The sequence below is a fragment of the Primulina huaijiensis genome, chromosome 7 (assembly GCF_012295235.1).
Source record: "Primulina huaijiensis isolate GDHJ02 chromosome 7, ASM1229523v2, whole genome shotgun sequence".
Taxonomy (NCBI): Eukaryota; Viridiplantae; Streptophyta; class Magnoliopsida; order Lamiales; family Gesneriaceae; genus Primulina; species Primulina huaijiensis.
The window spans coordinates 4,761,905-4,825,954 of NC_133312.1; the positions used below are offsets into that span (position 1 = coordinate 4,761,905).

The 64,050-nt window shown below is 32.8% G+C and overlaps 4 protein-coding genes across 11 annotated transcripts; 3 read left to right on the forward strand and 1 right to left on the reverse strand.

Annotated features, from left to right (window-relative positions):
* Positions 1 to 14,363: 14,363 nt before the first annotated feature.
* LOC140980391 (ethylene-responsive transcription factor CRF1-like) lies at positions 14,364 to 16,059 on the forward strand. Its single transcript, XM_073446184.1, has one exon. It carries the CDS (start codon positions 14,847 to 14,849, stop codon positions 15,861 to 15,863), a length of 1,017 nt encoding a protein of 338 aa, XP_073302285.1. The 5' UTR covers positions 14,364 to 14,846; the 3' UTR covers positions 15,864 to 16,059.
* A 12,765-nt stretch (positions 16,060 to 28,824) lies between these two features.
* Positions 28,825 to 34,252, forward strand: LOC140980139 (uncharacterized). Of its 5 annotated transcripts, XM_073445830.1 has the most exons (4): positions 28,825 to 29,209; positions 29,499 to 29,586; positions 29,680 to 32,270; positions 32,373 to 34,252. In XM_073445830.1, exons 3-4 carry the CDS (start codon positions 29,759 to 29,761, stop codon positions 32,819 to 32,821), a joined length of 2,961 nt encoding a protein of 986 aa, XP_073301931.1. In that variant the 5' UTR covers positions 28,825 to 29,209; positions 29,499 to 29,586; positions 29,680 to 29,758; the 3' UTR covers positions 32,822 to 34,252. The 5 variants fall into 5 exon arrangements, with proteins under 5 accessions (XP_073301931.1, XP_073301932.1, XP_073301933.1 ...); XM_073445831.1 differs by lacking the exon at positions 29,499 to 29,586; XM_073445832.1 differs by lacking the exon at positions 29,499 to 29,586 and having other exon boundaries at positions 29,716 to 32,270.
* Positions 34,253 to 37,491: 3,239 nt separating this feature from the next.
* LOC140980217 (protein SPA1-RELATED 2-like) lies at positions 37,492 to 46,559 on the reverse strand. Of its 4 annotated transcripts, none has more exons than XM_073445933.1 (9): positions 46,429 to 46,559; positions 42,981 to 44,203; positions 42,673 to 42,863; positions 42,195 to 42,352; positions 41,012 to 41,828; positions 39,801 to 39,947; positions 38,974 to 39,291; positions 38,824 to 38,883; positions 37,492 to 38,355 (listed from the first exon to the last, which is right to left on the reverse strand). In XM_073445933.1, exons 2-9 carry the CDS (start codon positions 44,167 to 44,169, stop codon positions 38,164 to 38,166), a joined length of 3,072 nt encoding a protein of 1,023 aa, XP_073302034.1. In that variant the 5' UTR covers positions 44,170 to 44,203; positions 46,429 to 46,559; the 3' UTR covers positions 37,492 to 38,163. The 4 variants fall into 4 exon arrangements, with proteins under 4 accessions (XP_073302034.1, XP_073302033.1, XP_073302032.1 ...); XM_073445932.1 differs by adding an exon at positions 46,205 to 46,334 and having other exon boundaries at positions 42,673 to 44,203; positions 46,429 to 46,536; XM_073445931.1 differs by adding an exon at positions 46,193 to 46,334 and having other exon boundaries at positions 42,673 to 44,203; positions 46,429 to 46,536.
* A 7,145-nt stretch (positions 46,560 to 53,704) lies between these two features.
* On the forward strand, positions 53,705 to 57,016 carry LOC140980112 (protein trichome birefringence-like 24). Its single transcript, XM_073445791.1, has 3 exons — positions 53,705 to 54,061; positions 54,396 to 54,703; positions 56,130 to 57,016. The coding sequence occupies exons 1-3, from the start codon at positions 53,821 to 53,823 to the stop codon at positions 56,907 to 56,909; spliced, it is 1,329 nt and encodes a 442-aa protein (XP_073301892.1). The 5' UTR covers positions 53,705 to 53,820; the 3' UTR covers positions 56,910 to 57,016.
* The last annotated feature ends 7,034 nt before the right edge of the window (positions 57,017 to 64,050 follow it).

Below are 64,050 nucleotides of genomic sequence, written 5' to 3' on the forward strand. Positions count from 1 at the left end.
TATCAATATCCCGTAACAGTTGCAAAAATATTAGTCTAGCAAACCCTCTTTGATAGTCAGGGAGCATTATTCCTCCAATAATCATTAACGCTATACAACGGGTAAATTTAACAACATCTACTTCTGAAGTATTATCAGTAACAATGTTAGACATACAATGATCGTATAGTGCAGTCATAGACAGATGACCACCTTTCAAATATTTTGATGATGGCAAAAATCCAAACAGATGTGTTGTCATTCCTCAACTTTATGTGACACATCTATTCCAGTGACTGCTTCACCATCAATTGTTAGACCCCAAATTATTGAAACATCTTGTAACGTGACGGTTGCTTCACCACATGGAAAATGAAACGTGTGTGTCTCGCGTCGCCAACGTTCAACAAGAGCAGTAATCAAATGATTATCAAAAAGTTGTGAACCACATTCTAAAACTCTATAGAAACTCATATGATTCAAAAATGTAAGCACACGATTGTGTATATAATTATCAGTGTATAACTTCCAAATCAAATTGTCTGACCTCTTCACTTTGATAATATCATCAACTGTAAGGAAGAAATTGTTGATGACATATGTGTCTCTTGTAAATAGAGGACACTGGAATCTTCGGGACCTCGATTCTCTGCCATTCTGAAATATGTTGTCGATCTTCTAAAATTCAATATAAGGTAAGCACCGATGTCGAAAAACTTTTGAGAGGGGAGGAAAATTTATGAAAAAGAGAGAAGGAAAAAATGAATGGGTAAAGAAGGAGGAATGAAGAGATAAGGGAGGAGGATAAGGTGAGGGGGTGAGGGGTGAATTGAGCACACACATGGAGTGTCCGCTCCTACGAAGCACGGACGCTCGACACAGAGCGCGGACGCTCCAACGTGGAGCACCGTTCGTGCTTACAAAGCACGCACGGTGCTCCACGTAAGCACAGACGGTGCTCCACGTCTGCACCATGGATTGCCATAAAGTTGCAATATATATATTTTTTAAATTATTTTTGAAAATAAAATTAAAAATAAATTAATTTTAAAAAAAACCCCTCTTTTTTTGCGTATCTATCAGGTTGTGCCATGTATATGGTCTCCTATAGATCTCCATATAAAAATACGGTTTTGACATCTATTTGTTCTAACTCAAAGTCATGGACTGCGATCATAGACAATAGTATCCTAATATAAGTATGTTGGCCACCAGTGAAACAATTTCATTGAAGTTTATACCTTCTTTTGAGAGTATCCATTTGCTACCAACCTAGCTTCGTACTTGACACTTTGAATTTAAGGAACTCCTTCCTTTATCTTATGGATCCACTTGCAACCAACTATTTTCTGATCCTTAGGCTTATTGACAGGTATCCGAGTGTTATTCTTTCTCAGTGTCTTTATCTCATCAACCATTTCCTGGTTCCAAAGTGTTTCTTGTCACTGCCTATGGCCTCCCTAAGTGTCCTCGACTCATCACTTATGAACTCAGCTGTTGTGGATAGTGCACAGGCTATTATCTCAGCATAGCCTAGCCTGTTTTGGGGGTCTAATCTCCCTCCTAATCCTAACCTTGCCAGTTGATAGTTACTTAGATCAGGTTGAACATCAACATGAGTTTCTTCAATGACCTGTTCTTTCTCTGGTTTTATGCTCGACTTGAGCTCCACCTCAGAATTATGTTGACTCATAGTGCTTGAATGCCCATCTTTATTTTCACTTAGGCTCATTTTGTTTTGTTCAAGACATTACTTCATCATTTCTTCCTCGTTAAAGATGACATCTCGGCTGGTAATAAACTTTGATCTAGTTCCATCATTTAACCAACATCTGTAGCCATTGACTCCCTCGGGGTATCCCAAAAATAAGCATTTCTTGGATGTGGGCTCAAGTTTTTCTTCGTTAACATGCACATAAACAGGGCAGCCAAAAATTCTTAGTTTAGAGTAATCAATGGCTCGTCCAGACCATACTTCCTCAGGTACTTTAAAACCAAGGGCTGTTGAGGGGTATCTGTTGATTAGGTAGGCTACTGTTGAAACTGCCTTACCCCATAATTGTTTACCTAAGTTAGCAAAGTGTAGCATACACATTACCTTTTCCAGGATTGTCCTGTTCATCCTCTCTGCAGTTCTATTCTGTTGTGATGTGTCTCATGGTCTTGTACCTAGCAATCTCATGGTCATTACAGTATTATGTAAATTCCTTAACAAGATATTCTAGCCCGTTATATCATATACGTACTTTATACTTACGGGGCACGCCGAACCCCTCTCTAATGGCTGGCATTATGTCGGGATCTAAGTGGGAAGTCAAGACCTCGTACAACGGTCGGCCTTCTTCTCTCAATCGAACTTCATCTGCTTTCAATTGCCTCAGTCTTTTCTATTTTTCTGCCCGGTTCTCAGGGGATAGGGCTCGGGACTCTCGTCATTCTCCTCTATATGGGTTTCTCAGGTTTTGGAGGGGCTCTGCTCAGTTCTAGAGTGTCCAGGCTCATCCGCTCCGGACAGGGTCTCTTCTAGGTAATCCACTAATTCTTGCACGACATACTCGTCGGGGGAAGACATCTATAACTCAGATCTACTGAAGGCAAATGAACTTACTAAGGGTGGGGTCGGAGGTTAATTATCCAAAAACGAAAATTTCAATCAATTTTCATAAAAAAATAATAAAATAACATAAATAATAGAATAAAAAATCAACAAATTTCAAATTCTATTTTATTGAGTTGGGAGTTGGGACTTGGGCATAGAGACGAGGGGAATTGGCTTTTTAAATTATGAATACAAATGTATTGAGTTTATAAAATGTATAAAACTAAGTTTCGAGAAAATTTGAAAACGAACTTCAATACAAATGTATCAAAATCTGTTTGAAAACAAATTTCAATATAAAAACAGATTTATAAATGTTTTTTCGAGAAAATTTGAAAAAAAAACTCAATACAAAACAAATGCTTGTATTCATCTATACAAACTCAATACATCAGATTTTGAAAACAAACTTCAATACAAATGTATCTAGTAAATTATGAAAACAACTGTGAATTTGGAACCATTATTTTTTAGTCTTCCAACGTTATATGAACAATCTAGTAAAAAATTTATGTATCTATCACATACCGTTTGATTCAAACGATAAACATCTATGCAAAAATTTGGAGCACACACATAAACAGATATAAATAAACAACGAATGGAACATAGAAAGAGATGCATAGAAATCATAATATTTTTTTTATCAAATCAATAATGATTCAAGAGAATAATCATACCTGTGAAATTCGAGGAACCATCGACTTATCTTTAGAGAGGAGAAAAGCATCGTCTTTGAATGAAGGAGAGAGATATATGGGTGAGAAAGATATTTTATTTGATTAAAAGTCTACCAAAATCTTTAGGGTGAATAGAAGACAATTTTTGAGTTTCTATAGTTGTACCTAGAGTTTTAAAGTTTGTACATGAAGAATTATATTAGAATCATTGTAAATCTGTGGAAATATTGGATACCTATAGATTTTTAAAAATTTAAGATTGAATACCACTAGATTTTTTAAAACTCTAGAAAAATCTAATTTGAATACCACTAAACTTTTATATAGTTTATAAAAGTCTATGTTCAATACCTCTAAACTTTTAAACTCTACAAAAGTCAATAAAAGTAATGAAATTTCTAAGATTGAATACACCCCCCAAAGATCCGTAAAACTTTGTTATAAAAAATATACTATTTACTTTATACTTACTTTCATTAATGAAAATATAAAAATAAAAAATAAATGCAACCCATTGAGGGATCCAAGTTATTAAGTTCTGTTCAAATCCATGATTTGTTAAAGGCCCAAAAGGGAATCACTGTGATTTACCCAATGTCAACAGTATGATATGCTGCTTCAACCAACCAAAACTAAGCCCATATGTGTGTGTGCATATATGTATGATTGGACTCATTTCGTTTTAGCCATATGCATAAACTCCTTTTTTTCAAAAATAGAGAAATTCTAATTGTCTCTTACACGTAATGAAACTAGGTTAAATTAAATAGGTGAAGAACCTACGTGTTTTTTTTCCTTCTATCAAATCGGAAATATCATTAAATATTATATATAATTCAATGGTATTAAAAAAAATATGTTATTATTTAATGTCACATTTAATACAATCGAATGTGTGTTTATCTGATTTATCGAGTATTTGCTACGTCTAGATGAATTACTGGTGAGTTTCGGAACACGTACCAAAATTGAGAACCCCCGATAAATAAAGAAATGAAACAAGTGTATAGTAGAGCTACAATTAAACCTTAATGCAAAGTAGTGCATGTGTGTCCTCGGAATTTCCTCGTCCTCAATAAATTGTGGCCTTTTGTTTAGATAATGCATTTTAAAATAAAATGAATGATTTATAAATTTTTAAAAAAATATACGGGTTTGAGAATCCCAATCATAAAATAATGTTTGTAACAGAGATAACCCAAAATGAAGACCAACACTTTTCAGCCAATTAGGGTCTGCAATATTCCCTTAACTTGGATATAATACTCGTGTTGTTTTACTTCCCAAATTACTATACAATATACAAAACTGCAGTTTAAATTTAAATTAAATGGATTTTTAGGTAAAAGTTTAGTTTCATGCCATATGATCACTAAATAAATGCAATAAGGCGACGAGCAAATCAAGATTAGTTGTATCTTCTCTTCTTTATTTATTTATTTTTTTTTTTTTTTGGGACTCTGTATTTTGATGTCCTGCACTGTTCTGTTTGGAATACATGTTCCGCAACAGTTTAAATTCATTTAATGGTATATTGACTTTATGTATTTTCGAATGAAAATATCACGTGCAAACCCTATTGCCAAAGTAAACATATGTTGTTTAGTCGCCAAAAATCGTGGTGGAGATCGAACCTGGCTAGCTCGATAAAATTAATTATTAAGTAGTGTTATTCACCTTCATATGTGTACTTTTCATGCCTCTATTGGACACCAAGAACATGTAAATTAAGTACGTGTGAGATGTGAATTATATATATATTCAGACATATACATATGTGGCAACTAGATAAGGAAACTATCACAAATATGGTAAAAATTTGTGTGAGACGGTCTCACGGGTCATATTTTGTGAGACGGATATCTTATTTGGGTCATCCGTGAAAAAGTATTATTTTTATGCTAAGAGTATTACTTTTTATTGTGAATATCGGTAGGATTGATCCGTCTCACAGATAAAGATTCGTGAAACCGTCTCACAAGAGACCTACCCCACAAATATATAATAATTAACGCTCAAAATGAAATTTTTATTGCAAAAGATTCTATTAGTATAATAAATATTGTCGAACGGAGACGTTGATGATCGTCAAATACTTACCATGATATTTACAATAATTGTATCGTGATTGAGATTTTCTATTGGATTTTTTGTGTTGTATAAATTGAATTGTATATTTAGCAGTACTCTTATAATATAACATTGACGATTTATCGTAATGGGCGAAAAATAATTTATGATCCTTGGCCTTTTGAAGAGTCCATATGAGGATGTCTTATTTTATTATTTTTTTCATCACATAATGAGTTGATATAACTAATAACATAAAAATTTCTATGAGACTGTCTCTCAAATAAATTTTGTGAGACAGATTTATAATTCGACGGGTATGGGATGATAATTAAGAGAACACACATTATAATTAAATTTGACGTGCATGGAACCATGTTCATAATTACTAGGGATTTTGAAGTATATCAGAGGCTAACAATAATGATATAGAATTGACTTCGTTAAAATAATTGAGCAAATAACAGACTAAATTAACTGAGAATGATAATTAAGACTAAATTCATTCCAAGCGTGTGCAATTACAAGTTCCAACAACCAAACATGACTGGGTTGCATGAACTCACTCTTCATGTTAACCGTTAATTAATCGCGTTAAGTATATTATTAAGGAGTAATTAAAAATAAACAAAATAATTATACATATAAGGATGTAAATACATATGTTTCGAGATATCCTAACAATGTTGAAAATATTTTTTCTGTATAAATTAATTAAATAATTAGAATGCTATAAACTTATTTATTTATTCTTGTACTTTTAAATACTTATTATATTATTTTGGGTGATTAATAGAGTGTTTGGCTGAATAAGCTATACAAAATAGTTTATAAGCTCTTTCAATTTGTTTGGTAACAATTTGGTCAAACAGCTTATAAACGGTCCAAACAAGTTGTTTGACAGCTTATAAGATGTTTTTAAAAAATTAAGATGACTTTACTGCTTAAAAAAATATATAATTTTAAAATTTTACTTCTCCAAAATAACCTTGTATATTTTCATAAATCTACACCATTTCTTGATCTAACCATTAAATATTAAATATTTTAAAAAAAAATCCAAAGAATATCAATTTTCTAAATTAAAATGAGAATTTTTTTAAAAAAATATAAGTTTAACATTTATGAAAAAATTTTAAAACTATTTTTAAATAACCTTCATCGTATTTTTCTGTAATTTTGACAATGAAAAAATTTTATAATGCCAAAGATATCAACATCTTCGAAATTTTTTAAAATAAATTTATACAAACACTTTAATTTATTTTTAAAATAAATCATGACAATTTATACGCTCCTAAATCAGTTTATGAGCTTTGTTTTTAATAAACGTCCTCTAAATTTTCTTAAAATAATTTAATCCTCCTAGGAGCCACGTTGGCATCACGTGGTGGCACACGTGTGACCGTGTAGGGACGACGGAGTATTCAAAGGGAGTAAATGGACCCCAGTGGCCCAAATACGGGTCCAACTTAATTTGTACTCAACTTTCCAGACAAGGCCCGTACTCTCCGCTTGTTCTTTGCATGAGCCGCACCTGCAAAATTAAAAATACTATAATAACATTGTCACTGTTTATTACGGTTTCTTTTTGTTATTTAGGATGATCGAGTTTTTATAAAATTATATTAAGACTTCATTTAAATTTTCAGCACAAAATTTTTAATATTTTTTAACACCGCAAAATTCGTGATATTGTGTACGTGAAAAATCATTGATTTGTGTACGATTACTCTTAAAAAAACGTAATAAATCACGATTATATAATCAAACGTTGAATGAAACGAAAATATATAATCAACTAATGTATCATCTTTCACATCGGATTATTGTTGGTAAACAGATGTTAATCATGATTACATTTGGTGGTTAATTAACAATATATTGTCAACACTTACATATATTTATATGAAACAGTAAATGAATTTTTAGTTTATTTTATTTTTGAAGAAGCCCGGTAATGCCTAAGGTGTTGCTTGCACGTAGGGGTCACGAATTTAATTTATCTAAATTCAATTAAAAAAAAGGGGGTGAATAATTGATAAATATTATAATCAACAAGGGTTGATGAAGATAAATGAATTGAATTCCGCAAGCCCGAGGGGGTACCATGTGATTTCACCGTCACATTTCCCAAGTTTCGTGTACTGCAGAAATACTGAGAATATTTAATTCGATTTTTCCTAAATAAAATTTTAAATTAAGGATTTCGGACTGGGAGTGGTTAACTAGATATTCCGTTAATTATCCTTAACAAGCATTCGTTTAAATGTTGTAGACTAGTGGTAACATATCTCGAGCACAATATGGTCACACGTTTGAGTTTTGGAATGAAAACTAAATGAAATCGGTTACACGTGTATATAGGTTGTAACGGTATTCGGGTTTTATTTGATAAAGTTCATAAATGCGTGAGATAGGTTAACTCGATCCATAATTATAACAAAAAGTAATACTTCGAGCAAAAAAAAGTGATACTTTTAAAGAGTTAAGTCAGATCAGATATCCATCTCGCAAAATTGATCTATTAACCGGCCTCACAAAATTTTTTAGAAAAAATCTTGTAATAAATGTTGTAGGAAATATGTAAGTGAAATCATCCTTCTAATGTTAAACAAACTTGGTATTTATAGAAAAAAAAGTCAATGATAACCTTGTTTTCAGTGTCTGCTTATTAATTATGTCAAGATGTTTACAAATACCCTTTTTTCTAACAACAACTGCTCCATCCACTATGTCTCCTGATTTGACAATGATGATTACCGAGTTAAGGTATCTCTCATACCTATGCATCTGAGTGCGCTGTTTTTATTGAGGTAACCCGGACAGGAAGATATCATCTGGATTTTGCCCGAGAGCCCGGGGAAACAATGCTCCGGGCATCCACTTGCCCGGTCTCTTATACGATGTTACTCGAAGACTTCTATTACCCAAGCTATCCATCTATTATCCCGGGTTATCCACGACTCGGGCTCATCCGGGAGGTATCATATATATATAAATATTTTCTTAAAACCCATATACATAAAACTCGTGCATGGAATCGTGATATTCTGCCAAAAACAAAACCATGAAAACTTAACAAGGCCATGCAAGCCAAATAAGAGAACTTTGAAACCACCCAAAAATAAAAATTCCAAACAAGATTAAATTTTAGTCATCAATGTAACCTAGCCATCCCGGGGTTGATGCCCATTTGACTTGTATTAGCATCACCACTTGTAGGTTTAAATTATTATAAAACTCGTCAACTAGCAAGTACCTAAACATAAACAATTAAATCAAAATTCGGCGATCTGTGAATCCAAACAAAACCCAATGCATCCTTCTGAGAATTTGTCGATTCTATTGTACTTAGGTTTCTTGTCTTCAAGTCTATGAAGCGTTTATCTTGTCCACAATAATAATCTCTCATTCTCTCTCGAACTTAAGATATCGTTCTAAATTTAATAAGTACATTGATGAACTAAACAAGATATATCGTCTGTAATAAGTAGTATTGAGATATCACTTGTACTCTTCTTTAATCATAAACTTTCAACATATTTAGGTATATCACTATTATATCGAGAAATTTAATTGTAATAGATAAAAGATAATTAAAGAAAACAACCAGAATTAAATATTTGATATTCCGATGAATATTCTACTTAATTGTATGTAAACACATTACAAAAAATAATGATGAATTGGATGTTGTGTATGTGTGTATATCTATGTATGTATCTATAGGTTAAAAAAAGGGTTTTTGTTTGCGGGTGCTTGACATGTAGTGAAGCGAATGTACACAAAATCACTGCAGTCTTTTCTGGCTAAACCCCTATTTAGAGTTCATTGGCCACAGTTATGAACGGCTTTACAAGTTAATTAAACATTCACTGAGATTGTCTTAAATGACAACACAATAGGCAATTTGAAGTTTAAAATCATAATAATTTATAAATACATGCATACATTTACATACATACATACATATATATATATATATAAATTGAAAATTAAAGTTTTATTTAGCGAAAATGGTTACTAAGTACTCGCCCTTCTCTATTTTTATTTCTCCAAAAATTTTAATTTTCCGGATGTATTATAAATAACTTGCAAATATATAGATTTCTCACTTATAAACCAGAATTAGTTCTCTTTTAATCTTTTATGTTATTATATCTAAGGGTGTGTTTGGTTTAGTGGATTAAATAAGGATAGATTAATAGTCAAATATTTATCGTTAAAATTTTAAGATGTTTTAATAATCATTTTGATCCGGTTTAAGATCCAATACTACTGATCAAATAGTTATCCATAAAATTGCCTAATTTTATTATTAAGAATGTGACTATTATGGTAACTAGATTTAATAGTTTGGTATGTCAACTTACTTATTACAAAAACAACTCTTAATTTTAAGTAATTTACCATTTATTCCATATATATATTCCAAGATGCCCAATGGTCAAGAAATCATAGTGATGACAAAACTTGCCTAATTAGCCGTTTTATGGACACAACAAGAAATAATTTCTAAACACAAATTGATAAAGTATACTCCAAACCAATTAAAGTACAAATAGGCAAATGATTGAGAATTTTCACTATTTTAAGACAAATTTTTTAAAGTTATCACATAAAATTCTTATGATCGATGAGGAGAGACTCAACAACTAATCAATCCCCGACATCTAATAAGACTCTGGCATTACGAGGTGCCAGGTAAACCACATATATAATAAAAAAAACTCTTGTGAGACGGTCTCATGAGATAATTTTTTGAGACAAATCTTTTATTTGAGTCATTTATGAAAAAAAAATATTATTTTTTATTGTAAATATGGGCATGGTTAATCCGTCTCACGAATAAATATTTGTGAGATCGTCTCATAATAGACCTACTTCATATATAATACATGACGTACAAGGTTAATAGGATTTCTTCCATCAAATTTTATGAAATTTGATCCATGATATTTGTATGTCTTTTTAGTGTAACTCTTTGATATGCATAATGTTTCAGTGAAAATTTGAACATGTACTGGTGCGATTAATTATCGTAGACATAATAAATTTGGAACTCCATTTCAGCTTCATAAAAATTAATTAAGATGTTAATTTTTTTTTTTTAAAAAAAAAGAAGAGTAACTTGAGATTGATCCATTATATCCCCACGAGTTTCGAGTTTAATTTGCCGTGAATTATTATCGAACTTAGGTTTTTAATTGATTAAGCTTTATCCGCAGTGTTCATAGGCATAACATTATCTTGCAGGCATGTCCAAAAATGTAGGCCTAAAAAAAATTCTTTATAGGATATTGATATTAATTTGCCGCATTAATATAAAGTATTAGTCATAATTGAGATGATTAAATAAGTGAAAATGGTACGAATTGAAAGCATTCTCTTAGTTTACGTCAAATATGTGGTTTTATCTTTAAAAGGACAATTTCGTTAATTAATATGAACTTACATTTAGTTCGAAGAACCTATTTTTCCTTTGTCTTCGACGGCCCTAAAAAATAATTTTACATAATTTGTTATCAACATATTGTTTTATTCAATTTAGTACTATGTAATTTGAGGTAGACTGATTTTGTTTGCTTCTACAAATAAATAAAAACAAAAAACAAAAAACAAAAAATGTTAATATATCACTTGGTCGAATCCATGATTAAAATGGACTTTGTGCATACAAAAAGAAGAGAAAATAAATAATGATATCAATAATCTTTTTTTCCATAGAAAAAACAAAAGCACAAACATTCCTAGATTAAAATTTTGGCCTACAGATACAGATTCATAAAAACATTATACCAAAAACTTTTCTTAAAAAAAAAAAAGCAATGATATCTAATCAAATTAAATAAAAATTATGCATGCAATGGAACCTCAATTTGGTTGGTGATCACGGAAACAGTAGCATCACTAAAATAAATTAAAAAAAATCGTGAAATTTTTCAGGAAAAAGAAAAAAGAAAGATGAGTTTTATATACTCCTCCCCTAAAATTTTTGAATTATTAACATAGTATATTTATATTATATTATTAAGTTTGAGATATTTGGAGTAACTAACTTTTTGTGTCATGATCTGTTTTAATAATTATATATATTAATAAAGTGTTAAGATTTTAATGTAAGTCACTTGTAGCTTAGCGGATAGAGTTTTTGTTTCCTAAACATCAAGTTGTAGGTTCAATTCTTATTTTTTTCCCTTTTTTTTCTATTTATTTTTTTATTCATATATCAAAATTACAGTGTAGTCCATCACAATTTCTTATAATTATATTTTGATCTTCATTTATATATATAAATCAAATGAATTATAAAAAATATTGTACAAACACATAACGCGTGCATCGGTGCACTATTATCATTTAATCATCAACCACCGGTGGCGGAGTCACATGCACCAATACCCGGGTTTTCGCCCGGGTGGCCGAATTCTTTTTTGAAAAATTTATATGTAAATTTAGTATAATTTTGGAATAATATGATATTGGTCTGAGTAGATTAATTTAAAATAATAAAAAATTCTAGAATTTAAAATTTTAGCCCGGACAGAGCCATATTTCTGGCTCCGCCACTGTCAACCACCAATCCATAATTTTGAAAAACACCGACAGAAATAAACTAATTTGGCTGGTGAATCAATTAAATTCTCATTAATGAAATGAATTAACGCCAATTTTATAATGTGATAATCAAATAATTGTATAATAATTTAGAAATGTCGTCTTTCTAATTTTAGAAATATATAATGTATTAGCAGTTGCCAACTATTACTGTTGCATGGTGAATAGGTCATATCTCTCTCTTAATTAATTATATTTTAATTTAATGCATTCAATTATTAATAACGGGGACTTGTCGAGTCGGCTTCTTTTGTTTGATTCGTTGGTGGGAGATATTTGGACCTCATGTGGCCCAAACCGCTCGGGGCCGGCCCAGTCTCTTCTCAAGTACGACGTGATGTTACTGTTTTGCCCCTCGTGTTCCTGTTTCTTTCGGCCGTGCTCCTTGTTTTGAAACATGTTTTGGAATTAATGTACGAGCGTTGGGGTTTAAGTCACTCTTGAAATCTATTCATTTGAATTCTGATATAATAAAACTTGAAATTATGAATAAAATAAATTGTATTTGGGTTGAAGGATTTTAATTTTTTTTTAAAAAAAAAAATTGAGCGTTAAAAATATAAAGAGGTTGATTTTAAAGGTTGCGTTTGAGGAGTTGGATTTGAAATTCATGAATTTTTATTATACTTTTATTGTTAACGATTAAACAATAGATTAAATTTCAAATTCATATTTCACTTATTTACGCATTAGTTATACAAAGTATAATGGATTTCAAATGTCTCTGTTATTTAGTGAACTTAAAATTCATCTTAATTAATATGAAACAACATATAAACATGCAATGAGTGGATTTGAAGTTTATGATTTTACTTCTCTAAAATTACAACAAAAAAAAAAAATCATATGCTTGCGTCTCCCTTTTTTCTGCATAAATTATGTAAACTTTTAATATAAGTTTGTTGTTAGAATGAATATAAGTTGAAAGCGAGCGAGAGACTGGTTGGTTACCTCATAATCAAACTTTGACACAAATATTGCACAGATTGATTCGTGACAGAGGTAAGAAAGAATACGGTATTGGGTGGTCTGTCTGACCAGGCACGGTAAAACCTTGTATTTTTAATATTAATGGCATCAAATCCTAGGTTGCCTGCTACGTTTGTAACTGACTAAACCAGTAAAAGAAAAGGGAAAAAAAACGTAAATAAATTAAATTTATAATGGTTAAAATAAAACACTGATTGTTTTTGTTATTATATAAATATTGTTCGTAAAATCCCCAGGAAAATTAATTTATTTTGAATTCTAAAATTACGTAATATATATATATATATATTTATCGGTAATGAGTATAAAGTTAATATCTTTTTGGTCAAAGATGGACTGAGAGAATTAGCTTTCGTTGGTTTTGACTGACAAATTTAACGGAACCGTCCACTCCGATAGTCACGTGACCTCGACCAGTTTACAAATTCCCAGTAAAATTGATTTAAATAGGAAAAGAAATAACATTAAAACGACTCGCGAAGGTGAATTCACTAATCTACCCCTACCTAAGGATATGAGGTGTTGTTACACGTGTCGATATCCTAGGTCGCCATCAGATGCGGCGCTTCGTTTAAAATATCTCGCTACAGGGACTATATACAAAATCAGAATTATATTTTTTTAAATAATAATAATAATTGTTATTTAATTAATTTATTTGAATTCAATTTTTTTAATATGAATATATTCTAAGAGCATTTTACATGGAATTATAAAAATTAAAGATTTGATAAATGATTTAAAATTTGTAAACACGAGACTGGAGCAAAAGGATTGTATTGAGAATAATTATACCCAAACATTTAGATATCGGAATTGTGTTTCCACGTTTTTTTTAATACACATTCCTTTTTAAATACATGCATTGCATTTAACAAATGAATTTTACATTTTTAAATTATATATATTTTTTCAAACTTATTTTGTGTTCAGTTTAAATACATAAAAAAATTTACAAAATAAATTTATTCATAAAAAGTTTTTATTTTTCAACGTATATAGGGCTCAATGGTGCATTTGTGTTTGAATCGATGAATTTAAGATAATAAATTTCAAATTCATCGACTCATTTGAAGTTAATTTCAAATCCAAAAATATTACTCCAATATTATCAAGTCATACAATTTTAATAATAATTATGATTAATTTAAAATATAACAATCTGAAATCCATTTCTCAAATCCTTGTTCAAATCAAATCTAAATTTTACACCCCTTCTAGTTTGGTTTTGAAAGGATAAAAGCTGTTAAACTGGTGCAGTATAAACATGTTGACACATTAAATTAAAGTAAATTAAATTATAATAATAGGCGTTTTTTTCCCTGAAAAATTAAAGCTACAGTAGTGTACTACCATTTCCAGCTATGAGATCCTATAAAAGAGTGGCTTTGCCTCACATTTTTCGGTCTTCACCGTAACTGAAGAAGAAGTACATCCAACATACACACACTCTATCACATAAAACACACTGAGCTCCCTCTCGTCCCTAAGGGAAGAAGGCTCAGTTTCCTACTCTTCTTCAAGAATTAATCCAAGTTCCCATCTGCGTTTTACTCTAAATATCCACCCAAAAGTCACTGTCTCAGTGAAAGGAATTAATCCTTTCAGTCTCCGTTTGATTCCTTTCATCATATATTCCTTCTTCCCTTTCCCTCTTCAACTTTTCTTGATTTTTCTTCTTTTTTTTCACTTTTTCTTTCTGATTTCACGCTCAGTACTGTGTGGCTGTTGTCTATCGGTGTCCTTTTTTTTTTTTTGCCTGGTCCGGCTACGCTTTAGCGTTGCTCTTTCTCTTTATCTCGTAGAATCTCTCAGTGCAAGCTCCTTTTTCAACCCATGACGCTCTCAACCCCTTTCGCTTTCAATGCGAATCTGATAAAACTTTCGAGTGCAAATCTCTCAGCATAATGATGCCTCAAGAAGAAAAAACTATGCTGTCTAGTAGAGTCAAATACAGTGAACACATAAACCACACTACAGCTGTAAGCAAGCCGGAATACTTCATTTTCGGCAGATGTAAGCCGGAAACCACCACCATTAGCCCCAGAACCATAAGAATTTCTGTTACAGACCCCGATGCAACCGACTCCTCAAGTGATGAAGAGGATGGCTTTTTGGTCAAACGCAGAAGAGTCAGAAAATTCATCAACGAGGTGAGGATCCAGCATTCTTCCAGAGACAATGAAAGTGTCGAAGGAAATGCCAAGGTCACCCGCCCGTCGGTTTCTGTGCTGAAGCGAAAGAAGAGCAGTGGCCGGAAAATCGACAGACGGGCGCCGGAGGTAGGAAATATACGGAAGTTTCGAGGTGTCCGGCAGAGGCCTTGGGGTAAATGGGCGGCGGAGATTAGAGACCCCTCGAGGCGAGTACGACTGTGGCTGGGCACATACGATACCGCAGAAGAGGCTGCCATGGTGTACGACCACGCGGCAATCCAGCTGCGTGGACCAGACGCGCTCACAAACTTCTCAACTCCTCCTGCTGTTGACAACAAAACCGTCTCAGAGTACAACTCCGGCGAGGATGCAAACAACGCTGCCAAGTCCCCGAAATCCGTCCTCCAGTTCGTCTCCGCAGCTGACTCCCAAGGAGAGGCTGAAGCCGAGTCGTGTTCCGGAAATGATGCGTTGTCGACGAAAGAGATCGAGGATGAGAATTTCTCAGATTTTGTTATATTTCCGGCGAACGACGACGACATGTTTCGCGAGTTCGAAAACCCGCTACCACTACCCGACTTGTTTGAGCAAACGGGTATCTCTGATAATATTTTCGGATCCGAATTTGATCACCGCGGTGATATGCTTATCGGGTCAACTCTCGATCTCGGTTTCGATTTCGGATTTGGATCATCGAATTGGCAGGTGGATGATTACTTTCAGGACTTCGGGGACATATTCGGGTCGGATCCTCTGATAGCACTCTGAGCATTATTATATTTTTCACTATATATATATATATAAATAAATAATGTAAACTTGAAAATCAGCAAATTACTTTGTTGATTTTCGGCAGTTTTGGGAATGATGGAGTCTTTTTTGTTTAGTCTTCCTTTAGTTTTGTTATTTGTTATCACTGTTAATTTGTATTTTATTAAGTTAATTATTATTAAAATAAATTCTGAATTGGGTCATGTGTTTGTTGTACTATGATACTTCTGTCCTCAGCCAGGCACGTGACTTGTAATGTTTTGAATTAGGTGGAGCAATGAAATGGAATGAATTCCCATTAAAATACCTACGCATACTTGAATGATAACGAATATTGTGTTAGCCCTCAAATTTGTCACTTTTGAATATTCAAAAAAAAAAAAAAAGAGATTGAAATATAAGAGAAATTCAGGTTTTGTCCCCTGCCCTAATTTAGTAAATTACAGCTCGAAATTTATCTTCAATCATCCGTAATTGGTAATGTCTTAATGAAAAATTGAAACTTTCTTGGCATTTCTCGAGACAGACCATCCTACCCTACCTTCCACAGAGCCTGAAAGGGAGAAGGTTGATAGTCCGACTCAGTGGTCGAGACGAGGTTCATTTCCATAATCCTATTTTGTGAACTCAAATTATTATAAGTAAAAAAAAAAGCATATATTAAAAATACTTATGCAGGATACATAATTTCAGAACTTACAAGAAACCTAAACTTTTAGATATGTAGTAAATAAATTCTCAATGTAATCGGAGTGTTACAAAGTTCAATAACAACATAATACAATCTGAAAATCAAATAAAATATTTATATATCCATGAAAAATCATTAATTTAATTTGGTTCGGTTTCTGAACACACCTTATCAATGACCATCAATGCAACGCAAGCCGAAACCAGCTATGGCCTTGAGTGCTTGACCGGTTAATTATCTCAATCATACAATAAATAGAAAAAACTAGGATCTTGGCCTCGAATTAGTTAATTAAAAACACACAATCAAAAAGAGCCGTCCCTGCATGCAGAGGCCAATTGACCAGAGCTTTGATGACAGGCAGCAGAAGTACTGATTGTGGTCCAAGGATGAGCTAGCTGGGAGTTGGACATGGCACAGATTTGGACAAACAACTGGGGTTTATCGAACCATTGCAGCACCAGAAAATCTTTTAACCTATACCGTTTTCATGTACTTATGCCAAACCATTTGACCTTTTTACTTGTCAAGAATCATTTAAACCATGCTTGTCATTGCGCGATATCTCTCTGCATCCCCATCGTCCCAAAATTAATTCTCGTTGGACTCTTCAGAAATTGGAACTTCACATGTTATCTTTTAAAAGGTGCATAAATATCTTCGATCAGGAGCACCTCTTCGTAAATTTTATTATGTTTCATGCATGATCATGTTTAGATATTCTAAAATCTATATTATATTCGAAATTGGGAACTTGTTATTATGTCTCACAATGAAAAGTAATATTTTTTTAAATATGTCTCATAAAATTGACTCGTGAAACGATCTGTATTTTAATCATTAATCAATGAAAATCGTTGTGAATTAAAATGAATAATACACGGAGAATAAATTGAAAAAATTAACATTTACGCTTGTATATTTATATAGAGTACCAAATGTACTTACTGTGGCAAAATATTAGGTGGTGGCAGTTTTCGTACCTGAAAAATCTCTGTGAGTTGTGGCTATTACATCGCCACGTAAAGGTATGCGTCATGCAATTGGCGGTGAAATTTTAATCTGTATTAATGATACATTATAATTGTAGTGTTATTTAGTTGGGTGAGTAATAAAGGTCATTTATTTTTACTATTTGTCTGATTAAAATGGTAGATGAGACTGAAAATTACACATCACTTATTTTTCCCAACTGAGAATTTTGATTGCAACGACATATTTTTTTAAAATTACTGTCAAATAAATTGAAAATAGTAGAATATATAAATGTTTATCGTTTTACATTTAACAGTATGTTTTAAAATGATGTTCCTATTAACATCTAAGTACATATTATTATTACACAAAAACTCATGTGAGAAAGTCGAGTCGATTTTTTGCGACGAATATTCTGTTTGAGTACCTCATAAAAAATATCATTTTGTACGCTAAAAATATTATTTTTTATTGTAAATATAGGTAGAGTTGATTTGACTCATGAATAAACATCATTGAGAGCATATGAGAGCTACTATTATTAGTATTAATAAAGTTAGAAATATCTAAAATAACCAACTTTGGTGTGTTTTGTGAAACATTTTTTGTTTAAGCTAAAATAACCTCGTTACTCTAAATTTCCTCTCCTATTCTAGAGGAGTAAATATTAAATATTATATTTGAAATTACTTAAAATAACCCACTATTTATTATTTTGTTTATTTTCTTCTGTTATTTGTGTTCTTTAGTAATGATTTTTCTTTAATTTAGTTTTAGGTTTTAAAAAATAATAATATGAAAAAAGTATATAAATTTACATTTTGTCTATTATTTTACACAGAACGACGATTGTGCCGAATTACTAATACATAGATTAAAGAGGTCTATATATCATACGAATTTGATATATTTTGAGATCCGGTGCATGTATCCCTTAATAAATATATAAAACAGTAAGATTAATAATGTAAATAATAATAATAAATAAATAAATAAAAATAAAGATGAAAATCAGTGTCAAGTATAGATTAACGCATTGGTCGTGATCTTCTTCGGGCAGCATCAAATCATGGCCGTACGTTTCAACTGTATAGATTTACGGCCCGAAAAAAATCGGGTTGTGGTCCCAGGGGCCCACGATCCCACTTGGGCTGGCTCAGCCACCACTACGCGAACTGGGTAGAGCAGGACTGCGCCAGAGGATGATGCATGCTAGCTACTTTGCTTGCATATTATTGGCCCTTTTTTCTTTCTAAAGCCAAACTTACAATGTCCCCAAATGGTCCCTCAATACATACATAGAAACACATATATATGTGTGTGTGTGAGTGTGTGTGTATTTTTCCAAGAAATATATACCATCCCATTTAATTGCACAAGTTCTGTATCAAGAAGTGAGGAATTTAGTTTATTTATTTTGCTTCTCCTTATGTAAATTTTACGTGTAGCCTTATCAGAAATTTTACGTTGCTATCCAAGGGATAATGGTGCAGGCTGTAGTAGGCTTTACGGTATGGAGAATCGGCTTAAATTTACGCTAAAAGAGATCAAATATATATTCATGTAGGTTATTCATGTAGGTCAAATTGTATATAATATTCAAAAGGTTGAACGTTAATTTTGATTAATGATTATACGACAGTCAATCGAAATTTCGTATAGATTTGATAGTGAAAAGCCACGCCCTAAAGTATAAAACGTAGGGCCCGAAATGTGATATTGGAGAGTGATGGATCAGATACTGTGATCTTTTGGGCCCAACATCCTATTTTGCTTGGTTGTCTCTATATATTGTAATATATAATTTCGAGTTAGGATCGGAAAAATAGAAACTAAATAGAGCAAAATTATTGCAAAGAAATATGCGTAGGACTGACTGACTGACTGACTGACTATAGGGGGTAGCCATTATACGTTTCATGGAAAAAGGGTGGCGTAGGGGACAAACATTCAATGCATTCACGCCTCACTTGCGCTACTTGTTGGACCAAAAGTTGGCAACATCTATAGCACTTCGAATTCAAACACACACGAACACATATGTATGCATTAAATTTTTCAGACATCAAATTTATCAATATGAATTTTGTATCTGTTCGAGATTATTTCCAATCAATTAACTTATCAGAATAAAGTGATGATTATATCATACAATCAAACTATATTGGCGCAATGGTGCATCTCCTGAAATTCAAATATTATTTAGCACAATTTCTTTTTTAAACCATTTTTTTTGTTATATTGCGCCAGATAAACATGTAAGATAAGCCCAACAATATTTATGGTCTGTCAGGTCAAGAAAGGCGATTTGAATTGTAGCTGGAGGATGAGCAGGTCGCGGGCTCACAACAATTACCTCACAATTTTCTTTTATGTTGAATATTTAGTGACCTCCATTGTCGAAAAAGCAGAAGTCTGATCTCGACTTTCAAAGTTTAAGCAGATAATTGATATATATGAATGCGTAATAAGTATATACTGAGACTGTGTGAACATATATAGAAAATAACAGACTAAACACGAGAATTATTTCTAGAAGTTTGAAGGATAAAAGTCTTTTACGTCTCCTCTCTTTATGTTTCCAGAAGATTTTCGCTAAAATATTTTGGTTTTCAGCAATGCTTTTAGAACGATACCAGTTAATTAATCTCAGTAAAGTTTGTTTTATACCGAGATGATTGTTGGTTTTTATAAAAGATGTCCAAGGTTCGATTTTGAACGACTATAAATGACTTGAACTAATGCCATAAATGCAATAATATTATTTCAAGTGTCAATCAAGATTTTTCAGAAATAGAAGGTGATAATTAATATTTGACACCAATATCCGAATAATTTCTATAAACAGCGTATTGAATATTTCCTGAGGAGTCTGCTAAATTTTATCTACTACTGGCTACTGAATTTATTCTTGGAGCGTTGAATTTTAGTAATACTGAAATAATTTCTGAAAGTGAACATATCACCAGAACTTTATATGTTCAAACAAAGACACAATTAACAGACGTGCGAGAATCAAGGGAAAAGAATTGAACGAAATCAGAAACAAGAAACAAGAAACCGAAAAAGACACAACTCAATCTATCACAAACACCGCGAACACTTGTAAATATTTTAGCTCTCAATTTTTATTATCGTTTTAATCTTGATTCGATCGTTGATCCTATTATCTTTAGTTTTTTTAGACTAAATGGTTCTATGCTGAGGATATGACACCAGATACGCAAGAATATTTTTTTTAGTCGCATAAAACCAAAGATAATAGGATCAACGATCGAATCAAGATTCACTTCGTTTGATAATTTAGAAGTTATATTTCGTGTTTTTCACATTAAAATTTTGTACCCTGCCTACGTGGCACACCCGCAAAATTCAAAGCAAATACCAAGGTTAAAATTACAGCAGTTTTTAAGCTTCATACTATTGAACATCATTTTTAAATTAATAAAACTAGATGTTGTGCTGGATACTTTCTAGTGGGCGGTAGCCCACTTTTGCCCCAATCAAGTAATGTTCTTGCGTATCTGGTGTCATATCCTCAGCATATATAAAAATGATCAAAATCCAAAACACAGATATTTTTTACACATTCAAAGTGCAAATTTGAAAACTTACATGACTAAAATGCAAAGTAAGCAAATTATAAGACTATTTTGAATATTTTATCCCAATAGTTTATGAGTAGGTCTTTTGGGAGACGGTCTCACGAATCTTTATCTGTGAGATGGGTAAACCCCACCGATATTCACAATAAAAAGTAATATTCTTAGCATAAAAAGTAATATTTTTGGCATAAAAACTAGTATCTTTTCATGGGTGAATCGAATAGAATATATCTCTCACAAAAATAATCTGTGAGATCGTCTCACGTGAGTTTTTGTATTAAGGAATAATGCTTCATAAAACTTATATTTATTAAACATGAGTATGTCTGTGACACGGTATCACAAATCTTTATTCGTAAGATGAGTCAACATTGCTCATATTTACAATAAAAAGTAATATTTTTAGCATAAAAAGTAATATTTTTAGCATAAAAAGTAATACTTTTTCATGGATGACCATAATAAGATATACGTCTCACAAAATACGACCCGTGAGACCGTCTCACACAAGTTTTTGCCTTAGTTTATTACATTCGATTTGAAAACTTTATTTCTAAATGCTGGTTCTTCTAGTAATTATACAATGTTTTTAGATCTAAATTAGATTCAGTTTTTATTTTATCACGCTTTTTACTCTTCACCTTTAATACTATTGTAATATGTAAGATTATTTTAATATATAGTCAAACAAATACACGCACAGAAATGCATTAAGGAATAATGCTTCATAAAACTTATATTTATTAAACATGAGTATGTCTGTGACACGGTATCACAAATCTTTATTCGTAAGATGAGTCAACATTGCTCATATTTACAATAAAAAGTAATATTTTTGGCATAAAAACTAGTATCTTTTCATGGGTGAATCGAATAGAATATTTCTCTCACAAAAATAATCTGTGAGATCGTCTCACATGAGTTTTTGTATTAAGGAATAATGCTTCATAAAACTTCATATATACATTTAAAAATATAACTTCAAACTCAGCAAAAATAAAAGAACACGAATGATTAATATAAAAAATTAATCAATAATTTTTTTATTGTATTTGGAAATTTTTTAATTATTAAAATAATTATTTGTGAGATTTTTAAAACAGGGTTGTGCATTTTAATTGGGCTCTTCTTTAGGGTAATTTTTCTATTTATAGTTCTATTCCTGTCGTATTTAGGCTTGTACCCGGGCTTAAGCTCTCGAAGTTGTATTTCTTGCTGGGCTTTGGAAGGCAGTTTTAGCCCAATTAAATATATTAACGGTCTTACGAATTTTTATATGTGAGACGGGTCAACCCTACCGATATTCACAATAAAAAAAAATATTCTTCAAATAAGAGATCTGTCTCACAAAATACGACCCGTGAGACCGTCTCACACAAGTTTTTGCCTTAAATCATACAACATATACGGCTCAATACTTTGAATATTGGGTAATTGGTTTACCTCATTGTTCTAATTCAAGTCAGATTTTAAAATCATTTATGTATATTTTAGCAGGAGAATTGAGTAACTGATGCTACTCTTTTCTCATGTGAAATCACAATAAGTGTGATATTAGTGGTTTTGACCTGCAGTTTGATCCGGCGCATGAATTCCAATCCAAATCACATGGGTTGTTTATCTTATTGACACTGATTCATTTACATCAATGACCCGTAATCTATCATGAACTCCTGCTGGAGGGATAAAGTCCAACCAGTTTCAATCCCCCGTTGAGAACAAATCTAATATGGGATGTGTTAGAGTTTAACCTTTTCTGCGAAAATAAGTCACACGTTTGCTTTGTTCCTTTTGCTGTCATCGAAATCATAAGAACATTGCTTTGTTCTTTTTGCAGTCCTCGAAATATTACTAGAATATTTCGATCACATGCACGTTTTAAACTCTCGGAGATAACTGGTAATTTTTCAATGATTACCAGAGAGAGAATACGTGTATTTGTTTGTTGTGATACCTATATTTATATGATTTGCAACCTGACCAAACCAGAACCAGAGTTCTACTTCACCTCAAATTGTTGATACACTTATTTAATATACCAAAACTTTATATATCAAATAATATATTTCGGGATTCTATTAGATAAATCTAATCTTTTAATTATGTTATATCTAAAATATCATACACATAAAAAAAATATCAATATATATCCAACAGGAGATTCAAATTAAACTATCACCAATAATCCATAGCTATCATAGATGATGTTAATAAAACAGCTATAATGACAACAAAAACTAAGGCAAAAACTTGTGTGAGACGGTCTCACGGGTCATATTTTGTGATACGGATCTTTTATTTGAGTCATTCATTAAAAAATATTACTTTTTATGCTAAGAGTATTACTTTTTATTGTGAATATCGGAAGTCATATTTTGTGATACAGATATTTTATTTGGGTCATCCATGAAAAAATATTACTTTTTATGCTAAGAGTATTACTTTTTATTGTGAATATCGGTAGAGTTGATCCGTCTAACAAATAAATATTTGTGAGACCGTCTCACAAGAGACATACTCCAAAACTAGATACATCACAACCTAAATATTATCGTGGGCGGCGGGCGCACAGCCCCTTAAGAAAATCATACGATAAAGCAAGCATTTGATTCACATTTCATGTTTACTCAATCCAAAAGCCGTAAATGTCATTAAACGTACATTTGAAAATCGAACCGCATCAACAAATTCAAATATTCAACGGGGAATTAAAGGTGTGGATGAGATAGGTGAGAACCAAAGCCAATAACATCAATCCACAAGCAATGCCCTGATCAATTGTAGTCCCTGGTGAAGTCAATGAACAAAGTAGTATCATAAATCTTCTTGCCTAATTACTCACTCAAGCAAGAGTAGACGCGAATCGGATTGTATCTGAAGTGATTGCAAAATTCATACGATGCAGCTACTAAATTAAACCAAGTTAAAAAATCAAACTCGAATCTTCAAAATAAGCCGAGATCTTAAATTTAATACGGGAAATATCAAGATTATGAAGGTTCCCAACGCTATATATGAAGGATCAACCAATAGTCAATTAAAAAAAGGGGATGTAATTCTAATTCTCCAAAGTTGGATGTTTCCAATCAGCTTCGTCTGTTGTGGAAAGATATCGAACCTCATGCCGTGAAAAACTTGAACAAAATAACCACTCGCACCCAATTATGTTCACATAATTGTATTTCTTGAAAAGTTACACATTAATATGAAGGGGTTTTCCTATCTGGGCTATTGACTGCTGTCACTCTCCAGTCTTTCCCTTGATTCATATACGTCTTAACTACAGACAATGCCACTTGGCTAAGATACATTCCCACAATTTCTCAACGAATCAAGATCTTTTTTTTCCTCCCCTAACTTCAGTTTTATCATCATCATTCAAGCCACAAAAAGAACACGATTTCACAAGCTTTCCGGAATTCATCAATATTACATCAGAACAAGAAAATGACAAAATTAAACAAGGCTTCCCATGTAATAAATCCCCGAACATGATCACCTACATCTTCTAACAAAATATGGTTTAAAAACAAAACAAAAACGAAAAATAAAGAAGCAGAACTGACCATCACTGGGTGCTGGAGCAGGGGCTGGAACCAAAGGCTGGGCCTGAACAGAAGGGAAAAGGATTGCAAAAGCAAGGTCAAACATTGCGTATACCCTTAAGGAAACCTTGCAATCCATAACCATTTTCTTCTTTCTTTCTTTCTTTCTTTCTTTCTTTCTTCTCTTGCTTTTTCTCTCTCTGCTATAAAACCTTCAAAGGAATTGCTTGGCCCTACGCAGATATGATAATGCAGCAAGAAATTGCCAAAATAATAAAATTAAATGCATAGTTTTGACTTTTGAATAAATGGATGATGGTGGTTGGGTGGGGGAGAGGGCTCCGTATCATGTCCTTTTGCAGCTTTTTACGTTGTCATTTCATGTGTATCCGTCTCTACGGATTCCACTTACGGAAAGGTACGCAACCGGTGATTGCTAAAACATTATTACCCAAAATGTGGCATTAACTTTCACTCCACTTCCGGTACATTGGCATAAATCTTTGTCAATATTGACATGGCCGATCACCGAAAAAACCCATCACCCATGTAATAAAAAACTTTGACATTGACCATGGATCAACCAAATCTAAATTTACCCCGCGTGTATAATTTTTTCTGCAAATTATTGAACTTTTCTTTTTTATTAAAATCGAGACAGAAGGAAAATTTTGTACTCGCTCCGTTGCATTTATGTTGACGGATGGTGGTAGTTCAATATTTATAAATTATTTTTTAATAATAATAATAATAATAAACATTTTTGAGTATTTTGAAATTTATTTAAGATATTATTTGATAATTAAAAATAATTTCATTTCATTTTTTTAACCAATCATTTGAAAAAAAAAAACATATTATTTCGTTCTTATTTTCATTTCATTTCATTTCATTTCAAAGTTATTATATTTCTATTTTATTTCAATATATCAATAATGGATAAAAGATATTTATATTATTTATTTAGATATTAACTATGTTTATCCCTTTGGATGTGTGTGTATTAATGCTGTTGGCCCAAGTCAAGTGATAAAAATTGACTTTCATCTTTCTTCAACAACTTTGCACTTTTAATTTGATGAACTAAGTTGTAAAATAAATCCTAATTTTGTGTTGTTTTGTTTTAATTTAACGATTTAAAATCATTTACTTATTGACTATAAAAAAACTCAAGTTAATTTATACAAAACTATTAAAAAATTTACCATAAAATAATTAACAAGTATTCTTAAACAAAGTTGTCGTCGGAAGGCATTTTGGCAATGAATACAATGAAATTCTGAATAAGCGTAATATACAGTCGGGGAAATTGTAGAATGAGTTTCTAAAATAATATAAAAAATGTCAAAATTATTTAATTGACTATATAATAATTTTCTCTGTATTTTATTTGCATTTATTTATGCATATATCAGTTAAGTTCTTCATTTTTTTTTAAAATTTTCTGTCACGTGTATAAAAAGTAAAAGTTAAATAACAAAAACAAATAAAACAGAATGGTTCAACTAGGGGTCGCTATACTGAGGTTACCGTAGCGAAAAATACCGAATTTATAGAAATTTTTGGTGTACCGAAATTTTCGGTACGGTATGGTACTGATACCGAAATTTTCGATATGATAACGGTATGAAATTTGAAATTTTCGGTATATACCGAAATACCGTAATATCGAAATAATATATATAAATTAAAATATATTTTTTTTTTGGTATAAAACGATATATATCGATATCGTACCAAAATAAAGAATTTAACTTCTATTTGGACTCATCATGTTGGAAAAGTCTAAATCAAAGTTCAGTGAAGCAACTCATAGTTGAGAATTTAAACTGTCGAGAAGTCTTATCTCTATAGCCTAACCTTACACCTAGCTAAAAGACTGGATGCTGAGCTTTGACTTATTGAAAAGCTGGTAGGCTTCAGAAATCACAGGACCTCAGACATTATTGCAAAGATAGCGGATGAAGAAGTCGCACATATTGCGGTTGAAGTTTATTGATGTTAATTGATGTCTTGGATATCCAGACACATGTTGTGGTTGATATTTATTGTCTTTATGGATTTGTTTTGTATATATCTTTCTTGGTCTCTTTGATTGTCTTGAGAGATTTGTTTAGTATTGGTAATTATTAGCCTTGAAATTACAAGAGAATGAATTTTTATATATATATTTTCGGTATGACGGTATTTTACCGATACCGTGCCGACTTTTCTGTATATCGACTTTCGATATACCGAAAAGTCAGTAAGATAACGGTATCATTTTTCTCATACCGATATTTTCAGTACGATATACGATATCCGAAATTTCGGTATGGTATACCACTTCTAGGTTCAACGATTCATAAGGCCAAAATTGTTACAGTAAATATAAGGGAAATTGATTATTCTAGTCTATTTCAAAGTCATAATTTTAAAAATGGCCTTCTTTATTACATAATTTACATTATGTCTTATATAATTTAAAAATCCTAAAATACCCTTTTTCTATGACCACACATGTTCCGTTTTCTTGATTCATTTATTTAATTATCTATTTTTTAAAGAATTGATTTAACATTTGTTCTGTTTTATTTAATTTATAAGATATTAATTTTTTTTAATACTACTTACTTATATCAATAAATATATTGTAATAAAATTGTGAATGGTTAGTTTGAATTAGTGCATACGAAAACACCAAAGTTATAATATTTTAATTACGATTGTTGCTAATGAAAATAATCAAGTCAAATATTAAAAAAAAATTTAAAATCAAAATTACAGCAATCAATTCTAGGCAATATATTCTAATGATTTGACATAAACAAAATTAGTAACAAACTGATTTTGTCATAACCCATATATCTACTCACACAGCAATATCAATATAAAATCAATTTTTTCTACGTAAAAGTTAAGTAGAAAAAAAGAAATTCATACTTGCTTAAAGAAATATGATTGATTTATTTCACGGCCACCTCTATACGCACGAAATTGATGAGATAATAAAATAAAGAGTTTGAGATGAATAAATTGATAGTGAATAGGATTTAAAAGATAGGGGATATCTTTGTAATTTGATATGATAAAAAGATTATTTTGGTAAATTAATTTAACTGAAGACTAAAATTGATTATAGCAATTGTGTAAAGTCTATTCAGGTAAATCTCTCTAAATATAATTAGATTAAAATACAACTTTGAATTCCAACCGCAATAAATTAAATTATGTCTACATTCTGCCCCCTTGTATAGTTTCCACGTTTACTAGTTTTTCATTAGACCCGTTTTCGATGGATTATTTATTAATTAATTAATTCAAGACCATCAATTCATTTCATTTCGGCCTATTTATATATACTAGTATATCATCGCCCCTGCTTATACTAGTAAAATGTAATTAAAATTCATTATGCAATTTGAAATGATTATATTTATATTAGTCATACTATAATTACAAAAACTAATGAGGGACTACATTATAATTTGAAATAATAAAATAAAAAGGACAAATAAACTAAACTCAAATTTGAAACAATAAAGTTGAAAATAAAAAATATCAACCATGATATCATTTTTGGTTATGTTCTTAATATATAATAAAAGTTTTCTAGCATGCAAAAATATCTTCGATTTCATAAATGCTATCATTTTTGTTGTTTTTTCATAACTCTTCGATGTAATTATTAGATAAATCACGCTAGTCAAGTAAACTGTACTGGACAAACCATGTACGAAATGATCGTCCGAAAAAGTGTTTGATAAAGATAATCAAACTTCTGACCATTAATCAAATGATCATCTACTCCGTCAACTCGAGCATCCCTTAAATCTATGGTTGTTTTTTGTTTATAATTCAAGCTCTTTAATTTTCTACATTTCGGATAATGTAAATTTTTTTAGGCCTTTTAGATATTAGATTAGATATATTATAATCATCTAATTAATTAGGTTATGTAGTCTAAAAAAATCAGAAGAACGATTTGTGTATCTCTATTATTTATTTTTAACATCATATATTCATACTTAAATCTTATAGTTGTAGCGTACGGAGGAAATTGTACAAAGAAAAAAAAGCCTATGGATGGAAGTCGCGAGAAAATTATATTATATTATATTATATTTAAAAAGAAGACCCCAAAAGACACGGAGATTTCAATGGCTTGGGAATTCAAGTAGCAGCCAAAGCTATTCAGGTGGTCAACAAAATACAGACAAGAAAACTAAACTAATTTCGAATGCTAAATTTTTACTCTCTGTTTCAAATTGGTTAACGAGGTTTCAGGATTTTAACAGACAAAGACAGTCACCGGAATTTGGTCTACGTTGTTCAAAACAAAATTTGGGGATGTTATTCCAGTTATTTTGGTAATTCTCGTGTTGATATAGAACCGATTTCAGGAATCAGGGAGAATTTTATTATACGTGGATGGTGGTTTCAAATGGGGTTCTGCTGAACTTCCTTTGGAATCATGTAACCCTTTGAAAATTCTGCATTTTCCCTGTGTAAAATCTGTAGGAGGTTCGAGAGAGAATTGAACAGCAGGTACGTACGAATTCATATTTCCCATTCCTCCATTTCTCAATTGTGTTGTGCATGAACTTTTATTGCATGGACAATATTTTCGTATCACGAACCTTTCATCTCTCGTGTGACTTTGCATTTCATTCAATCTTGTCATAAAATTTCAAAAATTCAATTTTGTCATAAACTCTCAGTTTTATCAATTTTAGCGTCTCTTTTTAAGGGAAAATTTATCATAGTTTTCTTGGAATTTGTGATTCTGTTTTTCGAAAACTCATGCATAAAATTTTAAAAGGTTTTCATTTAACAGAAAGAGGGAAAGGAGGCAACCGTCTGGTTTCCCGGAGTTTCCACCATGAAGTTTATGTGGTGAAAATCTAAAACTCTTTCCCCGGATGGTACATCATGAGATCATATAATCTTATGAGGAAATTAAATTTTGATAAGAACCCTTTTCAATCTATTCTGTACACATTCTTTGTCGTTTGCAGTTAGCGATTAATGTCTGTGAAATTTCAATCGGACAGCAGGTGAGGCTTTCCTGGAACGAACAAGGTTGTGAAAGCTGGGATGGATCAATTTAGGCAGGTTGGGGAGGTTTTAGGTGGTTTGAATGCCTTGATGGTATTAAAACATGAAATCCCGATCAACCAAAGACAGTGTTGTTTGCTTTACGATATGCTATATTTGGCATTCAAAACGATTTCAGATGAAATCAGGCAGAATTTAAGGCTTGAAGATAGGCCTAACAAGTGGAAAACACTTGAGTCTCCATTGAAAGAGCTTCACAAAATATTTAAAGAAGCTGATCTCTATATAAGACATTGTTTAGAGATTAAAGATTGGTGGGGTAAAGTTATTAGTCTTCATATGAATAAGGATTGTGTAGAGTTACACATTCACAACTTGTTGTCTTGTTTCCCTGTGGTTATTGAGGCTATTGAGACGGCTGCTGAGATTTCGGGGGTGGATGAAGAAGACATGCAGAAAAGGAGACTCGTCCTTTTGAAAAAGTATGATCAAGAGTGTGATGACCCGAAGATGTTCCAGTGGATGTTTGGGAAACAATATTTAGTGCCTCGAGAAATTTGTGATCGGTTAGATATGGTGTGGAGGGAAGATAGATGGTTGCTTCTCCAAAATATTGGAGCGAAGAAAGTTGTAGAGGGGAATTTGGTAAAACTAGCAGAATTTTTGCTTCAGAAGATGAATTCAACAGAAAACACGAGGGTGAAGCTCTTGCCGAGTCAACTTTTGGTAGGATCAAATGACTATTTCGTGAAGCGTCGTTTGGGATTAGGAGGAGGGAATTATAAGGAGATTCATTGGTTGGGTGAGAATTTTGCTTTGAGGAACTTTTATGGAGACCTTGAGCCATTAAGTGCTGAGATTTCTTCTGTTCTTTCGGTATCTCATCCCAATGTGTTGCAGTACCTTTGTGGCTTTCATGATGAGGAGAGAAAAGAGGGGTTTCTTGTTATGGAGCTTATGAACAAGAATCTTAGTACCTACATAAAGGAGAATTCTAGTCAAAAGAAGCAAAATCCATTCTCTATACCAGTTGCCGTAGATATTATGCTACAGATTTCAAGAGGAATGGAATACCTGCACTCGAAGAAGATCTATCATGGAGAATTGAATCCATCAAATGTCTTCCTCAAATCAAGAAATGCTTCCATAGATGGTTTTTTCAAAGCAAAGGTGACAGGTTTTGGCTTGTTGTCCATCAAGAACTATGCTTCCCGAAGTGCAAAACCGACTGGAGTTGATCTTGATATTTGGTCGTCCCCAGAGGTGTTAGCAGAACAAGAGCAGTACCTTGGTGGCAAATATACTGCAAAATATTCTGAGAAAGCTGATGTCTACAGTTTTGGGATGCTCTGTTTTGAGCTTTTAACTGGGAAAGTCCCGTTTTCAGATGGCCATCTTCAAGGGGAAACAATGGCTCGAAATATACGAGCAGGGGAGAGGCCACTTTTCTCGTATACTTCACCAAAATACCTAACAAATCTAACCAAAAAATGCTGGCAAACGAATCCTAATCTTCGTCCTACTTTCTCATCCATAACTAGGATACTACGTTACATCAAGAAAATCCTTGTTATAAATCCTGACCATGGTCATCCAGATTCCCCACCGCCACTCGTAGATTATTGCGACATGGAGACTGGATTCTTGAAGAAGTTCCCTGACGTAGCAGAACCCATCTCACAAATCCCTTTTCAGCTGTTTGCTTATAAACTGGTTGAAAAGGAAAAAATCTGTGTTAAGAACTGGGACTTAACTATCGACGGATTAGCAGTTCACCGTGCAGCATCACTGGGTGACCATGAGCATTTGGCAGCCATTGATGATCTATTCCTTGCACCAAGTGATAGAAGGTCAGTTTGTTCAGAAATCATTGACAGGAAATATTCAACCATGGTGGATCTGAGATCAGTTATTTCTGAGATACCCCATCGGAAACTTCTTTCAATAAACCAAAGGTCGTTTGACTCTGAAAGTCCAGGAAAGAAATTTTCTTTTGCCGTAGCTGATCAAAGGCAGCTGGCCGTGGCAACTCCTGATATAAGGGTCGATCAAAGGGAGGATAAAATCCAGGCCATGGAGAACAAAACTGAGAATAAAATTTTAATCTGTCACAAACTAAACGTGGAGATTCCAGACAAGGTAATTTTATCAAAATCAGCAGAGAGTAAGTCAGCCAGTCCCAGGCCTCAAGAAAATAAGAAATCTGCAATAACCAAAGCGACTGATCAGAATCTAGAAACCACTGAAGACATGGAAAAAATATTGGTGTCAAAAACTGTACTTGATCACAAAACAGTTACCTACGAGTCTTCAGAGATGAAAATGACTTCACGGGCCACTGGATATAAAAAATTAGTTGAGATTCCTGAGAAGAAAACACTGCAAAACACAGAATTTAATCAGAATATGGTTTCTGTTTCTGCTGAAACTTCTGGTGCGAGAGGTGAATCAAAAATTAAAAGCATTCAGAGAGATGGAAATTCAAAAAACTCAGAGAAGAAAGCTCTACATATCAGGAAACTAAGAGAGACAGAGACCAAACAGCTTCCAGGTTAGTTTTTCTTTCTTCCTTTTAATAACATGTTTAGCTTAGGAGTATGAAAGAATTTTCTTTTTTATGACCTCAAGAGTATGTAATACATTTGTCTAACAGGAACACCGAAAAGTGACTCACCAAGATCTTCACCAACAAGAATTAAGAAAACAAATCCAAGTTACTTTGTGTCTTCCTCACCAGCAAGACTCTCAAAAATTCTTCCTGCTAACTCTCCGTCGTCCTCACCAGCAAGACAGTTCAAAACAAATACGAGTTACTCTCCATCTTCCTCACCAGCAAGACAGTTCAAAACAAATCCAAGTCACTCTCCATCTTCCTCAACAAGGGACCTCAAAATGAGTTCTTCTTCACCAAAGAGTTCAGCAGTTCATGCATCGACAGAGCATTCATCACCATTAAATCCATGTTCACGGTGTTCACGTCTTGAAAGACAGATCTCAGGACCACCAACTGTTATGAGCCCACAAAGACCCACAATAGATCAGGTTCAAAACTCGTGTAGCATTGTTGTGTTATCCAACGATTATGGATATTCAAATTCATAAATATGTTCGTGAAAGGAAAAAGAAAGCAGTTTTTGATTCAATTAATCATTATACATTGTTTTTTGTAGCCAAAGAGCCAGATATTTAAAATTTCATTTGATATTTTGTGAATATGATAAATGTTTCTTTCGTCTTTAAATGTATCGATAGCCTCTAACAAGAAATAGACAGATATTCAGTGTTTAGGATCAAGAATTTGCATCTGCAGATCATATTCAAGATCTGACACGGTAGCGCATGTACCATTGTGAACTACATTTCCCTACTCAATCCCAAAAGTGAGTAAGTATCTTTGAGACGGACCCAGTCCTCATCAACTTTTTCAGCAGAAGCATAGAACTCATTGCCAGGTGTTGAATATCCGAAAATTAGATAAGGATGGGCATTTGAATTAGTAGAAAAATATTCATCTACTTAAATATTTTAAACTTAGGATAGATTAGATTAAGTTGTTATCCACTTATTTGATCTGTACAAGTATATCTAGTACTTCTCAGTGTATTAAGAAAATAAGAATTCATCTTCTTCCGCATATATTCTATTATATAAAATTACATGGTATCAGAAGTCGGGTTCGGCCAATGACGAAATACGTCATGGCCTCCTCTTCCGACAACACCTCCTCTCCGGTGACCACGACCCCAAGCTTGTGCGATGTGCGTTCTCTTTCCATCACATGACATAAGCTAACTGACTGTAATTTTTTGCCTTGGTCGTAATCTGTAATGATGTTCATCTGCAGTCGTAACAAAAAAGACTTCCTTACGAGCATGGTGACCTGCCCTGATTCCGGCATTGCCAAATTCAAAACCTGGAAGGCTGAGAACAATTTGGTCATGTTACGGTTGATAAATTCACGGTCACTAACTAGTTTTCTACCCTCACCCGCCATCGGCAGAAAATTGATTTGACCGAGGAACATGCCTGGATTAACCACTGATGAGAAACTCTACCGATCCATTGGTAAAAAGAAACACATGTTCAATTTTTTATGGGCTTATATAGCAACCTCGATGATGTCCGTGGTCGGGTCCTTAGCACCAAACCGTTGCCTAGCCTGCTCGTTTCCTTCTTGGAGGTCCGTCGGGAGGAAAGCAGGTGCAAGGTTATGCTGGGCTCCTCGCGGCACACTTCTGCCTCTTCTGACAGTTCTGCCCTCACAATTCATCACCAAATTATTCTGCCCCTCAAGGTCTCCGGAATGGGTAGCCTTCCAACCCCACTAAAGGCAAGCTAGTTTCAGGATTGGTGCGACAAATTCAAAAACCTACTCATGATATCGACACTTGCTGGAGGATACATGTTAAGCCTGCGGACTGGAAACCCTCGCGAGAACGTCGAGCAAAAATTGCTATCTCTGATCGGGCTTCCTCTAAATCTCCATTTTTTACCAAAGAGCATCTTTACATCCTTCACAAGCTATTTGGACAACAACCCTCTCCATTGACACCTCCTATTATTGGTACGGACAATGCTGCCAATCAAGGTGATATTTCACCTTGCTTTACTATCACATAGTGATTTATCACGTTCATGGATCATTGATTCTGGTACTTCAGATTAGATTGGACATATAAATTTTTTCTACTCACAGTCCATTTTGTGTTTCAAAATCAATTCACTTGGTAGATGGGTATTGCACAAAGGTGATTGGTCTGGGTTTCATATGGTTATCAGCAAATTTATGCTTAAAATGTGGTGTTTGTTCCCACACTTCATTGCAATTTGTTATCAGTCACTATGTTGAATAATGATCTTCATTGATCTACTAAATTTTTTTTTACTGATTCTTGTGTTTTTAAGGATCTAGAATCGGGGAGGACGATTGACAGTGCTGATTGTTGTGTGGGCCTGTACTTCTTTCAGATGACGCCCTTCTCAAAGAATACCCCTTCAAGTGCCTTCAATATTTTATTTATATGTTTCAATCAAATAAGGAAAGTGATGTTTTGTTGTGCATTATCGTTGAGGACATCCGAATTTTTTGTATCTTCAAAAATTATTTCCGTTTTTATCCAGTAATAAAGGCTTGTGTTTTCCTCATTATGATGTTTATCAACTGTTCAAATATTCTCATAACACTTTCAAACCACAATCATATACATCATCTAAACCTTTTGCCCTTATTCATAGTGATATTTGGAGTCTTTCACGTGTGAAAAATATAATGGGTACGTGTTAGTTCTTATTCTTTGTGGATGATCATACTCGTCTGTCTTGGTTGTTTCTCATGAAAGAAAAGAATAATGCTTCTACTATTTTTAAAACCTTCCACGCTATGATCTGATTCTCAACAAATATTCAAATCCTACACACTGAACGGGCAAGAGATTTCTTTAACTCTGTCTTGGACGATTACCTAATCACTCAAGAGATTGTTCATCAAAGCTCTTGCATTGACACCCCTCAACAAAATTGTATTGCAGAACGAAAAAATCGTCATCTCCTAAATGTTGTTTGTCCGCTGATATTCACTCGTTATGTCCCTCATCATTTCCGGGGTGAGGACGTCCTACCAGCCACTTACCTCATCAATCTGATCTTTTTTTGTGTCCTTAACTTCCGAACACCAGTTCAGACCCTCATCGAGTTTTACCCCAATTCCCACGTCCTTCACGTTCTCAACTGTATCTTTATGGGGTTCTCTCCTAATCATAAATGATACAAATGTTATTCTCCTATCACTAGAAAATTCTACTCTTCCATGGATATCACTTTCAATGAGGTTGAACCTTTCTTACCACATTCCTCGGATTAGAGGGAGCTTGTTACGAACGAATCTCACAATCTGGAGCTTGTCAACATACTAAATGACTCTCAGACACATCTTACAATTGACCTAATCTACACAATCCCACTAGATAACTCACAGCCTCATCCTGAACATCCTATTATACCTTTTGATCATGTTTATTCTCGTAGAAGACCACTTCCACCTGGAAACAGGCTGTTGGTTGCAAGTGGATTTTTACAGTAAAACATAAGGCTAATGGAAGCATTGAACAATTTAAAGCACGACTCGTAACAAAAAGGTATGCCCGAACATATGAGATAATTTTAAAAAAAAAACCTTCACACTTGTAGTAATGCTAAATGCGGTCCGTTTACTTCTATCCATCACTGCAAATTTGGACTTGCCTCTATATCAGCTCGATATTAAAAATGCCTTCTTAAACGGGTATTTGGAAGAATAAATCTACATGAATATACCACCGGATTTGAGTCAAAAACTACTGTAAACATAGTATGTAGGTTGAAAAAATCACTCTATGGACTGAAGCAATCTCCTAAAGCCTGGTTTCACAGGTTCATCAAAGTCTTGGAAGGAAATGGATACATGTAGGGCCAACAGATCGCACAATATTTATCCAACACTCCAGACAAGATCTTTGTTATCAGTGTATATGTTGATGATATTGTTATCATTGGAAACTATGAGGATGAGATCACTCAGATAAAATTGTTGATCTCAAAGGAAATCGAGATGAAAGACCCATGGCACTTGAAATATTTATTGGGAAAGAATTGGTCAGATCAAAGCATGGAATCTTGATTTCACAAAGAAAATATGTCTTGGACCTCTCGAAAGAAATAGTGATGTAGGGGTGCAAGCCCGTCGATACTCCTATAGAACCAAATATAAAAATTGGAAAGGAATAAGATAGTCCACCGGTCGACAAAAGAAGATAGCATATTTTAGTAAGCAAGTTGATATATATTTCTCACAAAAGGCTTAACATTAGATTTGTTTTAAGCATCATTAGCTAGTTCATGACTCATGAGCAATCCAACAGAAGAACACATGGAGGCCGTTCTTCAGGTATTCGAGTACCTGAAGGAGTCCCTTGGAAAGAGACTATGTTTTCATAGAATTATCACAAAAAATATACAATTATACATTGATGCTGACTGGGCAAGAACTTCTACGGACAGACAATCCACATCAGGGTATTGGTCGTTTGTATGGGTAACCTAGTAACATGGCATAGCAAGAAGCAGAGCAGATGCAGAATTTCGGTCTTTGACCAATGGAAATTGCGAAGGTATATGGCTTCAAATATTGTTGACTGAATTGAAATTAGAAAATCATGAGACAGTAGAATTGAAGTGTGGTAATCAAGCTGCAATCGGTATTGCCAAGAATCCAGTTCATCGTTATTGAACTAAGCATGTTTAGGTTTATCGCCATTTCATAAGTGAAAAGATTGAGAAGGTAATCTTGAAACTTAGCTACGGTCCTAGTCATTCACAAAGACTTGTTTCGATAGAATCCAACTTGAAAAGGAGTGTTGAATATCCTAAAATTAGATAAAAATGAGCATTTGAATTATTAGATAGACATTCATCTGCCATTTTATAGTTTAAACTTTTCATAGATTAGATTAAGTTGTTATCCACTTATTTGAATTGTACAAGTATTGGTTGTAATCGGTTCATTAAAAGAATAAGAATTCATTTTCTTCATCATGTATTCTATCATATAAAACCACACCACGTAAACTTGAAACTGAGAATTGGAGATGCGCGTCATAAGATACAACAGAATTAAAAAAGTGCTAAGTTCTAGCCTGAAACAAATCAAACTTAAAAGTGAGAAATAAATATAACGAATTGGAGACGAGACCACATGATACAACAAAATAAATAAATTGATTAGTGCGAACCTGAAATAAATAAATTGATAAGTGCAAACCTGGAAATAAATAAATTTACATCAAGTTTGAAATAAAGATAACCATCAACCAACTATCTCTGTAGTTTCTTTACAATTTTATATGAGAATAGGAATTCATATACAGCAGCTAATGCTGGCATGGTATAGGCTATAAAGCTTGTAAGACTTGTAACAGATTGGAATGTACAATGAATGCCGCTGAGCAGGCTATCCAAACCACTCAAATCCAATGGTTATCTTACTGTAATATCAACGGTCGAATATATTTGCAACAGTGTGCACTAATTTGCATGGGCAGGTTAGTCAAATTTTTTTTCTGTAACTTGCGCAAAAACAGATGACGACCAACATGCCTCAGCCTGTTTATCTTCATCTTTACAAAACGGAGGTCAATGGTATAGCCAGAAACCTAGCACTTTTTGACATACTTAGAAAACCATGTCTAGTGTTCAGCAACATGCATGTTTTCGCAATAAATGAGCGTTGCAGATCCTAATTCTCTAAATATAGATTCATACCAAAGCCACGTTCTCTTCAAAAGCTGAAAGTCCACTTCCAATATTATTCTTCCAAAGCAGCAACGCGAGAACAAATAAAATGACGGGCCTTTGACAAGATGAAAGATACTTAACTTGGGAGCAACTTGTATGTAGGATAAACATAGTTTCTACACCATTTGCAAGAGTTTGATACGCCCAGATGAATTGGCAGCAACCACCATATTTGATTTCCTTCTCCAGCAAACGCTGGAAACGAACTGTCCATTGGAATCTTCTGTCTCCTTACCAGTTATGGAATCAAAGGAACCAAATTTGTGGGCTGTAATGGGCATTGACAGAGATTTGTAATAGGCGAATACCTGCGAACCAATTACTGTGTCATTCAAAAGCTTGAAGATTGACAGGATCCAGCAAAATTTCTATATGATTACATGATATTCAAAATTATGAGGCTATGTTATTTGGACAAGGAATCAACTATTCTTGTTTTTAAAGACTGCGTAATTTAGTAGGATAGAAGCCACGAGCACGAGTAGGCACCAAAACAAACATGTTCAAACATATCGAATAATTTCGATGAATGACAGTATGGTTGAGCTTATAGGACCATTTCAGGATAAGAGTTATCTAGATAAGAAAAACCTTGGACAATGAATTTGTATGATCAAGCGCCACCAAGCAAAATCAATAGAAACCATAACTCACAGCTTCAAAGGCCAATCAATTTAACTTTAGTTCTTTCTAACTGATCACGACACATTATTTTCTCTCCTTTTTTTTGTTATCACATAACTATACAGAAGTTGAAAGTTGAAACAGACAACCACCTCGTTTGTCTCAGAACCACATGTAATATATCCATCATGAGCTGATAGTCCCACAAAGTTCTGCAAGAGCGGATAGCAGAGTTAGGCAACAAGCATTTTCTTAAGAACTAATAGATGAACATAAAAGTCAAAAGACACGGAGTCATCAACCTTCTCGTTAGTATGTCCTCTAAGAGTTAATACACAAGCATCCTTTGATAAACAATTGGAGCTAGTCTTATTAAGATCCCAAATTTTTAGGGTGTTGTCTGTAGATGCAGAAACAAGAGTTCCTGCATCCAAGAATTTAGCATAACTAACAGTTTTCTCATGGCCAGCCAATATGCACCAAGGAACTGAAGCCTTGCGTAGATCGTAACAATAGGTCTTATAATCAGCAGAGCTAAAAGCCAATAAATGAGCTGAGTCAGCTGAGAATTGCACACAGCACACATTCGCATGGTTCCTGATCGTGCATAAACTGTTTTTCTGCACCAAATGCTACAAATCAATTTTTTGACAAGTAGAAATAAAAAAAATAAATTAATTGCGGGTAGTGACTAGAATCATCAAGGGATTTAGATACAACTTCAAAGATCATATGGGTTTTGATTCCCAGGTATTAAGATCCACAAAACAACTGGACAACCAACCCATAGAAAGTTGCATATATTTTCTTTAATAAAGGCTGTTAGTTATGTCATGTTTTTAGAAAGTATAACAACAAGCATTTTACTTCTGGCTCTGATGATTAATATCAAACACACCATACCAACTCAAACAACTCTCTCTTGTTTTTAACAAAATCATCACATCTTTACAACTAGCAAGAGCTTGGTAAAAGTTCTAATTCACCTACAACTTTGAACTTATTATCCATTACCCTGTACAGAAGAACAATTACTTGAAACCCAGAAAAAGTGGAAATTCTAGGGAGGGGAAAGCTTTCAACAAGTTTAGAAGCATAAAATACATAAATAAAACAAGGAAAAGCACACCTCATTAATGCTCCAAAGTTTCACCAGACGATCATCACCACCACTGGCTAGTTTCATAGGATTCACACGAGAGAAATCAACAGACCAAGCCCTTTCACTATGTTCAATGAAACGTGAAAAACTCTGACCTGTTCCTGCATCCCATAACTGTGACCATTTTGAGCACATCAAAAAGTAACTCAGATAAAGTAATACAAATCAACATCAATAGTGAGAGGTCAATGTAACAGGATACAAATTTATAATATTCAAAAAGGAAAAGTGGGTTAAAATTTGAAGTACAGATACTAAGAAAGGATATCTGACAATATGACAAGAACCATATTATTGTGAGTTCAGTTTTCATATCCTCTTGAGACATCATACTAATATATGCTTCCACTGCTATGCGAATGCGTGCCAATCACTCTAGCTCTGAGTAATTTGTGGGTAAAGAGTGAGCAACTAGTTTGCTGTCAGCAGAACCTCTTAGAACTGTTAATTAAAGAGTTCTTCAAAACAGGTTTACATGGATGTAACAACTATATTATTCTCCTTTCACTGTCATTCCAACATTCTTTTTTCTGCAAATGCATGCTTCACAGCTCACTCTCATGGTCAATTTCTCAGAGTTGCCGGGAAGGCGTAATATGATACATAATCAAAATCAAAAGACAAAATGCAAAGGTTTCAGCCCACACAAGTTATTTTTAGGTTAAGCCAACAATTTAGTAAAGATTTCTCCTATTTCTTTCTATGTCAATCTTTGAGGTTCATGTTCACAGAGAAGAAAATGAGCAGCCCTTGTTCAAGTGTTAAGCAGTGATGTGTATGTCATGATAATGAACAATCCTTTCAGCAGGAGTTCAGCAGTTTCTCGGTATGGATTAATAAGATGCTAATACGTAAATGGTTGAACTATAATATAAAGACAACCATATTTTAATATATGTCAAAAAGCCATTAACTTTCCGGAAACTTCCAGGAAATAAGGAAAGGCAATGAATGACACTTTAAATTCAAAAAATTAGCCACGTATATTTTCATATTTTAGAATTCAAGAACAGAAACTGAGGCTACGAAAAATAATATAATATTTCCAAGAGAAAGACACTGAGCAAACAATCCACAAACTCGATTTTTGATATGAGTAACATTAGCAACTGTAGCATACGTACAACAGTATATATACTTCATTCAAAATCACCACAAAGAAAGAAGAGGAGACTCACCTTGACTATGCCTTCATAATCGGTCGAAGCAATATAATTTTTGATGTAGCTATTCCAGCAAATGCAACTAAGTTTTGATTTGTTTGCCATCTCAACAACTGGATAATGAATGTCAACTGAATCATTAAATAGCGCTTCAAATTCAAAAATTTTTATCTTCTTTGACACCAGTCCAGCAGCTAAGTAGTCCTCATCCCGGTCAAAACTCAAAGAACATATAACATTAGTGAAACTATTGAATTCTCCATTCCGCAAAATCCCTCGCACTTTGAATTTGTTATAGCGAGCAAATTTGCAGAAACCATCAAAGAAATCACCTAAATGATCAGCACCATCACCTTTCTCCCTCCCCATTGTGCACCAGTTTTCCCGAGCTTTTAACAGTTCTCTATCCCTGTGAATGGCGGGATTACCATCTGACATCTGAATGTTAGGTCTCATGGAAAAGTAAGCACTATCAAGTTTCCTGATGTTACTCATCAACCTTGTTCCTTTATCACCTGGAGGGGTCAACTTTGAGAACACTTTTGAAATTGGATTAGAATATGCGCTGCCACTAGCAGTAAGTGACTCTGGTGCTGATGAAGATAAAATTAGTAGCTTTTTAGTTCGTCGTTCCTCAACCTCATGAATGTCAGTTTCTAAGCCATGGATTTGTTCCACCAGATTTGATGCATCCTTCTGTTTTTGCTCACTTAAGGATGAAAGAAAAAACGACAATAATTCTGATTCCCCGTCTTCTTCATCAATGGAAGACAACAACTCACCTCCAGATGAGTCCTGAATTCCACTTATAAATTCAGATTGCAGAACTTCCCTGTTATGCAAAAGTAATCACAGACATTGAAATTTACATTGCAGCAATTAAAGAGTTTTAAGAAAATTGTCACATGGTTAACATACGTTCAGTAAGACGACATGTTCAAGACTAGATTATTCATTTACAACACTGGATTCTTTTTTACATTCATAAAATACATGTTTACGAAAGAACTGCATTAAATTTCAGTTCATGCCACTAACATACTGAGATTATCTACTTCTGTATGTGAACATTCAGAGCCAAACTAGACCCCACATTTAATTAGTTTACCACACCATTATGGCATACAGCTAACAGTACTATAGGAAGACGACATTTGTGGAGATAGAAATTTTGAGAGCAAGAGATTTTTTAAAATACCTTGCTGTTGGTCGCAATGAAGGTTCAGGATGAAGCAGCCAGAGACAGAACCCAGCTTCCCTGGGATTCTCTGAAAGGAAACTCGGCGGAAGAATCCTATACCGTAAATCAAGCATCGCAGCAGCATGAGATCTTCCAGCACCAAACGAGCCAAGTAACTGAAATTACCATCAATATTAGTATCAAACACATGAACCACAGATATTTTTAAATATTAAAAAGGTTAGAAAATGAAACTTATGTTTTTACTTGAGTAAATGTAAGCTATTAGCTAGATGTTAAGACCTCCGGCCATAAATTTTAATGTATTACAAAGAGAATATTTTTATTCGGTGAATCGTTAATTTCTCATCAATGATGTTGCACTATACAAATGATATATTCATAGCTATCACCTTGAAAATTTTCTTTCACTCAGAAAGAAACACTAAAAATGAAGGCTAGATAGGAAAACCATTTAGACAAGACATCCACAAACCTCAAACAGTAGAACACCCAAGTTATAGATATTTGACGCAAATGTGCAGCCCATCTCTTCGGGACTGGTGTACCACTTCTCTTCCAACACACAACTCGCAGAATCCTGTGATGGATGAGATGGATTGGACACATTACCACTAAAAAAATTTCCCTGGTTTTTAGCTTCTGTTTTGGGGTTGTGCTCTTCATCTACACAATTTCCAGGATCCAGAGGGTCAGAACCATCTACCTTGGAAACTTTTTTGAATACAGACATACTGCCAGATCTGGATGGAAATTGGGGCCACCTTTGAATAAATTTCATACCTTCACTTATTTTCCGCTTCTTCCAAGCCTGGTTGTCCAACAGATGCATGTCCTGATGTACAGGTCTCTTGTCATTTTGATTATGATGTGGCTGGTGAATCACTTGATCTGCTGTGTTTGCTGAGGCCTTAGCACATACAAATGATCCCAGATACATGATCTCAGATGATCCCAACAACTTGAAGCAGGAAGGCCTCAATTCTTGCAACGAAACTCCCTGGTGGTGCAAAAAATCCACAAGACCCAGAACCTGTCTAAATATACTCAAGCTACCCACTTTATTTTCCTTGTTTTGGCCTGCTTCTAGCCACTCTCTCAAACTGATTCCATCACCATTATCATTAGAACTGGGACCAGATGATGACTCAGAAATACCAAGTGAAGTACGTGAAACAGGTTGCACGGTCAGGCTTAGTGAAGCAACAGAATTTTTAAAACCAGCAGCACTAGGCTTTGGACAATCCTGGATCCGGGACTCCGTAATAGATCCTCTGCAAGCACCAGGTTTATGTATTACACCCTTTCCTCCCAAAGTACTTTTTATGAAGTATTCAGAGAATCCAGACTTAGATAAAATTTTTGTCCGGATGCCTCCCGGAGAGTTCAACGTATCTCCGGAAGCAACTTCATCGCCATTACTTGGTAAATTGTTCGCGACTTCATTATGATCAAAGTTTGGTTTTGGTTTATTTTGATCTAGAAGCAGAGAAAAGAAACTGTCGTCTTCATCCTCCCAGGTACTTGATGTTGCTTGACTTTGTTCATTGTACCCAATTTGTCCATGCAGATTGCTAACCTCGGATTCGCCAGCCATCTGATGCAAATGCTGCCACTGGCTTTTCCTGGTTTGCGTTCTTCCTTTAGTATTCGAAGTACCCACTACAGTCAACTTTTCTCCATAATTTTTCAGAATCAACTCTTTAACCATAACCCCTGCACCATTGACACATCGAGGACTAACGTCTGCATTATCAGAAGAATCAATTCTGTCTAAGTCTTTTGCATCCAGAATATCTGTATACAACTTTCTTGCGCTCTCAGGATAATCATTCGTACTGGGAGTTAACATTTCATTTGATTGAAACATGCTGGAGCTTCCAGGCTCCAATGAGACCTCATCATACTCTTTATTTCGAATATGTGTGTCACTAACATGTTCGACCAGCTCATCACCAATTGCTTCATCCATACTGTCTACGATATTCTCATACTCAACTTATTGCCTTGCACAGAAAAATAAAGCCATGACATCAGGATATGGTATTATTACATTTAGATTATATATTCTATTTGCTGGATGAAGATTAAGAGAAAGAGAATTATAATGATAAAAACAGCATAAATAACAATGGACAACATGTATACCAATTAAACAGTTTGATATAGATTATTTTAACCTACAGTTTAAAGATACAGAATTCCAAGCCCTCATATTCCAAACAAAACAATGCTGCCTAAAGGTTTGTAGCCAAATAATTGCAAGTAATAATGAAAATAACAGACAAAAACATCATCATTAAAGTGAATTTTTTTAAGTAACAATTGTAGCATAACAAAAGTTCGAAGGAAATTAATCAAACAACTAATCCAGCTACAATTTTGTTTCATAGCTGAAATATCACACTAACCAAATGTGTGTAGCCAACCTCCTTATACTATTTAATGTCCAGTGAGCTTGATGTGAAAATCAAAATCATCACACGGCAGAGCAACCTAAAGGTCCACGTTGCAGATCTTTACTTAGCATTAGTTCAAAAAAAAACAGAATGATGTGATGCATTAAATTTATCGAAGTAACAAGTACAGACGCTGTGAACTAACCAATCAATTCATCATCTATGCTTTTGAGAATTTCCAATTTTATCATAATTTTCAATGGAAAAGCGAAACAATTTATCAAAAAGCAGTATTAGGTTGCATTTGGATGGCTTGATATGATTAATAACCCAATGCAATCAAATGTTTGGTTGCAATTTTGTGTATTGATTATATATTTCGCGTCAATCAAATCATTAGTTATCAACTCACACCAATCAAATCATTGAATTAAAATTACAATATTATCGTTTATATCTTTCTTTTATTAATATTCATTAATTACTGAAAAAGACAAAAATGTAATTTATCATATTTCTCATATTAATCAATCAACCAAAATATCCTACACAAATATTTTAATAATCGCAATATTATTTATCTATACAATCTCATCAATACAACTGAATGGACCCTTATATTAGCTATTAACTATACACTACAGATAACCGTTCATATGGAATATCTCATGACTTGTTTAGTATAACTATACAAACAAAATATTGTATTCCCTTTAACAGATTTGTATTGTGAATTAGTTATTAGTTTTCATTTCCTTTTTGAAAGTTGGAATGATTGAATTGACAAGAGCAGATTAATTTCTTTATAATACCTTCCTTCCTTTTGATAATTATTCTTTTACATATACAAGTGTAGGACTTTATAATATAAAATTAGATTTAATAATATGGATCCAATTTGAATTTCTTCGAATTTTGACCACCTTCTTAAAAGTTTGACCTTTTCTGTGGGATCTATAAGACAAATTCTTTAAATATATCTAACGCTTCAAGGGAAAATTAAATATCTTCGACATTGAGGGGGTCAAACAACCCCCTCAAGAAGGGGTAGCTCCACCCATGAACATAATCAATTTTCCCCTTGCCTATCTAACCATAAACACAAGCTAAAATAAAATTGAATATATAATAAATGACAACGAAGATACTAGAACGCAAGAAACACGGACAAGTGACAACATATGTGCAACTGTAGGTTGCTAAAATAAAATGTTGTGTTTTCTGCATTAGCACAAGGCAATGACAATAGCAGTGGTTGTTACCCTCCTAAATTTGCTCCTCAACGCTTTGGAAAATTTCAAATTTCGTCCCACCTCATTAGGTACATTCTTGGCCCCTTTATTTAGTTTTTAGCTCCATTACTAGGGTGTACCATAAGAAATGGAAACAGCAGTTTTCGAATACAAACAATAGAAAACGAAAAGCTTGTTCTCACATGACCACAGCATATTGAACGATAAGAACGGAGCATTAAAAGTTAATATGAAAAAAGATTGAAAACCCAGAAAAAATAAACAAAAGTTAAAATAATATGAAAGAGGAGTTCAAAAATCTGAATCTTCATTTCCAAAAATAAATTAAAAGGCAAAAATTTACCCAGAAACTGACATCACGCAACAGAACACGCGATCATATCAAAATCCTCAATTTAATTTCCCATAATCAAGCAAGAATTAACATGCAATAGTGCACAAGAATTGTCCAAAACGCTAAGGACTCAATATCTCTTTCAATAAAGCTGAACATAAAGTACACTATATTAACTAAACGTGAAAGGGGGGAAAAACCTAAAAAAAACTGAAATTTAAGTCAGAGGGTGAGTTGAAACACACCTCAGAAATGAAGAGCGAGGTAAGACCAGATTGAAAGAAGACATAAAATTGGGAAAATTGTGAGCCATGGAAATAATGAAAGCCCTAATTTTAATTTAAAGAGTTGGGGCACGATGGAGATATGGGACTTCCATCATCTGGCAAAAAAACACTCTCTTTAATTGTCATTAGTCAATTTTAAACATGTAATCTAACCAAAAGTTTTATATTTTTATTTGAGTCTTATTTTAATATATTTAGTTTCAATAATTAAATGATATTATATAAGGATAAGGAAAACATGATATTCAACCTTTATTACTCATATCCACAAAAACTCATATTATTTGTAAGACGGCTCTCATTAATATTATGATCAGACCCGTGAAAATGTGTTATTTTTATATCAAAAGCGTTACTTTTGATTTCAAATATAGATAAAGTCGATCTATTTTCACATATATAAATCAGTGAGACGGTCTCACATGAGACTTACTCTTAGTTATATTAGTAGTGCAAAATGGGAGGATACAAATTAGAAAAATATTAGCATCTTGTAAGACATTTTAAGAGATTTTTTTCTTTGAAACGGGTTAACTTGATCTATAATTATCATGAAAATAATATTTTTGACATAAAATTTTTTTTTTATAAGTTCGATCAAAAAGAAAATCTATCACATAAAATTGATTGAAAGGATGAGTTAGAAAAGACATATACATCAACAAATGACGTGGCTATTTATGGGGCCACAAAAGTACTCGCTTGCTATTGGTTTATTTAAGCCACGCCATCAGATAAAATGCACTGAATCAATTGGGGAATTGGCCAATCATAACACGCGGATTTATTTTTATATTTATATTTTTTTAATATATTAATTGATTTCATCCTTGATATAATTAAAATTATAGTAAAAAAATAAAATATATTTTCCGAATAAAATAAATAATACCCATTGCCAAAATACTTATTCATAAAAACGAGAGATCACCATAAAAGTAACACAAAGATCCCTACAGCAAAGCATTCAATTCACATTAATCTGCATGTGTTCATCTCTCGCCAGCACCCGAATTATTTATGCGCCTTCTCATTCAAAAATATCCCAAGGTCCTCGCCGACATTCTTGATTAGCAGTGCCAAATTCTCGAGCCACTTTTTGTGCACATGAAGAACCTTGTCAGCCTCCAGTTTTTCACTCCTCAACTTCTTCATAGCAATATTAGCTTCAATATGTCCACGACTTAGTTTCTCCACGATCTGGAAAGCCTCGATTTTTTGTCTCTTTAGTTCCTCCACAATCTGACCAGTTTCTGGTACTTTGCGCTTCATCCTCTCCATAGCCACTTTCGTCTCAAAATTTTCCCGCGAGGCCACTTTTATAACCTGGACAGACTCGATCAGTCTACGCTTTAGCCTCTCCTCGTTCTGACGGGCTTCAGATAGTTCACTTCTCATTTGTTCATTGATTCGTTGGGCTTCGGATCTCATCTCCCATAACTTGAAAAGCTCCAGGTTCATCTTTGTCACCCTCAAATCGAAAAGCTTGATCTTTTCTTGATACACATCAAGAGTTTGATAGTTCTCCGACACTTTACTTTTCAGCTCACAAATAATCTTCTCGCTTTCGTTTATTCTATCAATCAACTCTTTCTTCTCCTCTACCAACTTTGTGTTTTTCACCTTCAAATCCTCCAGTTCATTTTCGCTCTTATGTAACTTCTCTTCAAGATACATATCATCTGGATCCAGTTTAACGCTTCCGAGCCCGAGTCTCATTTGCTTTTCGATGTTCGTTAAAATGTTCTGGACATCATTAAGCCTACCTTCACGAACCAAGCATTCGATGAGTTTCACCAGCTGCGGGATCGGTGATCTTGAAGGGGTTTCAAGAATCATTTTTCCAGAATTCAATGTACTCATTTTTTATGTTTTCTTGCAGAACAAACTGAAATGGAGATCAAACAAAAGCAAAAAATAAAAATAAAAGTTCAAATCTTTTCTCCAAGAAAGAACACATGCAACACGGAGCCCTACTAGAAAAAACTTGAAGAACCCTCCTGATACATTAAACAAAAATTGACCTTTTGCATCAGATTCTGTGCATGCATCTTTGTGTGTGTGTGACAGATTGAGAAATGGATGTGCTCCAGAGCCTGCCTGTGAGGGTGATTATATACTACTCTCCAAGCGCCACGTGTTTAACGTGGGACCCGCATGAGTGAGTAGGACACCGCTGTCTTCGTGCCGACACGTGGAACAACCTCTGCGTTTAAAAAAGTGATTAAATTTATTGATTACGAAGAAATTATGAAATATAAAAAGTTGGAAATATTTTAAAACAAAATTGAAACGTTGGAAATCAGATGTGTATAGTATTTGATAAATAAGTTATTCTAATATACTTTTTTCATAATCACTTTCCCAGAAGTAGAAGTAGCATCCTACCAATTTCTGAATTTCAATTAAAATATGTAGAAGCTAAATTATAATCTAAGTTTAAGAAATTTTAAAAAAAAAACTGATTTTTTAAGCCAAATATCAATATATAATAACTTATTTTAGTCATTGCAAATATTCTCTTTATCAATTGTTAGATTACATGAATCCTTTTATAAACTAAAATAAAAAAAAAGATTATATGAATCCTTACTACACAGATTATGAAAGATTTGTAGAATTTAATGTACATTAACAATATTAAAACTATTTTATCATTGTAATTATAAGAGAATCAGGACATTAGATTATGCAGTCAAACCAATCAGATTTTGTTTTCGAGAGAACTTTGTGCACAAAATGCATGAGATTTTGCATTATCTGTATGAAATTGGATTTAAAAAATTTTGATAGCATCTTTGCATTGGATTGCTATTTACAGTGAATAAATTGTTTGAATAAATGATAATAATTTTGTATTTTACCAAATAAAATTAAAAATATGTGTAGATTATTAGGGATTTTAAAAAATGTGAATCGGGCGATGTGTAAGTTAAGGATTTTCAAAAACTAATTGCATTTGGATCGAGTCATTGAAATTCATGATTTTTATTTTTTATTGTTGAATAAATTAAATAAAGAAATATCAAATCCTTCTTCTACTTATTTACATTATAATTATATGTATCACAATATATTGTAAACGACTTCAGTATTATAGTAATTTGAAATTCATTGTGATTAATATAATTGAAGTGTAAATAAGTATTCAAATATATTTGAATTTATTTTATGTAAGTTATCTAAACAATAAAAAATATTAAATCCGTGGATTTCAAATCCTTGCATGCAAACACAAGGATTAAAAAAAGTTGGTCATTCTATTTACTAATTACCTAGAGTTTTATTTGAACCCAACAAATAATTAACATAAACGTTTTTATAAAATTGTTTTTTTTAAAATGTTATAAAAGTTGTTTTAAGAATAAATATGTATTCGGACAATCATTCTATAAAAAAAAATTTAAAATTTAAAAAGGTTTTTAAAAGTCCTAAAAACATTTATAAAAAAATCATCTATCAATTAATTATTCTTTAAAAATTATACTTGGAGAACATATTTTTGTAAAAACATAGCGTTTTTAAAAAAATATTTTTCAAACACATATTTTTAGTTTTTTCACTTATAAAACATATTTAAAGTACTTGTCCAAACATGCTATGTTCTCTATGTTTGTAGAGTAAAAATTCAGATCTAGGTTTGTTCTATGATATAATTCATATAAAATTTAAGTTCAAATTAATTTAAAGTTTATGATATTATCTAGTTGTATCGTAGTTATATATTTTAAAAAGAAAACATGAAAAAAAACCAAAAAACAACTACGATATGATATTTAAACGAATAGATAGGATACTATTAAATGACTATTTATAGATTGAACAAAGAGTAGGTCTCTTGTGAGATTGTCATTNAAATGACTATTTATAGATTGAACAAAGAGTAGGTCTCTTGTGAGATCGTCTCACGAATCTTTATATGTGAGACGTGTCAATCATACCGATATTCACAATAAAAATTAATNTAGCATAAAAAGTAATATTTTTTCATGGATGACCCAAATAAGAGATCTGTCGCACAAAATACAACTCATGATACCGTCTCACACAAATTTTTGACTTGAAACAAATTTATCAGAACTCAACAACTATTATGGCTTTTTCTTTAATTTCAACCAATTGCATGAATTCGATGGATGACAAATGTAGAATTTCAATTGTTTTATATTGTATATATGTGACATTTATTTCTCTTATCGAGTGTAAAAATTGTAAAATATCATGCAAATAGTCTACTCAAAAAATATAATATTAATCAAACACGCTACACGAAAGAAACTAATCAGTTCTTGTTTGATTTCATTGGTTAACGCTTTATAATATATACATATAGATTACTGATTTAAATTAAAATATATTATTTATATGTGCTTTAGAGAACTAAAATTTATAAAAATATATAGATGCGAATTTGCATGATTAATATGAAAAAGTATCAAATGTAATATATATATTAATTAAATTTAATATGTTGAATACCTAAACTAACACAAATCTCGAGAAAATAGTAAAAATTATATATCTCGGTAAAACATTTGATCTAAATATAATTGAAAAGGGCTTCGAAAACGAGAAACAATTTAGACAAAAACTTGTGTGAGACGATCTTACGGGTCGTATTGTGTGAGATAGATTTCTTATTTGGGTCATCCATGAAAAAATATTATTTTTTATGCTAAGAGTATTACTTTTATTGTGAATATCGATAGAGTTGACCCGTCTCACATATAAAGATTCGTGAGAGTATCTCACAAGAAACCTACTCAACAATTTAATATTTTTAGTAAATATGTAGGACCAGTTTTAATTTATATATGTCTAAATTTAAAATTTTAATTCACACTGGACCAAATTTTCCTGTCCCGAGTCTTAGGTATTGGGCTGAAATTTAAAAAAATTTGGGCCCACGTAAAATAGGAACAAAAGCCCAAGGAAAAGGGAATCTGAGCAATTGACTGATGGGCGAGTAGATTGACCAAGTCTTGGGCCAATGAGTGGCCATTACAAAATCGTACAAAAACCAAATTAGGTGGGAGACGGTATCACGAATCTTTATCTGTGAGACATGTCAACTCTACCGATATTCATAATAAAAAGTAATAATCTTAGCATATAAAGTAATATTTTTTCATGAATAACTCAAATAAGAGATCCGTTTCACAAAATACGACCCGTGAGATCGTATCACACGAGTTTGTGCCAAAACAAAAATCAACCGCTGAGGAAGATCGAACAAAAGGGAGGAAAAAGACCAGAATGACAAACTCTATTAAAATTTTATTCCAAGTGGATGCCCTTTTTTTACCTCTAATAATTGTGTATTCAAGTGGAGTTGTTTAGTCCCTCTCTACGTGTTGTGGGGGAAAAAAAGCCAGACAAGAATTGTTGGTGGTTTCTTTCTAATGTTGAAATAAAAATAAACATATTGATAACCAATCCTTCTTTTGTTTGTCATAACCAATCATTTTCTTTATTATATTTTTAATTATTATTTTTAGTTGACTTAATATTTTAATTATCATTTTTAACGATATACCAAATTTAATTTTCATTCGGTTAAAATATTATCTTTCGGTCAATACTTCTTTTGTATATACTTGTGTTAATCTAATTATAAGTATGTATATATTTGCATAAATATCCTGAATAAACTAAAAATTTACATGTATTAAATAATAAACAAATCAAGTGAAATATTATTAAAGTTAAAAAATTGTATAGCTAAATTATTTGTTGATTAATAATATATTATATAATTTCTATTTTTTAAAAAAGTTTGTTATTATATATTATATTATATATCTTCGTACCTTAAATTCTTAAAATCGATTTGTGAAATAACAATGTTATTGATTTTAAAATTTATCTTCTTCATATTAAAAGAAGTGTACATTAAAAAAATACATTGAAGTACATATAAACTTTTAATTCCAGCTCTCGGTGTAGAAATCTTGGTTATGCTAGCTCTTGATTCCAATTATTCTAGAAATTGAGTCAAACATGGGATATAATAACGATGCAAAAATAGATTTAAAGTAGGGGTGTCAATCGGGTCGGGTGGGTTGGGTTTCGGATCAACCCGCGATTTTTTTTCAACCCGAACCCGAAGCAACCGAAAACCCCCAACCCGAACACGAACACGTCTAACCCGAATCAACCTGTCTAACCCGCCTAACCCGAATTTTTTTTATTTTTTTTTAAAAAAATTAATGAAAAAAATTCAAAAAAATAAAAAATCATAATAATATTTTAATTTAAACACATAATAACAAAATTTTCGATTTAAATTTGAAATTTTAATGGTAGAAAATTAAAAATATATTTACTAAATCAAATAAACAATTGTTAAAAAAATATACAAAATAAATATTAAATAATGAAACTTTAACATATAAATATACAATAACTTTTGTTCAAACATACAATATACAAAAATATAGGTAATATTTTCAACAAAAAAAAAAAATTCGGGTCAACCCGCGACCCAACCCGAAACCCGTCTAACCCAGCACTAACCCGAACCCACCCAACTCGAACCCGAAAAACCCCAACCCGAACCTGATTTTTTTCGTGTTGGATCGTGTCAGGTTGACGGGTCGTATTGCATTTTAACACCCCTAATTTAAAGGGGAAAAAAACAAATGAACGGATTAAAATTGAATTTCCAGTAATTAACCAATCTAAATGAGGTAGATACACCATTGATATTCTTGTGTCGGAATGAAACACTACTGCATTCTATTTTTGTCTATATATTTTCAAATAATCTAGTTTCATATTAGACAGTTTTATAGATCTCGTGATACAAGTTCAATCGATTCAATATATGATAAAAAGTAATATTTTTAATATAAGAGTTTTTATCATTTGAAAAACTTTTTTAATCCTTCCAAAAAATAAAAGCATTCTTAACGCTACGTTTGGATAAGTACTTTAAAAACGATTTTACAAGTTTATAAGTGAAAAAACTTAAAAATATGTGTTTGAAAATATTTTTGAAAAATAATTTTAAAAAAATCTTATCAAAATATGATTTTGGAAAAACAATCGAAAGATATTTTGTAATGTTTTTTTATAAACAAAGATAACGATAGAAATTAAAAAAATTTAATTTTCAATTGTAAAAATATTTTTATAGAAAAATTATTTTAATGCATATTTATTTTAAAATATTTTATAAAAAATTCGTAAATACATTTTTATAAAAACTTATTCAAACAAAATGGTAAGTTAATTATCAATAGTAATCTACGATGCTCAGAGAATCCAACCGTTCCACTCTCCATAATTGCGGAGAACGAGCTTAGACTTAAATAGACTGAGAGTTATAAATCCCTCGAAATCCGAGAAATGGTTAAGAAAATGTACAGCTGGAAATCTTGGTGGCGATCTGTGAGCAAGAACAATTTCTTTGTTTTAAAGTTTGGGGTCTCAATTCTTCTAGTGGGTCTTGGATTTGCGCTGCTTTATAATCGATCCTCGGATTTTTCCTCAGTTTCAGACACTCCTTTTCTTGAAAACACCCAGGTTTCGCAACCTCCTCTTATTTCTCTAAATTCCCAAGAAAGTGGAGATCAGATTCCTTCCCAAGGTGAGATGCCTCTATTTTCGTTTATATAATTTATCGGTTGAGTGTCATTCATAACGAATTGCAGATGAATTTCAGTGAGCAAGATTTAGGTGATAAAAAAAAAAGACTTCATTTTTTTAACTACATTATGAAAGAAGTTTTGAGTGAATCAGTGTAAGACCTTTACATTATGGAATTTTTACCTTTACGTGTGTTCAGTGGATTTGTTTCACTCGGAACCATTTCTTGTTTTCTGTTTGTTCGGTGAATTATGTGCTATTCCAGGTTGATTATTTTCTGGCTATTGTTTAATTTGCACCGTCCATTTTACTTATTTATCAAAAATTATCTACAGGATATGAGGTAAAGTCCATTGATAGCTCAGGGAAGTGTAATCTTTTTGTTGGGGATTGGGTTCCTTATCAGGGAGAACCTCTTTACACTAACAACAGTTGCAGCTTCATCGAAGAACACCAAAATTGTATGAAAAATGGGCGACCAGACAAGGATTATCTTCATTGGAGGTGGAATCCTCTTGGTTGTGAGTTGCCTAGGCTTGAGCCGGAGAGGTTTCTCGAGCTAATGAAGAACAAGAGTTTGGCATTGATCGGTGATTCAATATCTCGAAACCATGTGCAATCACTGCTCTGTATGCTCTCGACGGTAAATTTTTATTAAATTATTGCTATTTAAACTCTTTTTGTAGAAATGAATCATTGAATCTTGGTATATATCAAAGGCCTAGCATTTTTATCTTGGTTCTACTATGAAGAGTGAAAATATAATTTTGAGTGCTCTAGCACCCATTTTTACTTTGCATGTTGTTAAATAACGTTGCAATTTTTTTTAATCTAATTTTTCTGGGAAAAATGATGACATAATGGATCGTTTATTTTTGTTTTCTTGATGTTGTACCTTGTAAAGCTTATTCTTATCTTTTGCTTGCTTGTTTTCATTTCGAAGCCGAGTTTTTTTTTTTTGGGTTGGAAGACTGAGTTGACTTTGGAAACACAATCAGAGGCGTTGATTCAGAAACTTTGGAAACGCAATCATAGGCTTTGATTCAGAATTTTAGATCAAGCAATCATAGGCTTTGATTAAGAATTTTAGATCAATCATTTTGTTTTACATTCAGCATTAATCTAAACTAGTTCTTTGGAGTAGCTGGTTCCCATGGATGCTCTTTGTCACGCCTCGAGCCCGAGCCCGCACCTGCGTGACTGCACAATGGGCCCCTATAGCAACTATTTCATATTCGTCCTCGCAACCCAAGTTGCTATAGAAGTCCATTGTAAGCTATTATAAACTCATTTTAAATCTTTGATTTTTTTGATGTGGGACAATGGTATCACACTCTTCCAGTCGCGTCATCGTATTTAGCTATTGCAGACACAATTTTCATTTGCTGGGGCTAAGTAGCGGAACATTTTCGGGCTTCTGAATGAAATTAAATAGAAATTCATCCACTTTTTTTTTACTTTTATCTTTGTTGTTTTTTATTTTTAAATGTTAAAATACATCATGAGTATGAATCCTTAAACCTTTAGAAAGTATTCGAGGCTCGGTTTTGAATGTAGATGGAACTCACATTTTCGAACTATCAACTATCTTTTTACTTCTTTCAGTTATTATTTACTGATCACCCTCAACATGCTTGCTCTGGTTCAAATCTTTTATTTCTATTGCAAAGAAAAAGTGAAAAATATAACAATTTAATCATGTGCCTTGGACACATTTTTTCTTTTCTTGTTCTTTTCCCACGCAACTAGGGCATAATAATTTAAAATGAGGGTATGTACTCATTCCTCAATCCTCAGCTACTTCACATGGAGAGCAGTTTTGGTATATCCTTTTGGAGGTTAGCATATTGTTATAGTAATCATGTATTCCCTTACACACGTCATCCACCATTCTACCGTATGGTTCAAGTTTCAACGAGATCTAGTAGATGATACTTGATGGATATTTATGTTGTTTAACTTGCAATTTTGTCTGGTCTTTGCATCTCGAGCTTGTTTGGACGAAGTTTTTATAATACCTCTTGAATTTGTTCAATGGATCATGAAAGCTCGAGTTTTTTTCTCTTCAGGTCGAAAATGCTGTTGAAGTTTACCATGATGAAGAATACAAATCCAGAAGGTGGATCTTCCCCTCGTACAATTTCATGGTCTCCGTTATCTGGTCCCCTTTCCTTGCTAAAGCTCTCATCTTTGAAGACGTGAATGGTGTCTCCACATCTGAAATTGAACTCCATCTTGATGAACTTGACCAAAGCTGGACCAAGCAGTTTGATACCTTCGATTACATGATATTTTCCAGTGGAAAATGGTTCATCAAAGGCACAATCTACTACGAAAACAACCACATACTAGGCTGCCACTACTGCCCCAAAAGAAACTTAACTGAGCTCGGGTTCAACTTCGCCTTTCGAAGAGTCATCCACAACGTTTTTGACTATATAGTCCAATCAAAGCACAAAGGCATGATATTTTACCGGACATTGACACCAGATCACTTTGAGAACGGCCAATGGTTCAGTGGCGGAACGTGCAATAGATCATTACCGTCGAAGGGAGGTGAATTCGAGTTGAATGAGATGGACCGGTATCTGCGAAACATTGAGCTAGGTGAACTCGAGAAGGCATTGGGTAAAGCTTCTGAAAACGGCATAAATCTAAAACTTTTCGATGTTACCAATCTTTCGTTGTTGAGACCGGACGGACATCCGGGGCCGTACAGATTTTTTCAACCATTTGCCAAGGATAAGAATGTTGAAGTTGTAAACGATTGCCTGCATTGGTGCTTGCCTGGCCCTATAGATTATTGGAACGATCTTTTGATGGAAATGGTTAAGGATACCTATGCATGAACATGCGAACACTAATATATACATATTCTTACATCTTATAATGATTCGTTTCTTGTATCTTAGGAGATATTGAGTTGGACTTGTTTATTCAAATTTATATTTCCTTTGATTTGATTTTATTAGGTAAGTTGTTTTATTTTTCATCACATCGTGTTAGGTATTTTTAAATTTTTTAAAAGAAAAAATTGACACGAAAGATTATTCGTTTCTTAAGTATATTAGTTTTTAAACAAGGTTCAGTTCTAATATATGTATATGCATTTATTAATATAAGAATTTTGACTTTAAAAACTTTAAAATAGATTAAATTTATCGAATCATTTTTACATCTTTAAAATTAAATCCGGATTCATTAATTTTCAAGTGGTCAACAATATAAAATTGCATTTCTCGAGAGTGTAGTGACCCATGAATCCAGGTACCTACAGCCCTACACCAACGAGATGTCAAGAGTCAAAGCGTGAAAGCAAAGGAGAGATTGGCCTTTTCATATATACTATGTATGGGCATCTCAGTGTCCTATCCAGGATTACAGTATAACATATGAGTATTTATATATTTTTTTAGAGTAACTAAATATGTGTTTATATTTCTGTAAGTCTTATTTAATAATGTAAATTTAAAAACTATAATCATCATGAACATGGTATTTTTTTTTTTATGTTTTTCTATATTCGTACTCAAACGATTAATATTTCAAGTTTAAACTGTGTTTAACAAAGTGGAAAATATGAAAAACAAAGAATTTGTAAAAGTGAAAATAATTAAGAAAAGATTGAATTGGTGTTCAAATAGGAGAAATTTAATAACATGTTGCAAATTGAATATAATGTATTGCTTTATCTTAAAATATAATGAGGGATCTATTCCATAAATAAGTTATTATAAATTCGAAAATATAGTATCCATATTTCGGTAGAGTGGGTCTCATGTGAGACCGTCTCACGGATCTTAATCTGTGAGACGGGTCAACCCTACCCATATTCACAATATAAGGTAATACTCTTAGCATAAAAAGTAATATTTTTTCATGGATGACCCAATTAAGATATCCGTCTCACAAATACGACCCGTGAGACCGTCTCACACAAGTTTTTGCCATTTTGGTATTGGTTGTAAGAGTGTTACATTTAATGATGTTCTTGACGCTATGAATTTATGAATGTGGTAACTTTAACTTAAATATAAGTTGTTATATAAGTCATTAAACAATCGATAAGAGAACAAAATTTTTTAGGGTAATCAAAAAAATTTGAAAAATCGTTAATGTAAACAGGATGTCAATATGTTTAACTTTTTTTTTCTTTATAATCTAGTTGACGGATTTATGAATTTTGTAACCTAGGTTTTTTTTTACGATGTATAAACATGAGAGTTAATATTAAATCATAAGACAGCTGAATAAGAGATAACAATGATGACCTAATAAAAGAAATTAAAGTATATGAATAAATATTGTTTGGAGCTCATATTAATCTAAATTTTATAATACTTTTACGCACATGTACAACGACTAAGTATTTTTGATAACAAAAGATAAAGATTTTATTATTCATTTAATGTACATGGTTGTTTTGATGGATTTCGTTAGTATTTAGGATTGCCTCAATGCATGTTGCGTAGTTTAGTATGAGCAATAGTTTTGCTTCCATGTTAGGCATTCTTCGTAAGATGATGTCCCATATTGGGCTGGAGTAAACTCTTCCTATTAGTTTGCCCACTTTTTTCTGAAATAGATAGTTATATTGATATTGTTCACATCCAATACATGTATAGTAAGGATTGTTTTCCATTGAGTTTGGTTCATATACTGAATTTGTAGTTAGCAAAAGATGGATATTGAAATTTATAACATAACAAGTATGTCAAACTTTAGGTAATTAAGCATATAAGTATTTATGTGGTAAGAGAAATTACAAACAAAATCCATTGTGAAGATTACATGTAACAAAGTTGTATGTGTTTGTGTGCAATAGATGCAAGGGCTAAAATTTTTGACTTCATATTTAAAGTACTATTGTTATATCTTTGATTTGCTGAGCATCTTTAATTTTTTTTCAAACGACAACAAAATGTAGGTATCACATCATATTTTGTAAAGTAACATAATCACATCATAATTCACATAAAATTTACATTATGTTTTCCAAAAGTAGAAACCTAAAAAGTAAAAAAATGTGTTGTTATGCACTCATCATTATAAACATAGTTGAACCCTTGTGGCTAACTGTTGATTTGAACTTGAGGAAGAAAGCCAAATACCATTAAAAAAAAACAAGCTGACGTGTAGTATATGATGCGTCATAGGAGGTTAAGCAATTGTAAAGAGAATCAATGAAAATATCCAATAATATTACCTCAATTAATTGCAAGGTAAACAGCTAACACAAAGAAAACAACTCAGAACATTTACCTCTTTTATTCTAATCAGTAAGCAGAAATTACTGCTTGCAGCTGAATATGTGAATGTTAATACTTTTGGATCCAATACACAATCTACTAAATATTATTGAACACATTTGAAAAGAAAAATGTTGGTTGTTTTGGCATCCCAGTAATTCTGCGTAAAAATAGCGAAAGACATCTTCTGTTGGTAGATCTCCGTAATCTAAAATGCAAACTATAGCACTGGGTTTAATTTATTCGTCTAACTCCTAAATATAGGTGAGGGAGACATTAAAAGCGCCTGGAGTTTGAATGAGATGAAATGAATGATTTGTAGCACTAAATGATTCTAACATGAGCACTCTTGGTTTGTTTGACTATTTTAAATGAATTTTGTCTAACCTACAAGAGAAAGAATCAGACAGCTAGCAAACAAATTTTGGTTACATCTTTTTTTTTGAAATGAAATAGACACCGTCGTACAACTTCTTGTAGATCCATATTAGTAGCTGGTTTTAAAAAAAACTAAAGAAAAACTAAAAAACAAAATTGTATAGAAGACGTAGCAATCTGCAAAATGTGAAGTATATAATGCAACTCATATATAGGCTTATAACATAGGTGACTGAATGTTGATTTTTGGAGCTGAACAAACAACGTGAGCAAGAACAAAAGAGAAACAAACACAAGAGTTTAGAACAAACTGAGGAAAACGTGGGGACAAAGTGGACAAAGGAGAAGCTTACCAATGGGATGAAGAAGGAAGGCATGCAGCAGGCTTAGAACCGAGAAACCGAAAGAAGAGGCAGGACGCCGGCAACGCACCGAACAAATCTTTTTGTTGGGCTTTAAGAGCTGCAACGCGGGAGAGACGGAAACCAAGGAAACCTGAGGAGGAAAATAAGTATGTCAAAGAGAGCAAAATAAACGATGCGGAAGCAGGACAAAGAAACTGGCCGACCAAAGAAGAAGCAACTCTAAAAGCCAGGTGCACAAGACAAGAGGAGAAGAGAGCAGACCGAAGAGTCGTAAGAGGCCCACCGATTTGTAAAATTAGAGAAGAAACGCAGTAGAAGCGACACCTAGGAGCTGGAGAAAGGAAGGACCAAACAACGCTCCTAGCGGAACAGGTTCTAGACGCTACTCTCTGAGATGAGGGAAAGACAAAAGACAAGGCAAGATGAAGGAGGATGAGGAAAATGAAGAGATGCATAAAGCTATTGCAACCGGTAGGTCAAGGGTGAGGTGGATGAAAGAAAGCAGCACATGTGTTTTTGGGCCTATGAAGTGATGTGTTGTAAGAGACGCCTGTAGGGGCGTTACCGGGAACCCGTAGGAAACTGGCCATTTCACTCAACTGCACGCTTATATATATACTAGTTTTGATAACCTCAATTTTTGAGGTATTTTCCCAAGTTTGTTATGCAGCATATGGTTTTTTTTCTTTAATAAATGAAAGATATTTTTTTTTATGTTTGTATAAGGATTTTACTATCAGATGAGAACTTTTTCAGGAGGTTATTGGATATTTGGTATTGATTATGTTAATGGATTTATTAATCTGTTAAGCCTAATTTTTTTAGTATTTTAGATTATTAATGATTATGTGATAATTGAACGATTGATGAGAATACTTAAAGTAAATATTACTAAAAGATGTTTGAGGATTTCTTTACTTCATATTTAAGAGCTTAGGTGATATATTTATTAGCCTTGCCATTTTATTTTTTGAAGATATGAAAATATAGAATTTTATTGAATTTGTAGAACCACCTATAACAACAGTGTAACAAGAGGCTAATTAAAAAAAACTAAAAGATACGAATAGAATTATCTTAACTCTCATGGTAAGGAACAAGCAAATTTTAGTATGCTATATGTAAAATGGATTTACAGAGGGGGAAATGTATTACACGGCAAAAAAAATTCATAGAAATAAGAGATGAAAAACAACTTTTATATATGTACAGTAGATATAGTACAAACTAAAGTTCTTAATAGGTAGATACAAATAATTTATAACTAAGCATTTTATACATCACAAGGAAAACAATTGCTTATTTATTTAGTGGACAATCGGTTGATGTTGATGCATGTATATCTTTGATATCTAATTCTTTCTCAAGATCAGTTGCATATTCTAGTAAAAGAGAAAGCTTTGCTTCCATTGTAAGCACTCGTCGGAAGATGACCGTCCATACTGGGTTGGAGTAAAATCTTTTCATCATAACGTCAACTTCTTTTTGAAATAGATAGTTGTAGTAACATTGCCCACAGTCGATACAAGTACAATATGGGTTGTTTTCCATTACATTTGATGATGAACAAAAGATATAGCTAATAAAGAGAGTGAAAGTATGGTAAAATAATTAACTAACTTTGAAGTAATAAATAAGGTAAGTAGATATTTATATATGGCAAAAGAGTTGGTTTTTTTAGATGAGTCATTAACAACTATTGATACGTGTTGGATTAAAAGCTACTATTTTCAATAAAAAAGAAAGGCTAGTCATCACATGGTTTATTTTTGACACTTGTAACGTTGAAGCAAGCTTAGTCATCATTTTCTATGTTGTGTGTCAAAAAAATGAACACTGTTACAAACAATAAAATAATTTTCAAATTGGAAGGAATTCAAATTTTTTTTTCGAGCAAGAGTTTGTACTGTATATCGTAACACATAACTAAACATATAAAATAACATTTGGTTGATAAAAAAAGTGAGATAAGATATAGTTAATTTGTTTAAGATTTGAAAATTTTAAAATTTTGAGTAGGAAAAAACGAAGTTTAATGAAAGAAATAAATATAGTACATGAAGTTATATTTGAAAAAATACAGTAGGAAAATTGATTTCAACATTTAAATGAATAACTTTAAAGCATATTTCATTTAATTTATGTGGGTAGTTTTAAATATATGATTCATGATGATATTCATTAATTTTATAATTTTATATGGTCACCTATTATTTAGTAGAGTTTTTAACATATTCGTACAACCATAAGAAAAATTGAGGTAGCAAAGGTTGTGTTGAAGATAACTTGTCATTTAAGAAAATTGGATGGAAAAAAAAACAACAGTACACATCAGATAAGTACAGAAATAAATTAAAATTGCTTAATGCAATTCAGAGCGCTCAGCCTTCAAGTGGAATTGAATTGAAGATAAATTGTAATTTAAGAGAATTGGATGGCAAAAAAGAAACAGTACACATCAGATAAGTACAACAAGAAATTAAATTGCTTAATGCAATTCAGAGTGCTCAGCCTTCAAATGGAAATGAATGGATCAGTGGGGGCTAAAAACTGATGTAAAGCCAGATATATAAGGAACCTTTTTTCCTGAGGTTTCTCCATCATTTATGTGTGTGAGAATTTCTCACAAAGGAACTTTCTGCAGAATAATTTTTTTATCTAAATAAACTTTTATTAAATGAGTCTTTTTCTTCTAATTTTTATTGAGTAGTGAGTTTTTTTTTGCTAAAACTAAACGATTAAGATATAATCAAGTTACCTGAAATGAAATTTCTTTTCAATTGTGCATTGCAGTAGCTGAATATAGAAAACAATAGTATATTAACTCAGCAGGTATAACATGAACTCAAATCATAGTGATAACATGTGCATAGTATAGGTATGCTGATTATTTTGTCTATACTTTTGCAGTTATTCTAAGGTTTATGAGTTAGCGTAGTATTGGCTTGTTACAAAGAAAACATTACATGAAGCATATTATATCTGGCAGTGAGCTCATTGGAGGCAAACCATTGTCTTTAAAATTCATTCATAGTTTGAAATATACAGAATTCAGAAAATAACAATTTAACTTTTTTGAGGAAACTACAAATTTCTGCCAGAAATCTATAGATATACTGAGAGGCATAAAAGCAACAACATAGAACGCTAATTGCAATGGGCATAAGAATCTGAATTAATTGAAGCATGCAAATCGCCTAATATTCGAGAACATCAACTGTTAATCAGAAGAGAGTGCTTTTTAGTAAAGGGTAGTACCTCATAAACAATGGATGGCTTTGAAGCTGCAGAAAGGCTAGAGCTCTTGTTTCCCAATTTACTGTTGCGACTTTTCCTTTGTTGCTTGAACTGCGTAGCAAGAAGGGTATGGTATTTATCGACTCCGAGTTAAATGGATGAATACTGTTGAAATAACTGTAGTCTCCAATATAAATAAGACACAACGTTCTGTAATAACATGTATGGCATGGTTAGCAGTAGAAGCATATCACATATACATAAGAGTTTCTAGTGGGAATCTATACGCATATACATTTCAAAAATTTTTCATGTCCTGTTTACGGCATAACATTTATAAGAAATTTGCTACATAGTAGTTTTAAAACTGAGTACATTATAAGTATCTCAGTCTTCTTTAGCATATTTCAGATCTCTCTGTGCTATATCTTCTTTGGAATTGAGTTTTCTTTTAACACTTGTACTGGGATGATGTTCAATCTGCTTTGTTGGAAGAGGTGCTTCCTGTACTGTTGAGGAGCTTTCCTGAAAATCAAGTGTGGTAACATCTGGCAGCAACTCTTTGTGAACATGTAAAGATGAGCTCTTTTCTTCAGAAGAGTGCGATGTTGATGATGGTTCAATTGGCGGAAGGCATGCTATAACTGTGTTCCTGACAAAACTTCTACCCCTTGCTTCATTTCTCGATGTTCTAATTTGGAAGAGAAATTGCAAATCTTTGATTTTTTTCATTGATTTCGTAAGATTTAAGCTGTCTCCCT

Coding starts and splice junctions, on each gene's coding strand:
- LOC140980391 (XM_073446184.1), top strand. CDS start 14,847: ATGATGCCTCAAGAAGAAAAAACTATGCTGTCTAGTAGAGTCAAATAC.
- LOC140980139 (XM_073445830.1), top strand. CDS start 29,759: ATGGATCAATTTAGGCAGGTTGGGGAGGTTTTAGGTGGTTTGAATGCC. Junction 32,271..32,372: donor AGAGACCAAACAGCTTCCAG/GTTAGTTTTTCT, acceptor TTTGTCTAACAG/GAACACCGAAAAGTGACTCA.
- LOC140980217 (XM_073445930.1), bottom strand. CDS start 44,169: ATGGATGAAGCAATTGGTGATGAGCTGGTCGAACATGTTAGTGACACA. Junction 41,829..42,194: donor TCATTGCGACCAACAGCAAG/GTATTTTAAAAA, acceptor TTTGCATAACAG/GGAAGTTCTGCAATCTGAAT. Junction 38,356..38,823: donor GTGGTTCTGAGACAAACGAG/GTGGTTGTCTGT, acceptor ATTGGTTCGCAG/GTATTCGCCTATTACAAATC.
- LOC140980112 (XM_073445791.1), top strand. CDS start 53,821: ATGGTTAAGAAAATGTACAGCTGGAAATCTTGGTGGCGATCTGTGAGC. Junction 54,062..54,395: donor AGATCAGATTCCTTCCCAAG/GTGAGATGCCTC, acceptor AATTATCTACAG/GATATGAGGTAAAGTCCATT. Junction 54,704..56,129: donor TGCTCTGTATGCTCTCGACG/GTAAATTTTTAT, acceptor TTTTCTCTTCAG/GTCGAAAATGCTGTTGAAGT.